A 67,538-nucleotide genomic window follows, 5' to 3' on the forward strand; every position below is an offset into this window, starting at 1 on the left:
GTTGTAAAGTTCGCTGTTGTGGTGTTTGTTGTTGAGATGTTCGTAGTTGTAGTGTTCGTTGTTGTAGTGTTCGTTGTTGAAGTGTTCGTTGTTCTGATTTTCGTTGTTGTAGTGTTCATTATTGTGGTGTTCGTTGTTGTGGTGTTCGTTGTTCTAGTGTTCGTTGTTGTAGTGTTCGATGTTGAGATGTTCGTTTTTGTGATGGTCGTTGTTGTGATGTTCGTTGTTGTAGTGTTCGTTGTTGTAGTGTTCGTTGTTCTGATTTTCGTTGTTGTAGTGTTCATTATTGTCTTGTTCGTTGTTGAGATGTTCGTTGTTGTGATGTTCGTTGTTGTAAAGTTCGTTGTTGTGGTGTTTGTTGTTGAGATGTTCGTAGTTGTAGTGTTCGTTGTTGTAGTGTTCGTTGTTGAAGTGTTCGTTGTTCTGATTTTCGTTGTTGTAGTGTTCATTATTGTGGTGTTCGTTGTTGTGGTGTTCGTTGTTCTAGTTTTCGTTGTTGTAGTGTTCGTTGTTGAGATGTTCGTTTTTGTGAAGGTCGTTGTTGTGATGTTCGTTGTTGTAGTGTTCGTTGTTGTAGTGTTCGTTGTTCTGATTTTCGTTGTTGTAGTGTTCATTATTGTCTTGTTCGTTGTTGAGATGTTCGTTGTTGTGATGTTCGTTGTTGTGATGTTCGTTGTTGTTATGTTCATTGTTTATAGTGTTCGTTGTTTATAGTGTTCGTTGTTGAGAGGTTCGTTGTTGACATGTTCGTTGTTGTAAAGTTCATTGTTGTGGTGTTTGTTGTTGAGAGGTTCGTAGTTGTAGAGTTCGTTATTGAGATGTTCGTTGTTGTGGTGTTCATTGTTGTGATGTTCGTTGTTGTGGTGTTCGTTGTTTATAGTGTTCGTTGTTGTGATGTTCGTTTTTGATATGTTCGTTGTTGTAAAGTTCGTTGTTGTGGTGTTTGTTGTTAAGATGTTCGTAGTTGTAGTGTTCGTTGTTGTAGTGTTCACTGTTGAAGTGTTCGTTGTTCTGATTTTCGTTGTTGTAGTGTTCATTATTGTGGTGTTCGTTGTTAAAGTGTTCGTTCTTCTAGTGTTCGTTGTTGTAGTGTTCATTATTGTGGTGTTCGTTGTTGTGGTGTTCGTTGTTCTAGTGTTCGTTGTTGTAGTGTTCGTTGTTGAGATGTTTGTTGTTGAGATGTTCGGTTTTGTGATGGTCGTTGTTGTGATGTTCGTTGTTGTATTGTTCGTTGTTGAGATGTTCGTTGTTGTGGTGTTCGTTGTGGTAGTGTTCGTTGTTGTAGTGTTCGTTGTTGTATTGTTCGTTGTTTTGGTGTTCGTTGTTGTAGTGTTCGTTGTTGTAGTGTTCGTTGTTTAGATATTCGTTGTTGAGATGTTCGTTGTTGTAGTGTTCGTTGTTGAGATGTTCGTTGTTGAGAGGTTCGTTGTTGAGATGTGCGTTGTTGTGGTGGTCGTTGTTGTAATGTTCGTTGTTGTGATTTTCGTTGTTGTAGTGTTCGTTGTTGAGATATTCGTTGTTGAGATGTTCGTTGTTGAGATGTTCGTTGTTGTTGTGTTCGTTGATGTTGTGTTCGTTGTTGTAGTGTTTGTTGTTGTAGTTTTCGTTGTTGTAATGTTAGTTGTTGTAGTGTTCGTTGTTGTGGTGTTCGTTGTTGTGGTGTTCGTTGTTGTAGTGTTCGTTGTTGTGGTGTTCGTTGTTGTGGTGTTCGTTGTTGTAGTGTTCGTTGTTGAAGTGTTCGTTGTTGTTTTGTTCGTTGTTGTAGTGTTCAATGTTGTATTGTTCGTTGTTGTAGTTTTAATTATTGTAGTGTTTGTTGTAGTGGTGTTCGTTGTTGTAATGGTCGTTTTTGTTATTTTCGTTGTTGTAATGTTCGTTGTTGAGGTGTTCGTTGTTGTAAAGTTCGTTGTTGTGGTGTTCGTTGTTGTGGTGTTCGTTGTTGAATTGTTCGTTGTTGTGGTGTTCGTTGTTGTGTTGTTTATTGTTAAGGTTTTCGTAGTTGTAGTGTTCGCTGTTGTAGTGTTCGTTGTTCTGATTTTCGTTGTTGTAGTGTTCATTATTGTGGTGTTCTTTGTTGAGATGTTCGTTTTTGTGATGGTCGTTGTTGTGATGTTCGTTGTTGTAGTGTTCGTTGTTCTGATTTTCGTTGTTGTAGTGTTCATTATTGTGGTGTTCGATGTTGAGATGTTCGTTGTTGTGATGTTCGTTGTTGTAAAGTTCGTTGTTGTGGTGTTTCTTGTTGAGATGTTCGTCGTTGTAGAGTTCATTGTTGAGATGTTCGTTGTTGTGGTGTTCGTTGTTGTGATGTTCGTTGTTGTGGTGTTCATTGTTTATAGTGTTCATTGTTTATAGTGTTCGTTGTTTATAGTGTTTGTTGTTAAGATGTTCGTAGTTGTAGTGTTCGTTATTGTAGTGTTCATTGTTGAAGTGTTCGTTGTTCTGATTTTCGTTGTTGTACTGTTCATTATTGTGGTGTTCGTTGTTGTGGTGTTCGTTGTTCTAGTGTTCGTTGTTGTAGTGTTCATTATTGTGGTGTTCGTTGTTGTGGTGTTCGTTGTTCTATTGTTCGTTGTTGTAGTGTTCGTTGTTAAGATGTTCGTTGTTGAGATGTTCGTTTTTGTGATGGTCGTTGTTGTGATGTTCGTTGTTGTAGTGTTCGTTGTTGAGATGTTCGTTGTTGAGATGTTCGTTGTTGAGATGTTCGTTTTTGTAATGGTCGTTGTTGTAATGTTCGTTGTTGTAGTGTTCGTTGTTGAGATGTTCGTTGTTGAGATGTTCGTTGTTGTAGTGTTCGTTGTTTTAGTGTTCGTTGTTGTTGTGTTCGTTGTTGTGGTGTTTGTTATGGTAGTGTTCGTTGTTGTAGTGTTCGTTGTTGTAGAGTTCGTTGTTTTGGTGTTCGTTGTTGTAGTGTTCGTTGTTGTAGTGTTCGTTGTTGTTGTGTTCGTTGTTGTAGTGTTCGTTGTTGAGATGTTCGTTGTTGAGATGTTCGTTGTTGAGATGTTCGTTGTTGTAGTGTTCGTTGCTGAGATGTTCGTTGTTCAGAGGTTCGTTGTTGAGATGTTCGTTGTTGTGGTGGTCGTTGTTGTAATGTTCGTTCTTGTGATGTTCGTTGTTGTAGTGTTCGTTGTTGAGATATTCGTTGTTGAGATGTTCGTTGTTGAGATGTTCGTTGTTGTGGTGTACGTTGATGTGGTGTTCGTTGTTGTAGTGTTCGTTGTTGTAGTGTTCGTTGTTGTAGTGTTCATTGTTGTAAAGTTCGTTGTTGTAGTGTTCGTTGTTGTAGTGTTCGTTGTTGTAGTGTTCGTTGTTGTAATGTTCGTTGTTGTGGTGTTCGTTGTTGTAATGTTCATTGTTGCAGTGTTCGTTCTTGTAGTGTTCATTGTTGTAATGTTCGTTGTTGTGGTGTTTGTTGTTGTAGTGTTCGTTGTTGTAGTGTATGTTGATGTAGTGTTCGTTGTTGTATTGTTCCTTGTTGTGGAGTTCGTTCTTATAACGTTCGTTGTTGTAGTGTTCGTTGTTGTAGTGTTCATTGTTGTAAAGTTCGTTGTTGTAGTGTTCGTTGTTGTAGTGTTCGTTGTTGTAGTGTTCGTTGTTGTAATGTTCGTTGTTGTGGTGTTCGTTGTTGTAATGTTCATTGTTGCAGTGTTCGTTCTTGTAGTGTTCATTGTTGTAATGTTCGTTGTTGTGGTGTTTGTTGTTGTAGTGTTCGTTGTTGTAGTGTATGTTGATGTAGTGTTCGTTGTTGTATTGTTCCTTGTTGTGGAGTTCGTTCTTATAACGTTCGTTGTTGTAGTGTTCGTTGTTCTAATGTTCGTTGTTGTGGTGTTCGTTGTTGTAGCGTTCGTTGTTGTAGTGTTTGTTGTTGTAGTGTTCGTTGTTGTAATGTTAGTTGTTGTAGTGTTCATTGTTGTAATTTGTGTTCATTGTTGTAATTTTCGTTGTTGTGGCGTTCGTTGTTGTAGTGTTTGTTGTTGTGGTGTTCGTTGTTGTGGTGTTCGTTGTTGTGGTGTTCGTTGTTGTGGTGTTCGTTGTTGTGGTGTTCATTGTTGTAGTGTTCGTTGTTGAAGTGTTCGTTGTTGTTTTGTTCGTTGTTGTAGTGGTCAATGTTGTATTGTTTGTTGTTGTAGTGTTAATTATTGTGGTATTCGTTGTTGTAATGGTCGTTTTTGTGATTTTCGTTTTTGTAATGTTCGTTGTTGAAGTGTTCGTTGTTGTTTTGATCGTTGTTGTAGTGTTCAATGTTGTATTGTTCGTTGTTGTAGTGTTAATTATTGTAGTGTTCGTTGTAGTGGTGTTCGTTGTTGTTATGGTCGTTTTTGTGATTTTCGTTGTTGTAATGTTCGTTGTTGAGGTGTTCGTTGTTGTAAAGTTCGTTGTTGTGGAGTTCGTTGTTGTGGTGTTCGTTGTTGTACTGTTCGTTGTTGTGGTGTTCGTTGTTGTGGTGTTTATTGTTAAGGTTTTCGTAGTTGTGGTGTTCGCTGTTGTAGTGTTCGTTGTTGTAGTGTTCGTTGTTCTGATTTTCGTTGTTTTAGTGTTCATTATTGTGGTGTTCTTTGTTGAGATGTTCGTTTTTGTGATGGTCGTTGTTGTGATGTTCGTTGTTGTAGTGTTCGTTGTTGTAGTGTTCGTTGTTCTGATTTTCGTTGTTGTAGTGTTCATTATTGTGGTGTTCGTTGTTGAGATGTTCGTTGTTGTGATGTTCGTTGTTGTAAAGTTCGTTGTTGTGGTGTTTGTTGTTGAGATGTTCGTAGTTGTAGAGTTCGTTGTTGTGATGTTCGTTGTTGTGGTGTTCGTTGTTGTGATGTTCGATGTTGTGGTGTTTATTGTTTATAGTGTTCATTGTTTATAGTGTTCGTTGTTTATAGTGTTCGTTGTTTAGAGGTTCTTTGTTGAGATGTTCGTTGTTGTAAAGTTTGTTGTTGTGGTGTTTGTTGTTAAGTTGTTCGTAGTTGTAGTGTTCGTTGTTGTAGTGTTCATTGTTGAAGTGTTCGTTGTTCTGATTTTCGTTGTTGTATTGTTCATTATTGTGGTGTTCGTTGTTGTGGTGTTCGTTGTTCTAGTGTTCGTTGTTGTAGTGTTCATTATTGTGGTGTTCGTTGTTGTGGTGTTCGTTGTTCTATTGTTCGTTGTTGTAGTGTTCGTTGTTGAGATGTTCGTTGTTGAGATGTTCGTTTTTGTGATGGTCGTTGTTGTGATGTTCGTTGTTGTAGTGTTCGTTGTTGAGATGTTCGTTGTTGAGAAGTTCGTTGTTGTAGTGTTCATTGTTTTAGTGTTCGTTGTTGTAGTGTTCGTTGTTTTGGTGTTCGTTGTTGTAGTGTTCATTGTTGTAGTGTTCGTTGTTGTAGTGTTCGTTGTTGTAGTGTTCGTTGTTGTAGTGTTCGTTGCTGAGATGTTCGTTGTTGAGATGTTCGTTGTTGTAGTGTTCGTTGCTGAGATGTTCGTTGTTCAGAGGTTTGTTGTTGAGATCTTCGTTGTTGTGGTGGTCGTTGTTGTAATGTTCGTTCTTGTGATGTTCGTTGTTGTAGTGTTCGTTGTTGAGATATTCGTTGTTGAGATGTTCGTTGTTGAGATGTTCGTTGTTGTGCTGTACGTTGATGTGGTGTTCGTTGTTTTAGTCTTCGTTGTTGTAGTGTTCGTTGTTGTAGTGTTCGTTGTTGTAGTGTTCATTGTTGTAAAGTTCGTTGTTGTAGTGTTCGTTGTTGTTGTGTTCGTTGTTGTAGTGTTCGTTGTTGTAGTGTTCGTTGTTGTTGTGTTGGTTGTTGTAATGTTTGTTGTTGTGGTGTTCGTTGTTGTAATGTTCATTGTTGCAGTGTTCGTTGTTGTAGTGTTCATTGTTGTAATGTTCGTTGTTGTAGTGTTTTTTGTTGTAGTGTTCGTTGTTGTAGTGTATGTTGTTGTAGTGTTTGTTGTTGTAGTGTTCCTTGTTGTGGAGTTCGTTCTTATAACGTTCGTTGTTGTAGTGTTCGTTGTTTAATGTTCGTTGTTGTGGTGTTCGTTGTTGTAGCGTTCGTTGTTGTAGTGTTCGTTGTTGTATTGTTCGTTGTTGTGGTGTTAGTTGTTGTAAAGTTCGTTGTTGTATTGTTCGTTGTTGTGGTGTTAGTTGTTGTAAAGTTCGTTGTTGTGGTGTTTGTTGCTAAGGTTTTCGTAGTTGTAGTGTTCGTTGTTCTGATTTTCGTTGTTGTAGTGTTCATTTTTGTGGTGTTCGTTGTTGAGATGTTCGTTGTTGTGATGTTCGTTGTTGTGATGTTCGTTCTTGTGGTGTTCGTTGTTGTAGTGTTCGTTGTTGAGATGTTCGTTGTTGTGGTGTTCGTTGGGGTTAGTGTTCGTTGTTGAGATGTTCGTTGTTGTAGTGTACGTTGTTGTAGTGTTCGTTGTTGTAGTGTTCATTGTTGTAGTGTTCGTTTTTGAGATGTTCGTTGTTGAGATGTTCGTTGTTGTAGTGTTCGTTGTTGAGATGTTCGTTGTTGAGATGTTCGTTGTTGTGGTGTTCGTTGATATGGTGTTCGTTGTTGTAGTGTTCGTTGTTGTAGTGTTTGTTGTTGTAGTGTTCGTTGTTGTAGAGTTCATTGTTGTAAAGTTCGTTGTTGAAGTGTTCGTTGTTGTAGTGTTCGTTGTTGTAGTGTTCGTTGTTGTAATGTTCGTTGTTGTGGTGTTCGTTGTTGTACTGTTCGTTGTTGTAGTGTTCGTTCTTGTAGTGTTCATTGTTGTAATGTTCGTTGTTGTAGTGTTCATTATTGTGGTGTTCGTTGTTGTGGTGTTTGTTGTTCTAGTGTTCGTTGTTGTAGTGTTCGTTGTTGAGATGTTCGTTGTTGAGATGTTCGTTTTTGTGATGGTCGTTGTTGTGATGTTCATTGTTGTAGTGTTCGTTGTTGTAGTGTTAGTTTTTCTGATTTTCGTTGTTGTAGTGTTCATTATTGTCTTGTTCGTTGTTGAGATGTTCGTTGTTGTGATGTTCGTTGTTGTAAAGTTCGTTGTTGTGGTGTTTGTTGTTGAGATGTTCGTAGTTGTAGAGTTCGTTGTTGAGATGTTCGTTGTTGTGATGTTCGTTGTTGTGATGTTCGTTGTTGTGGTGTTCATTGGTTATAGTGTTCGTTGTTTATAGTGTTCGTTGTTGAGAGGTTCGTTGTTGAGATGTTCGTTGTTGTGGTGTTCATTGTTGTGGGACATTTGGGGCTCGACTCTATTTATTTGAATATTAATATAATGAAAATCAATTACGAAGGACCACCCGCTTTTATAGGAAAAAGGGAAACTAAGAAAATATGATCATTAAAAAATTCCTAGATGAACCAGTAACTATGGATAAAATACTAGAGAATATGATCACTGAAATAATTAATGAGCTGTATAATGAAATGAATCAAAGCCTCAAACACCTACATTGGGGGGTTATTACTGGAACTCAATACGTCCAGGAACTAGTGTGGTTCGTTCACCAGTCCAATGTATAATAATCTAATCCTATGAACATTTATAGAGTCATTATCTTTATCATCAATGAGAACATAGATTACGAACATGAAAAATAATAATCATAATAAACACATGTTAATCCAATGAACAGAGTTCTGCATGTAAAAGAATACAGATAATAGAAATCAAGGAATACGGAAAGAATCTTAGCTTAAAGACGATTTCCAAGAAGTTAGTTACGACTCATCCTCTGATTCTCCTGGACTCGTCATGGAACACTGGGAGTTGATTAACATGGGAAATGACAGCTCGGAGAATTCCTCACACACGCTGTAAATCAAATTGTTTTTCAGTAGCAACAGATTAAGCTACTGGATATCTATGTTCAAGAAATTGAGATTAATAATAAGAGGAAATAATGACCTGTAGTTTTTTATTGTCGCACGGCGTCACGACAAGCTACCCAGCTATAAACCCACCCCCTATATGATGCATCAAATAAGGATAAAGGTACTTAGCTAATATGGGCACTGTGTAAGTTAAGGCTTGCCGAAGTTCGCGTCCTAGGTTCCGGTCCAGCCTATCCTAGATACTGACGCGCTTCACTGGCCGGTCACGTGGTATTACATAGAACCAAATTTAACAGGTTCTGGCCGAATGTCAAATTAATCTCTTGACCATTCGACTTGTTATGTAAATGACACTGACACCAGTGAAGTTAAGGTCTGCAAAGGTTCTTCACACCTCACAGTAGGGACTTTCTTCTTGAGATCTTGATGGTGTCTACCCTGGTGGCTGGGGTAATGGCGTCTCGTCGTGAGCGCGTTGCCTCGTGTACTGGCGTCTCCTCCACCCTGCTCCGCGTCCCGCATTTGTTACTCAAATTATTTATTGTGGATATTATCATTCCTCGCAGTTGTGATTGAAATGCTCCGATAAGGACAGGTTTATTATTTAGAGGAGTTAAATATTATTATTTGCCCGTTTTATGATAGTAAACGAACAATGGAGATGAATTAAAGTCTCTCCAGGGCATTCACGCGTGACGTTAAATTTATTACTAGATAACAGTTATAACTATAAACGCTCTATTTGGCTTTAGTTGGGGATCAGTTTATCTGTAATTAATTATCACACAGAACACCGTTGTTTATAGAGAATCAAATTCAATTCTCAGACACACTGGATATAAATGTGTTTATTACAATGGAATCTGACGCAATACTGGCGTCGGGTGACGTAAGAATTCTAGCCTTATTGTACAGATGTAATCATTAGTACATGTGAACTCTACGTTGGGTTAATTTTAATCACTACAATGATTAGTAGAATTAGTAATAATTAATGAGAATACAACAGTGTTGTATTTAGTGTTGGAAATTTCCAACATAACTCCAGGGGGAGGATTCTAGGGTCGTAGTGTAATGTGAAGTACTGACACCTATCCTGAAGTTGAGATTAATATTAGTATGTTAGTACACACATAACGAATGTCCCGTATTTGTCAAGGACATACAAGAAACTTTAGTCTTACTGATTTTCATATTAAAAGGAACATGTTATTATGAATTACCTAAGGCTAATAATTAAGAAAGCCTACAATAACTCTGAGATTGGTGTCGCTATGACATGTAATGTGTATGTTACAAATCTATAAGTCTGCAAACTCTCAAGTACTCTAGATAAATAATGTTTTTTATAGCCTACACAATAATTAAAGATTTAAATCACACAATTTAAACAACAGAATCTACTGTGATGGGAATGTCCTGGGTCATAGTGACTTGTAATGGTTTGTTACTCGACATCACACCGCAGTATCATCATAGTTATCTAAATTGGATGTGAAAGGAATTATTCTTGGTCAGAGTTGTAATAGGCTTGCAGTTTCCGCCTACATTGTTGAGCAGAAGCTCTAGTGGGGCGGTTGCTCGGAGGATCAGAATTACTGTCCTCGGAAACTAATGGGGAAACTGGATCCGGCTGATATTCTCGTTCAGCCAATTCAAGAGGAACCAGCTTCTTTAAAGTTTTTAGAGTGGTGTTGCCTCGGCATAAAACTTTCACTACTCTCAGGACACCTTGATGATCTGGATGAATGGCAACAATTTTGCCTATGGACCACTCTGACCTTGGTCCATCACTGTCGACTAGTACTAGGTCCCCTGGTTTTAATTGCACTTTATTGTAAGGACTCGAAGCTCCGTAGTGGTACTCTCGTAGAGCTGTGAGGTACTCTCGAGTCCACACCTCATTCCACCTGTTAATAACTCTTGAGAGATGCTGGTAGCTTTCCACCAAGTCACCTCTGGTCACATGTGACGGGTCTACGGGGTCCTCTTCGGCTAAAGGGATGAGAGGGCTCAGTAGACCTCCATGGATCAAGTGTGAGGGGCTCAGAGGTTCTCTCTGGGCGAAATTATCAGACAGGTAGGTTAATGGGCGGTTATTGACTCGCGCCTCGATTTCCACAACAATAGTTTGGAGTTCGGAGTAACTGACCTTTTGTCTGTGTAAAGTTTTCCTTAGACACTTCTTGACTGTGCCTACCATTCGCTTATAGAACCCACCTTGCCAAGGGGCTCTCGGTGCTATGAATTTCCAGTGACATTGTCGTCTCTGTAGGACCGACTGTACTTCTGGGTGGTTCCAGACTTCTCGCAAACAAGCTTCTCCTGCCACAAAATTGTAACCATTGTCCGATATCATTAATTTGGGACAAGATCTGCGAGCAGCAAATCTGCGGAAGGCCTGAATGAAGGCTTCAGCACTCATGTCTGAAGTGACTTCTAAATGTACGCCTCTGGTTGTAGCACACGTAAAGAGACAAATGTATGCTTTCACTGGTATCTTATCTGGGTTGCCAGTGAGAAGTAAGGCTCCTGTGTAATCGACACCAGTGGTTTCAAAAGGACGAAGATGAACCACTCTTTCTTCAGGGAGTGGTGGAGGTCCTGGGTAAGGACATACTCTAGCATCGTATCTTTTACAGATTACACAAGATTTAATAATTGACTTAACTGTCTGACGACCTTGAGGAAGCTAGGACTTTTGTCTAAGGTCGGTGAGAGTATCTAACACTCCACCATGTAAAGTACCATATTGATGGTTATGTAAAACAAGAAGTTTAGTGATGATGTGGTGACGAGGTAGAAGAATTGGATTCTTTGTGTCCAAATCAATTTTTGCATGAAGCAAACGTCCTCCACATCTTAGTATATTATGAGTGTTGGCATCATACCAGATACCTAGAGACTTAGTTAATTTATCTGGAAGATTTTCATATTCGCTTCCATATGTCTCTTGTTGTGCACGTTTGATGCAGTAGAGGATAGGATTGGGAAACTTATGTCGAATTCCTATCTTAGCAAGAAAATCAAACACATGTGCAGTCACTCTTAATAACTTGCTTAAGTTAGAATAATTGTGAGGATCAATGGCTAAGATTCGTTGAGGTTCTGGTTCTTTCATGGGAGTGGTGATATTGGTCACTATGACTTGTGGCTTTTGTTTGGGCCACTGACCACCAACAAGCCATGAAGGTCCATTGAACCACAGTGAAGAATTGATAAGTTGTTTTAGTGTTAACCCTCGAGATAAATAATCTGCAGGATTGTCCTTAGTAGGAACATGTCTGAATTTATATCCAGCAGATAACTCATGAATTTCCCTAACACGATTACTGACGTAGGGAGTCTTGTTGTTGTTGTTTCCTACCCAATGTTAGACTGCCTCGTTGTCTGACCACACGACAATCTCACCAAAGTGGATATTATTGAGTGTCTTTGTCAGGCAATGAGCCAATCTTACTCCCACCAGCAATGCAGTCAACTCCATTTGAGGTAAAGATCTTTTCTTAATGGGAGCAACTCTTGCTTTAGATGTGAGCAAAATTGATTGTGCACTATTAACTAAGTAGGCTACTGCGCCGTATGCTTTGCCAGAGGCATCGCAGAAAACGTGCAAATTGGTGGGTAAGTTTGGTCCTGAAGCATTACGAGGAAATTTCAAAACGCCTAACTGATTTAAATCCGTTGAGAGTATCTGCCATTTAGCTTGTAACTCACTTGGTAACGGATCATCCCATCCCATATGTTTCTGCCAGCACTCCTGCATTAGGAGTTTGCCCCTTATTAATATAGGACTAAGTAGGCCTAAAGGGTCAAATGGTTGACTGACAAACGAGAGCAGTGTTCTCATGGTAATGGTTGAGTTATCAGTTTGTACTGACTTGACATTCATCTCGTCAGTACTGGTGTTCCATTCCACGCCTAGCCTTTAATTGATTGGGTACCTGATAACCTGGAAATTCTTTCTCGATTACCTGGTTGAGTAACTCATTATTTGAGGCCCATGACTGTAGTGGCATATTGGCTCCTAATAGTTCACGGTTAGCCTCATGGTAGATTTCTACCAGATCAGTTTGATCATTAGTTGTTCCCTGGAAATTGTCGACATACAAGTTGTCGCTAATGTCTGCCTTATAGGGGCTGTTTGATTTCCTCAAATGTGTGTCTAATGTTGCTTGCAAAAGAAACGGTGAGGACGTAGCTCCAAATAATACTGAGGCAAAACGATATGTGATGACTTCACTGTTAGGATCCAGTGGATCCTTAATCCAGAGGAATTTTGTGTAGTTACGATCTTCCTCCTGCAAACCTACTCGGAGGAAAGCCTTGCTGATATCAGCAGTATAGGCGAAAATACCAGTGCGAAATCGTAACAGCACATCATGTAGCCTTTGGGTTAGGCTAGGTCCCGTTTGGAGACATTCATTTAAAGACACACTGCTTGGCTTTACTTTAGCACTACAGTTAAAGACAATACGATTAGGTTTTGTCAATGAGTCTTTCACCACAGCGTGATGAGGTAAATAATGACCTATTTTTCGGTCATCGTTATCAACAACCTCAATAAATTTACTGTTAAGTTGTTGTTGGATGAGTTGATGATACATGTTCAGTTTGTCTGGCTGCTTCTGTAGTCGTGTTAATTGAGACTGCAATTGTGAGGCTGCCATAAAATAATTAACTGGAAGTTGTGGATGATCCAACTTCCATGGGAGTCTTACCCAGTATTGTTTATTTTCATAGACAACTGTATCCAGGTATTGCTGGTAAGTCCACGTATCATCAGGACTTGGTTGTTCAGGGATAATACCTAAAGTGTCTAAATCCCACAAACGATGTACCGGTGGGTCAGACTCAATATCCTCAGATATTTCTCTGAAACGTAGGGGTGACTGTTCCAAGCCTAGTCACGCCACTATTATGTTATTAGATTGTTGGTTTGTGGACGCTGGATTTTGTCTGAAAAGCACCGGTCCCGTAAGCAATTTGCCTCCTGCAGACGACAACAAATTCATTCCGTGTTGTCTAGTGCATCCAGTTATAAATTTGTAATAATGATCCGCGCCTATAAGTATTCCAATATCAGTGAGGCAGTCAGAATTTATTTTATAATCTGCTAGCCTCATGCGGTTTCGTCTAAGATGTCTCGCAGTGCGAGCTAACCCTGTGACCTGCAGGTCTGTAGGAAGTTTATCTACTACTACCGCTTGTATTTGACTAGTGGAAGATCCGAGTTTCACTAATACCTTAACTACTTGGTAGTCACGAGGTCCACTATTTGACAAGAAACCAGAAATATTTAACCTCACACTTTTGGCAGGTTTTAAATTTAACTCATCTACCAACTGTTGTGTAATGAAGGTTTTCTGTGAACCTTGATCAAAAAGACCTCTAGTGTTAACTCTAGATCTTCGGTTTATCAGTCTAAGTTGAGCTGTAGGCAGAGTGGTATTATTGCCTGACTCAGTAGCAAGTACATTTACTTCTTGATGCACTTTGCAATATTGCACTGCGGTAGAATTCGTGGAATTCTCCCCAGTGGTCATGGTTGGTGTAGAAGATTTTCTACATAAGGCGTAGAGATGTACACCTTGGTTGCATCTGTTGCAGGAACGTAGCTGCACTACACATTTTTTGGGATCATGAGAGCCCATGCACTTGTGTATTTCTTGCAACCTTTTAACCCTAACATTATAAGTAGGATAAACAGAGCATTGGTAGGTGGCATGTCCTTGATTGTAGAACAGACACCTTCTCTGGTTAATAGACTTGATCTCTTTAGTAGACAAGTCATTGGTTATCTCAGAAGGAGACACCGAATAAGTACCTACATTTCCACTTCTTTTCCCAGTGGATGGAGTAGTCTTGGATTTATATTTATTAGACTTATTCAAAGTCTGTTTAGGTTTGACTGAAGTGTCAGTATTAGTTGGTTTAGACTCAGGTTTAATTTTATCATGAGTCTTCAACCTGTTAACCGTTATTCTCAATCCCTCGAACATTTGGTCAAGAGTGAGAAACTCGGTATTATAATGTGAGCAGAGCTCTGTTAAGACATTTCGAGGTAATTTCCTCTGCAATAGTAACTTGATAGACCATTCTGAAGCAGGTATATTAACTTTAGTACCTAAGGCCTTTACTAGAGACTCTACTTCTAGTCTGAAGCTTTGAAGTGACTCTGGTCTACTATTTGGTGCATTCAGATCTAGTAATTGGTAATAGAGGGTAGCTATACTTAACTCTTTGTTGCAATAGTTCAACTTCAAGAGTTTTATAGCTTCCTCATAATTACTCTCATTAAGAGTGAGGTTATGTATGACCTTTTTAGCCTCTCCTTTGAGAAGACTAAGTAGGTGTGAGAATTTAGAAACCTTGTCCAGAGACGGTTTTTTATGGATGTGAACTTCAAATGAAGTCCAAAAATTGTCCCAATTTTCTGTATCTAATCCTGAAAATGTAGGTAAGTCTAAAGTAGGTAAACGAACCTCTGGTCTGTATTTAGCAGCTCTCTGGTAGTATTCCGGGGTTACTCCCCAACGATTATCTTGACTTGGTTGGCGAGGTTCCACTAATGTGAATACTACCGAATTACTGATGAGCTTGAAAGAAGAAATTATGGCTTTAAGGTGTTTGATCACCTCGGCTGGATGACGAGTAGGATGGATGTCATTACCACCTAAGTATATAATGGTTAGATGGTGAGGCCACGCAAACGCAGGTGTTAGTGTGGAATTGTTATAAAAGTTATGAGCTGTTGCTCCTGGTGACCTAAAGATTCTTACTTCTGTATGAGGTATAGGTCTAAGTGTTGTGGGTAATTGACTGTGTCCCACTAAAGCTACCTTATACATGAGGTGAAAGTAGCAATATGTTGGTGTGACTTAGACTAACTTATGTGTTACACTGTTGGTTGACACAATTAATTAAATAGTTAGTCTTGATTACATTACACAAGGATTAGTTATTAATAATTAGTGTTTATAATTATAAATTTATGCCTATCCGGTTCGAAGAGGACCATAATGTGGGACATTTGGGGCTTGACTCTATTTATTTAAATATTAATATAATGAAAATCAATTACGAAGGACCACCCGCTTTTATAGGAAAGAGGGAAACTAAGAAAATATGATCATTAAAAAATTCCTAGATGAACCAGTAACTATGGATAAAATACTAGAGAATATGATCACTGAAATAATTAATGACCTGTTTAATTAAATGAATCAAAGCCTCAAACACCTACATTGGGGGGTTATTACTGGAACTCAATACGTCCAGGAACTAGTGTGGTTCGTTCACCAGTCCAATGTATAATAATCTAATCCTATGAACATTTATAGAGTCATTATCTTTATCATCAATGAGAACATAGATTACGAACATGAAAAATAATAATCATAATAACACATGTTAATCCAATGAACAGAGTTCTGCATGTAAAAGAATACAGATAATAGAAATCAAGGAATACGGAAAGAATCTTAGCTTAAAGACGATTTCCAAGAAGTTAGTTACGACTCATCCTCTGATTCTCCTGGACTCGTCATGGAACACTGGGAGTTGATGAACATGGGAAATGACAGCTCGGAGAATTCCTTACACACGCTGTAAATCAAATTGTTTTCAGTAGCAACAGATTAAGCTACTGGATATCTATGTTCAAGAAATTGAGATTAATAATAAGAGGAAATAATGACCTGTAGTTTTTTATTGTCGCACGGCGTCACGACAAGCTACCCAGCTATAAACCCACCTCCTATATGATGCATCAAATAAGGATAGAGGTACTTAGCTAATATGGGCACTGTGTAAGTTAAGGCTTGCCGAAGTTCGCGTCCTAGGTTCCGGTCCAGCCTATCCGAGATACTGACGCGCTTCACTGGCCGGTCACGTGGTATTACATAGAACCAAATTTAACAGGTTCTGGCCGAATGTCAAATTAATCTCTTGACCATTCGACTTGTTATGTAAATGACACTGACACCAGTGAAGTTAAGGTCTGCAAAGGTTCTTCACACCTCACAGTGGCGACTTTCTTCTAGAGATCTTGATGGCGTCTACCCTGGTGGCTGGGGTAATGGCGTCTCGTCGTGAGCGCGTTGCCTCGTGTACTGGCGTCTCCTCCACCCCGCTCCGCGTCCCGCATTTGTTACTCAAATTATTTATTGCGGATATTATCATTCCTCGCAGTTGTGATTGAAATGCTCGGATAAGGACGGGTTTATTATTTAGAGGAGTTAAATATTATTATTTGCCCGTTTTATGATAGTAAACGAACAATGGAGATGAATTAAAGTCTCTCCAGGGCATTCACGCGTGACGTTAAATTTATTAATAGATAACAGTTATAACTATAAACGCTCTATTTGGCTTTAGTTGGGGATCAGTTTATCTGTAATTAATTATCACACAGAACACCGTTGTTTATAGAGAATCAAATTCAATTCTCAGACACACTGGATATAAATGTGTTTATTACAATGGAATCTGACGCAATACTGGCGTCGGGTGACGTAAGAATTCTAGCCTTATTTTACAGATGTAATCATTAGTACATGTGAACTCTACGTTGGGTTAATTTTAATCACTACAATGATTAGTAGAATTAGTAATAATTAATGAGAATACAACAGTGTTGTATTTAGTGTTGGAAATTTCCAACAGTTGTTGAGATGTTCGTTGTTGTAAAGTTCGTTGTTGTGGTGTTTGTTGTTAAGATGTTCGTAGTTGTAGTGTTCATTGTTGAAGTGTTCGTTGTTCTGATTTTCGTTGTTGTGTTCATTATTATGGTGTTCGTTGTTGTGGTGTTCGTTGTTCTAGAGTTCGTTGTTGAAGTGTTCATTATTGTGGTGTTTGTTGTTGTGTTGTTCGTTGTTCTATTGTTCGTTGTTGTAGTGTTCGTTGTTGAGATGTTCGTTGTGGAGATGATCGTTTTTTTGATGGTCGTTGTTGTGATGTTCGTTGTCGTAGTGTTCGTTGTTGAGATGTTCGTTGTTGAGATGTTCGTTGTTGTAGTGTTCGTTGTTTTAGTGATCGTTGTTGTAGTGTTCATTGTTATGGTGTTCGTTATGGTAGTGTTCGTTGTTGTAGTGTTCGTTGTTGTAGTGTTCGTTGTTTTGGTGTTCGTTGTTGTAGTGTTCGTTGTTGTAGTGTTCGTTGTTGTAGTGTTCGTTGTTATAGTGTTCGTTGATGAGATGTTCGTTGTTGAGATGTTCGTTGTTGTAGTGTTCGTTGCTGAGATGTTCGGTGTTCAGAGGTTCGTTGTTGAGATGTTCGTTGTTGTGGTGGTCGTTGTTGTAATGTTCGTTCTTGTGATGTTCGTTGTTGTAGTGTTCGTTGTTGAGATATTCGTTGTTGAGATGTTCGTTGTTGAGATGTTCGTTGTTGAGATGTTCGTTGTTGTTGTGTACGTTGATGTGGTGTTCGTTGTTGTAGTGTTCGTTGTTGTAGTGTTCGTTGTTGTAGTGTTCGTTGTTGTAGTGTTCATTGTTGTAATGTTCGTTGTTGTGGTGTTCGTTGTTGTAATGTTCATTGTTGCAGTGTTCGTTCTTGTAGTGTTCATTGTTGCAATGTTCGTTGTTGTAGTGTTTGTTGTTGTAGTGTTCGTTGTTGTAGTGTATGTTGTTGTAGTGTTCGTTGTTGTAGAGTTCCTTGTTGTGGAGTTCGTTCTTATAACGTTCGTTGTTGTAGTGTTCGTTGTTCTAATGTTCGTTGTTGTGGTGTTCGTTGTTGTAGCGTTCGTTGTTGTAGTGTTTGTTGTTGTAGAGTTCGTTGTTGTAATGTTAGTTGTTGTAGTGTTCATTGTTGTAATTTTCGTTGTTGTGGCGTTTGTTGTTGTAGTGTTTGTTGTTGTGGTATTCGTTGTTGTGGTGTTCGTTGTTGTAGTGTTCGTTGTTGTGGTGTTCGTTGTTGTGGTGTTCGTTGTTGTAGTGTTGAATGTTGTATTGTTCGTTGTTGTAGTGTTAATTATTGTAGTGTTCGTTGTTGTAATGGTCGTTTTTGTGATTTTCGTTTTTGTAATGTTCGTTGTTGAGGTGTTCGTTGTTGTAAAGTTCGTTGTTGTGTTGTTCGGTGTTGTGGTGTTCGTTGTTGTATTGTTCGTTGTTGTGGTGTTCGTTGTTGTAAAGTTCGTTGTTGTGGTGTTTGTTGGTAAGGTTTTCGTAGTTGTAGTGTTCGTTGTTCTGATTTTCGTTGTTGTAGTGTTCATTATTGTGGTGTTCGTTGTTGAGATGTTCGTTGTTGTGATGTTCGTTGTTGTGATGTTCGTTCTTGTGGTGTTCGTTGTTGTAGTGTTCGTTGTTGAGACGTTCGTTGTTGTAGTGTTCGTTGTTGTAGTGTTCGTTGTTGTAGTGTTCATTGCTGTAGTGTTCGTTTTTGAGATGTTCGTTGTTGAGATGTTCGTTGTTGTAGTGTTCGTTGTTGAGATATTCGTTGTTGAGATGTTCGTTGTTGAGATGTTCGTTGTTGTGGTGTTCGTTGATGTGGTGTTCGTTGTTGTAGTGTTCGTTGTTGTAGTGTTCGTTCTTGTAGTGTTCGTTGTTGTAGTGTTCATTGTTGTAAAGTTCGTTGTTGAAGTGTTCGTTGTTGTAGTGTTCAATGTTGTAGTGTTCGTTGTTGTAATGTTCGTTGTTGTGGTGTTCGTTGTTGTACTGTTCGTTGTTGTAGTGTTCGTTCTTGTAGTGTTCATTGTTGTAATGTTCGTTGTTGTAGTGTTTGTTGTTGTAGTGTTCGTTGTTGTAGTGTATGTTGTTGTAGTGTTCGTTGTTGTAGTGTTCATTGTTGTGGAGTTCGTTCTTATAACGTTCGTTGTTGTAGTGTTCGTTGTTCTAATGTTCGTTGTTGTGGTGTTCGTTGTTGTAGCGTTCGTTGTTGCAGTGTTTGTTGTTATAGTGTTCGTTGTTGTAATGTTAGTTGTTGTAGTGTTCATTGTTCTAATTTTCGTTGTTGTGGTGTTCGTTGTGGTAGTGTTCGTTGTTATGGTGTTCGTTGTTGTGGAGTTCGTTGTTGTAGTGTTCGTTGTTGTGGTGTTCGTTGTTGTGGTGTTCGTTGTTGTAGTGTTCGTTGTTGAAGTGTTCGTTGATGTTTTGTTCGTTGTTGTAGTGTTCAATGTTGTATTGTTCGTTGTTGTAGTGTTAATTATTGTAGTGTTCGTTGTTGTAATGGTCGTTTTTGTGATTTTCGTTGTTGTAACGTTCGTTGTTGAGGTGTTCGTTGTTGTAAAGTTCGTTGTTGTGGAGTTCGTTGTTGTGGTGTTCGTTGTTGTATTGTTCGTTGTTGTGGTGTTCGTTGTTGTAAAGTTCGTTGTTGTGGTGTTTGTTGTTAAGATTTTCGTAGTTGTAGTGTTCGTTGTTGTAGTGTTCGTTATTCTTATATTCGTTGTTGTAGTGTTCATTATTGTGGTGTTCGTTGTTGTGGTGTTCGTTGTTCTAGTGTTCGTTGTTATAGTGTTCATTATTGTGGTGTTCGTTGTTGTGGTGTTCGTTGTTCTAGTGTTCGTTGTTGTAGTGTTCGTTGTTGAGATGTTCGTTGTTGAGATGTTCGTTGTTGAGATGTTCGTTGTTATAGTGTTCGTTATTTTATTGTTCATTGTTGTATTGTTCGTTGTTGTGGTGTTCCTTGTTGTAAAGTTCGTTGTTGTGGTGTTTGTTGTTAAGGTTTTCGTAGTTGTAGTGTTCGTTGTTGTAGTGTTCGTTGTTCTTATTTTCGTTGTTGTAGTGTTCATTATTGTGGTGTTCGTTGTTGTGGTGTTCGTTGTTCAAGTGTTCGTTGTTTTAGTGTTCATTGTTGAGATGTTCGTTGTTGAGATGTTCGTTTTTGTGATGGTCGTTGTTGTGATGTTCGTTGTTGTAGTGTTCGTTGTTGAGATGTTCGTTTTTGTGGTGTTCGTTGTAGTAGTGTTCGTTGTTGAGATGTTCGTTGTTGAGATGTTCGTTGTTGTAGTGTTCGTTGTTTTAGTGTTCGTTGTTGTAGTGTTCGTTGTTGTGGTGTTCGTTGTGGTAGTGTTCATTGTTGTAGTGTTCGTTGTAGTAGTGTTCGTTGTTTTGGAATTCGTTGTTGTAGTGTTCGTTGTTGTAGTGTTCATTATTGCAGTGTTCGTTGTTGTAGTGTTCGTGGTTGATATGTTCGTTGTTGAGATGTTCGTTGTTGTAGTGTTCGTTGTTGTGGTGTTCGTTTTTGAGAGGTTCGTTGTTGAGATGTTCGTTGTTGTGGTGGTCGTTGTTGTAATGTTTGTTGTTGTGATGTTCGTTGTTGTAGTGTTCGTTGTTGAGATGTTCGTTGTGGTAGTGTTCATTGTTGTAGTGTTCGTTGTAGTAGTGTTCGTTGTTTTGGAATTCGTTGTTGTAGTGTTCGTTGTTGTAGTGTTCATTATTGCAGTGTTCGTTGTTGTAGTGTTCGTTCTTGTAGTGTTTATTGTTGTAATGTTCGTTGTTGTAGTGTTTGGTGTTGTAGTGTTCGTTGTTGTAGTGTATGTTGTTGTAGTGTTCGTTGTTGTAGTGTTTGTTGTTGTAGTGTTCGTTGTTGTAGTGTATGTTGCTGTAGTGTTCGTTGTTGTAGTGTTCCTTGTTGTGGAGTTCGTTCTTATAACGTTCGTTGTTGTAGTGTTCGTTGTTGTGGTGTTCATTGTTGTGGTGTTCGTTGTTATAGTGTTCGTTGTTGTAATGTTAGTTGTTGTAGTGTTCATTGTTGTAATTTTCGTTGTTGTGGTGTTCGTTGTGGTAGTGTTCGTTGTTGTGGTGTTCGTTGTTGTGGTGTTCATTGTTGTAGTGTTCGTTGTTGTGGTGTTCGTTGTTGTGGTGTTCGTTGTTGTAGTGTTCGTTGTTGAAGTGTTCGTTGTTGTTTTGTTCGTTGTTGTAGTGTTCAATGTTGTATTGTTCGTTGTTGTAGTGTTAATTATTGTAGTGTTCGTTGTAGTGGTGTTCGTTGTTGTAATGGTCGTTTTTGTGATTTTCGTTGTTGTAACGTTCGTTGTTGAGGTGTTCGTTGTTGTAAAGTTCGTTGTTGTGGAGTTCGTTGTTGTGGTGTTCGTTGTTGTGGTGTTCGTTGTTGTATTGTTCGTTGTTGTGGTGTTCGTTGTTGTAAAGTTCGTTGTTGTGGTGTTTGTTGTTAAGGTTTTCGTAGTTGTAGTGTTCGTTGTTGTAGTGTTCGTTGTTCTTATTTTCGTTGTTGTAGTGTTCATTATTGTGGTGTTCGTTGTTGTGGTGTTCGTTGTTCTAGTGTTCGTTGTTCTAGTGTTCATTATTGTGGTGTTCGTTGTTGTGGTGTTCGTTGTTCTAGTGTTCGTTGTTGTAGTGTTCGTTGTTGAGATGTTCGTTGTTGAGATGTTCGTTGTTGAGATGTTCGTTGTTGTAGTGTTCGTTGTTTTAGTGTTCGTTGTTGTATTGTTCGTTGTTGTGGTGTTCGTTGTTGTAAAGTTCGTTGTTGTGGTGTTTGTGTTATGGTTTTCGTAGTTGTAGTGTTCGTTGTTGTAGTGTTCGTTGTTCTTATTTTCGTTGTTGTAGTGTTCATTATTGTGGTGTTCGTTGTTGTGGTGTTCGTTATTCTAGTGTTCGTTGTTGTAGTGTTCATTATTGTGGTGTTCGTTGTTGTAGTGTTAATTATTGTAGTGTTCGTTGTTGAAGTGTTCGTTGTTGTTTTGTTCGTTGTTGTAGTGTTCAATGTTGTATTGTTCGTTGTTGTAGTGTTAATTATTGTAGTGTTCGTTGTAGTGGTGTTCGTTGTTGTAATGGTCGTTTTTGTGATTTTCGTTGTTGTAACGTTCGTTGTTGAGGTGTTCGTTGTTGTAAAGTTCGTTGTTGTGGAGTTCGTTGTTGTGGTGTTCGTTGTTGTATTGTTCGTTGTTGTGGTGTTCGTTGTTGTAAAGTTCGTTGTTGTGGTGTTTGTTGTTAAGGTTTTCGTAGTTGTAGTGTTCGTTGTTGTAGTGTTCGTTGTTCTTATTTTCGTTGTTGTAGTGTTCATTATTGTGGTGTTCGTTGTTGTGGTGTTCGTTGTTCTAGTGTTCGTTGTTCTAGTGTTCATTATTGTGGTGTTCGTTGTTGTGGTGTTCGTTGTTCTAGTGTTCGTTGTTGTAGTGTTCGTTGTTGAGATGTTCGTTGTTGAGATGTTCGTTGTTGAGATGTTCGTTGTTGTAGTGTTCGTTGTTTTAGTGTTCGTTGTTGTATTGTTCGTTGTTGTGGTGTTCGTTGTTGTAAAGTTCGTTGTTGTGGTGTTTGTGTTATGGTTTTCGTTGTTGTAGTGTTCATTATTGTGGTGTTCGTTGTTGTGGTGTTCGTTATTCTAGTGTTCGTTGTTGTAGTGTTCATTATTGTGGTGTTCGTTGTTGTAGTGTTAATTATTGTAGTGTTCGTTGTTGAAGTGTTCGTTGTTGTTTTGTTCGTTGTTGTAGTGTTCAATGTTGTATTGTTCGTTGTTGTAGTGTTAATTATTGTAGTGTTCGTTGTAGTGGTGTTCGTTGTTGTAATGGTCGTTTTTGTAATTTTCGTTGTTGTAATGGTCGTTTTTGTGATTTTCGTTGTTGTAATGTTCGTTGTTGAGGTGTTCGTGTTTGTAAAGTTCGTTGTTGTGGAGTCCGTTGTTGTGGTGTTCGTTGTTGTATTGTTTGTTGTTGTGGTGTTTGTTGTTATGGTTTTCGTAGTTGTAGTGTTCGTTGTTGTAGTGTTCGTTGTTCTGATTTTCGTTGTTGTAGTGTTCATTATTGTGGTGTTCGTTGTTGAGATGTTCGTTGTTGTGATGTTTGTTGTTGTGATGTTCGTTCTTTTGGTGTTCGTTGTTGTAGTGTTCGTTGTTGAGATGTTCGTTGTTGTGGTGTTCGTTGTTGTAGTGTTCGTTGTTGAGATGTTTGTTGTTTTAGTGTTCGTTGTTGTAGTGTTCGTTTTTGAGATGTTCGTTGTTGAGATGTTCGTTGTTGTAGTGTTCGTTGTTGAGATGTTTGTTGTTGAGAGGTTCGTTGTTGAGATGTTCGTTGTTGTGGTGGTTGTTGTTGTAATATTCGTTGTTGTGATGTTCGTTGTTGTAGTGTTCGTTGTTGAGATATTCGTTGTTGAGATGTTCGTTGTTGAGATGTTCGTTGTTGTGGTGTTCGTTGATGTGGTGTTCGTTGTTGTAGTGTTCGTTGTTGTAGTGTTCGTTGTTGTAGTGTTCATTGTTGTAAAGTTCGTTGTTGTAGTGTTCGTTGTTGTAGTGTTCGTTGTTGTAGTGTTCGTTGTTGTAATGTTCGTTGTTGTAGTGTTCGTTCTTGTAGTGTTCATTGTTGTAATGTTCGTTGTTGTAGTGTTTGTTGTTCTAGTGTTATTTGTTGTAGTGTATGTTATTGTAGTGTTCGTTGTTGTAGTGTTCATTGTTGTGGAGTTCGTTCTTATAACGTTCGTTGTTGTAGTGTTCGTTGTTGTGGGGTTTGTTGTTGTAGCGTTCGTTGTTGTAGTGTTTGTTGTTGTAGTGTTCGTTGTTTTAATGTTAGTTGTTGTAGTGTTCATTGTTGTAATTTTCGTTGTTGTGGTGTTCGTTGTTGTAGTGTTCGTTGTTGTGGTGTTCGTTGTTGTGGTGTTCGTTGTTGTAGTGTTCGTTGTTGTGGTGTTCGTTGTTGTGGTGTTCGTTGTTGCAGTGTTCGTTGTTGAAGTGTTCGTTGTTGTTTTGTTCGTTGTTGTAGTGTTCAATGTTGTATTGTTCGTTGTTGTAGTGTTAATTATTATAGTGTTCGTTGTAGTGGTGTTCGTTGTTGTAATGGTCGTTTTTGTGATTTTCGTTGTTGTAACGTTCGTTGTTGTAGTGTTTGTTGTTGTGGTGATAGTTGTTGTGGTGTTCGTTGTTGTAGTGTTCGTTGTTGTAAAGTTCGTTGTTGTGGTGTTTGTTGTTAAGGTTTTCGTAGTTGCAGTGTTCGTTGTTGTAGTGTTCGTTGTTGTAGTGTTCGTTGTTGTAGTGTTCATTATTGTGGTGTTCGTTGTTGTGGTGTTCGTTGTTCTAGTGTTCGTTGTTGTAGTGTTCATTATTGTGGTGTTCGTTGTTGTGGTGTTCGTTGTTCTAGTGTTCGTTGTTGTAGTGTTCATTGTTGAGATGTTCGTTGTTGAGATGTTCGTTTTTGTGATGGTCGTTGTTGTGATGTTCGTTGTTGTAGTGTTCGTTGTTGAGATGTTCGTTATTGTGGTGTTCGTTGTAGTAGTGTTCCTTGTTGAAATGTTCGTTGTTGAGATGTTCGTTGTTTTGGAATTCGTTGTTGTAGTGTTCGTTGTTGTAGTGGTCATTATTGCAGTGTTCGTTGTTGTAGTGTTCGTTGTTGTAGTGGTCATTATTGCAGTGTTCGTTGTTGTAGTGTTCGTTGTTGAGATGTTCGTTGTTGAGATGTTCGTTGTTGTAGTGTTCGTTGTTGAGGTGTTCGTTTTTGAGAGGTTCGTTGTTGAGATGTTCGTTGTTGTGGTGGTCGTTGTTGTAATGTTCGTTGTTGTGATGTTCGTTGTTGTAGTGTTCGTTGTTGAGATATTCGTTGTTGAGATGTTCGTTGTTGTGGTGTTCGTTGTTGTGGTGTTCGTTGTTGTAGTGTTCGTTGTTGTAGTGTTCGTTGTTGTAGTGTTCGTTGTTGTAGTGTTCATTGTTGTAAAGTTCGTTGTTGTAGTGTTCGTTGTTGTAGTGTTCGTTGTTGTAGTGTTCGTTGTTGTAATGTTCGTTGTTGTGGTGTTCGTTATTGTACTGTTCGTTGTTGTAGTGTTTGTTCTTGTAGTGTTCATTGATGTAATGTTCGTTGTTGTAGTGTTTGTTGTTGTAGTGTTCGTTGTTGTAGTGTATGTTGTTGTAGTGTTCGTTGTTGTAGTGTTTGTTGTTGTAGTGTTTGTTGTTGTAGTGTATGTTGCTGTAGTGTTCGTTGTTGTAGTGTTCCTTGTTGTGGAGTTCGTTCTTATAACGTTCGTTGTTGTAGTGTTCGTTGTTGAGATGTTCGTTGTTGTGGTGTTCGTTGTTGCAGTGTTCGTAGTTGAGATGTTCGTTGTTGTAGTGTTCGTTGTTGAGATGTTTGTTGTTGAGATGTTCGTTGTTGAGATGTTCGTTGTTGTGGTGTTCGGTGATGTGGTGTTCGTTGTTGTAGTGTTTGTTGTTGTAGTGTTCGTTATTGCAGTGTTCGTTGTTGTAGTGTTCGTTTTTGTAGTGTTCGTTGTTGTAGTGTTCGCTGTTGAAGTGTTCGTTGTTGAGATGTTCGTTGTTGTGGTGTTCGTTGTTGCAGTGTTCGTTGTTGAGATGTTCGTTGTTGTGGTGTTGTGGTGTTGAAGTGTTCGTTGTTTTGGTGTTTGTTGTTGTTTTGTTCGTTGTTGTAGTGTTCGTTGTTATGGTGTTCGTTGTTATAGTGTTCGTTGTTGTTGTTGTGTTCGTTGTTGTGGTGTTCATTGTTTTAATGTTCGTTGTTGTAGTGTTTGTTGTTGTAGTGTTCGTTGTTGTAGTGTATGTTGTTGTAGTGTTCGTTGTAGTAGTGTTCCTTGTTGTAATGTCCGTTGTTGTGAAGTTTATTCTTATAACCTTCGTTGTTGTAGTGTTCGTTGTTCTAATGTTCGTTGTTGTGGTGTTCGTTGTTGTAGCGTTCGTTGTTGTAGTGTTTGTTGTTGTAGTGATCGTTATTGTGGTGTTCGTTGTTGTAATGTTAGTTGTTGTAGTGTTCATTGTTGTAAATTTCGTTGTTGTGGTGTTCGTTGTTGTAGTGTTTGTTGTTGTGGTGTTCGTTGTTGTGGTGTTCGTTGTTGTAGTGTTCGTTGTTGAAGTGTTCGTTATTGTTTTCTTCGTTGTTGTAGTGTTCATTGTTGTAATGTTCGTTGTTGTAGTGTTAATTAGTGTAGTGTTCGTTGTTGTGGTGTTCGTTGTTGTAATGGTCATTTTTATGATGTTCGTTGTTGTAATGTTCGTTGTTGTGGTGTTCGTTGTTGTAGCGTTCGTTGTTGTGGTGCTCGTTGTTGTAGTGTTCATTGTTGTACTGTTCGTTGATGAGATGTTCGTTGTTGAGACATTCGTTGTTGTGGTGTTCGTTGTTGTGGTGTTCGTTGTTGTGGTGTTCGTTGTTCTAGTGTTCGTTGTTGTAGTGTTCATTGTTGAGATGTTCGTTGTTGAGATGTTCGTTTTTGTGATGGTCGTTGTTGTGATGTTCGTTGTTGTAGTGTTCGTTGTTGAGATGTTCGTTATTGTGGTGTTCGTTGTAGTAGTGTTCCTTGTTGAAATGTTCGTTGTTGAGATGTTCGTTGTTTTGGAATTCGTTGTTGTAGTGTTCGTTGTTGTAGTGGTCATTATTGCAGTGTTCGTTGTTGTAGTGTTCGTTGTTGTAGTGGTCATTATTGCATTGTTCGTTGTTGTAGTGTTCGTTGTTGAGATGTTCGTTGTTGAGATGTTCGTTGTTGTAGTGTTCGTTGTTGAGGTGTTCGTTTTTGAGAGGTTCGTTGTTGAGATGTTCGTTGTTGTGGTGGTCGTTGTTGTAATGTTCGTTGTTGTGATGTTCGTTGTTGTAGTGTTCGTTGTTGAGATATTCGTTGTTGAGATGTTCGTTGTTGTGGTGTTCGTTGATGTGGTGTTCGTTGTTGTAGTGTTCGTTGTTGTAGTGTTCGTTGTTGTAGTGTTCGTTGTTGTAGTGTTCATTGTTGTAAAGTTCGTTGTTGAAGTGTTCGTTGTTGTAGTGTTCGTTGTTGTAGTGTTCGTTGTTGTAATGTTCGTTGTTGTGGTGTTCGTTATTGTACTGTTCGTTGTTGTAGTGTTTGTTCTTGTAGTGTTCATTGATGTAATGTTCGTTGTTGTAGTGTTTGTTGTTGTAGTGTTCGTTGTTGTAGTGTATGTTGTTGTAGTGTTCGTTGTTGTAGTGTTTGTTGTTGTAGTGTTTGTTGTTGTAGTGTATGTTGCTGTAGTGTTCGTTGTTGTAGTGTTCCTTGTTGTGGAGTTCGTTCTTATAACGTTCGTTGTTGTAGTGTTCGTTGTTGAGATGTTCGTTGTTGTGGTGTTCGTTGTTGCAGTGTTCGTAGTTGAGATGTTCGTTGTTGTAGTGTTCGTTGTTGAGATGTTTGTTGTTGAGATGTTCGTTGTTGAGATGTTCGTTGTTGTGGTGTTCGGTGATGTGGTGTTCGTTGTTGTAGTGTTTGTTGTTGTAGTGTTCGTTATTGCAGTGTTCGTTGTTGTAGTGTTCGTTTTTGTAGTGTTCGTTGTTGTAGTGTTCGCTGTTGAAGTGTTCGTTGTTGAGATGTTCGTTGTTGTGGTGTTCGTTGTTGCAGTGTTCGTTGTTGAGATGTTCGTTGTTGTGGTGTTGTGGTGTTGAAGTGTTCGTTGTTTTGGTGTTTGTTGTTGTTTTGTTCGTTGTTGTAGTGTTCGTTGTTATGGTGTTCGTTGTTATAGTGTTCGTTGTTGTTGTTGTGTTCGTTGTTGTGGTGTTCATTGTTTTAATGTTCGTTGTTGTAGTGTTTGTTGTTGTAGTGTTCGTTGTTGTAGTGTATGTTGTTGTAGTGTTCGTTGTAGTAGTGTTCCTTGTTGTAATGTCCGTTGTTGTGAAGTTTATTCTTATAACCTTCGTTGTTGTACTGTTCGTTGTTCTAATGTTCGTTGTTGTGGTGTTCGTTGTTGTAGCGTTCGTTGTTGTAGTGTTTGTTGTTGTAGTGATCGTTATTGTGGTGTTCGTTGTTGTAATGTTAGTTGTTGTAGTGTTCATTGTTGTAAATTTCGTTGTTGTGGTGTTCGTTGTTGTAGTGTTTGTTGTTGTGGTGTTCGTTGTTGTGGTGTTCGTTGTTGTAGTGTTCGTTGTTGAAGTGTTCGTTATTGTTTTCTTCGTTGTTGTAGTGTTCATTGTTGTAATGTTCGTTGTTGTAGTGTTAATTAGTGTAGTGTTCGTTGTTGTGGTGTTCGTTGTTGTAATGGTCATTTTTATGATGTTCGTTGTTGTAATGTTCGTTGTTGTGGTGTTCGTTGTTGTAGCGTTCGTTGTTGTGGTGCTCGTTGTTGTAGTGTTCATTGTTGTACTGTTCGTTGATGAGATGTTCGTTGTTGAGACATTCGTTGTTGTGGTGTTCGTTGTTGTGGTGTTCGTTGTTGTAGTATTCGTTGTTGTAGTGTTCGTTGTTTTAGTGCTCATTTTTGTGGTGTTCGTTGTTGTGGTGTTCGTTATTGTAGTGTTCGTTGTTGTAGTGTTCGTTTTTGTAGTGTTCGTTGTTGTAGTGTTCGTTGTTGTAGTGTTCGTTGTTGAGATGTTCGTTGTTGTGGTGTTCGTTGTTGCAGTGTTCGTTGTTGAGATGTTCGTTGTTGTGATGTTCGTTGTTGTAGTGTTCGTTGTTGTAGTGTTCGTTGTTGTAGTGTTCGTTGTTTTAGTGCTCATTTTTATGGTGTTCGTTGTTGAAGTGTTCGTTGTTGTAGTGTTCGTTGTTGTAGTGTTCGTTTTTGAGATGTTCGTTGTTGAGATGTTCGTTGTTGTAGTGTTCGTTGTTGAGATGTTTGTTGTTGAGAGGTTCGTTGTTGAGATGTTCGTTGTTGTGGTGGTCGTTGTTGTAATATTCGTTGTTGTGATGTTCGTTGTTGTAGTGTTCGTTGTTGAGATATTCGTTGTTGAGATGTTCGTTGTTGAGATGTTCGTTGTTGTGGTGTTCGTTGATGTGGTGTTCGTTGTTGTAGTGTTCGTTGTTGTAGTGTTCATTGTTGTAGTGTTCGTTGTTGTAATGTTCGTTGTTGTAGTGTTCGTTCTTGTAGTGTTCATTGTTGTAATGTTCGTTGTTGTAGTGTTTGTTGTTCTAGTGTTATTTGTTGTAGTGTATGTTGTTGTAGTGTTCGTTGTTGTAGTGTTCATTGTTGTGGAGTTCGTTCTTATAACGTTCGTTGTTGTAGTGTTCGTTGTTGTGGGGTTTGTTGTTGTAGCGTTCGTTGTTGTAGTGTTTGTTGTTGTAGTGTTCGTTGTTTTAATGTTAGTTGTTGTAGTGTTCATTGTTGTAATTTTCGTTGTTGTGGTGTTCGTTGTTGTATTGTTCGTTGTTGTGGTGTTCGTTGTTGTGGTGTTCGTTGTTGTAGTGTTCGTTGTTGTGGAGTTCGTTGTTGTGGTGTTCGTTGTTGCAGTGTTCGTTGTTGAAGTGTTCGTTGTTGTTTTGTTCGTTGTTGTAGTGTTCAATGTTGTATTGTTCGTTGTTGTAGTGTTAATTATTGTAGTGTTCGTTGTAGTGGTGTTCGTTGTTGTAATGGTCGTTTTTGTGATTTTCGTTGTTGTAACGTTCGTTGTTGTAGTGTTTGTTGTTGTGGTGATAGTTGTTGTGGTGTTCGTTGTTGTAGTGTTCGTTGTTGTAAAGTTCGTTGTTGTGGTGTTTGTTGTTAAGGTTTTCGTAGTTGCAGTGTTCGTTGTTGTAGTGTTCGTTGTTGTAGTGTTCGTTGTTCTTATTTTCGTTGTTGTAGTGTTCATTATTGTGGTGTTCGTTGTTGTGGTGTTCGTTGTTCTAGTGTTCGTTGTTGTAGTGTTCATTATTGTGGTGTTCGTTGTTGTGGTGTTCGTTATTCTAGTGTTCGTTGTTGTAGTGTTCGTTGTTGAGATGTTCGTTGTTGAGATGTTCGTTGTTGAGATGTTCGTTGTTGTAGTGTTCGTTGTTTTAGTGTTCGTTGTTGTATTGTTCGTTGTTGTGGTGTTCGTTGTTGTAAAGTTCGTTGTTGTGGTGTTTGTGTTAAGGTTTTCGTAGTTGTAGTGTTCGTTTTTTTAGTGCTCATTTTTGTGGTGTTCGTTGTTGTAATGTTCGTTGTTGTAGTGTTCGTTCTTGTAGTGTTCGTTTTTGTAGTGTTCGTTGTTGTAGTGTTCGTTGTTGTAGTGTTCGTTGTTGAGATGTTCGTTGTTGTGGTGTTCGTTGTTGCAGTGTTCGATGTTGAGATGTTCGTTGTTGTGATGTTCGTTGTTGTAGTGTTCGTTGTTGTAGTGTTCGTTGTTGTAGTGTTCGTTGTTTTAGTGCTCATTTTTGTGGTGTTCGTTGTTGAAGTGTTCGTTGTTGTAGTGTTCGTTGTTGTAGTGTTCGTTTTTGAGATGTTCGTTGTTGAGATGTTCGTTGTTGTAGTGTTCGTTGTTGAGATGTTTGTTGTTGAGAGGTTCGTTGTTGAGATGTTCGTTGTTGTGGTGGTCGTTGTTGTAATATTCGTTGTTGTGATGTTCGTTGTTGTAGTGTTCGTTGTTGAGATATTCGTTGTTGAGATATTCGTTGTTGAGATGTTCGTTGTTGTGGTGTTCGTTGATGTGGTGTTCGTTGTTGTAGTGTTCGTTGTTGTAGTGTTCATTGTTGTAAAGTTCGTTGTTGTAGTGTTCGTTGTTGTAGTGTTCGTTGTTTTAGTGTTCGTTGTTGTAATGTTCGTTGTTGTAGTGTTCGTTCTTGTAGTGTTCATTGTTGTAATGTTCGTTGTTGTAGTGTTTGTTGTTCTAGTGTTATTTGTTGTAGTGTATGTTGTTGTAGTGTTCGTTGTTGTAGTGTTCATTGTTGTGGAGTTCGTTCTTATAACGTTCGTTGTTGTAGTGTTCGTTGTTGTGGGGTTTGTTGTTGTAGCGTTCGTTGTTGTAGTGTTTGTTGCTGTAGTGTTCGTTGTTTTAATGTTAGTTGTTGTAGTGTTCATTGTTGTAATTTTCGTTGTTGTGGTGTTCGTTGTTGTATTGTTCGTTGTTGTGGTGTTCGTTGTTGTGGTCTTCGTTGTTGTAGTGTTCGTTGTTGTGGTGTTCGTTGTTGTGGTGTTCGTTGTTGCAGTGTTCGTTGTTGAAGTGTTCGTTGTTGTTTTGTTCGTTGTTGTAGTGTTCAATGTTGTATTGTTCGTTGTTGTAGTGTTAATTATTGTAGTGTTCGTTGTAGTGGTGTTCGTTGTTGTAATGGTCGTTTTTGTGATTTTCGTTGTTGTAACGTTCGTTGTTGTAGTGTTTGTTGTTGTGGTGATAGTTGTTGTGGTGTTCGTTGTTGTAGTGTTCGTTGTTGTAAAGTTCGTTGTTGTGGTGTTTGTTGTTAAGGTTTTCGTAGTTGCAGTGTTCGTTGTTGTAGTGTTCGTTGTTGTAGTGTTCGTTGTTGTAGTGTTCATTATTGCAGTGTTCGTTGTTGTAGTGTTCGTTGTTGATATGTTCGTTGTTGAGATGTTCGTTGTTGTAGTGTTCGTTGTTGTGGTGTTCGTTTTTGAGAGGTTCGTTGTTGAGATGTTCGTTGTTGTGGTGGTCGTTGTTGTAATGTTTGTTGTTGTGATGTTCGTTGTTGTAGTGTTCGTTGTTGAGATGTTCGTTGTTGTGGTGTTCGTTGATGTGGTGTTCGTTGTTGGAGTGTTCGTTGTTGTAGTGTTCATTGTTGTAGTGTTCGTTGTTGTAGTGTTCGTTGTTGTAAAGTTCGTTGTTGTAGTGTTCGTTGTTGTATTGTTCGTTGTTGTAGTGTTCGTTGTTGTAATGTTCGTTGTTGTGGTGTTCGTATTGTACTGTTCGTTGTTGTAGTGTTCGTTCTTGTAGTGTTCATTGTTGTAATGTTCGTTGTTGTAGTGTTTGGTGTTGTAGTGTTCGTTGTTGTAGTGTATGTTGTTGTAGTGTTCGTTGTTGTAGTGTTTGTTGTTGTAGTGTTCGTTGTTGTAGTGTATGTTGCTGTAGTGTTCGTTGTTGTAGTGTTCCTTGTTGTGGAGTTCGTTCTTATAACGTTCGTTGTTGTAGTGTTCGTTGTTGTGGTGTTCATTGTTGTGGTGTTCGTTGTTGTAGCGTTCGATGTTGTAGTGTTTGTTGTTATAGTGTTCGTTGTTGTAATGTTAGTTGTTGTAGTGTTCATTGTTGTAATTTTCGTTGTTGTGGTGTTCGTTGTGGTAGTGTTCGTTGTTGTGGTGTTCGTTGTTGTGGTGTTCGTTGTTGTAGTGTTCGTTGTTGTGGTGTTCGTTGTTGTGGTGTTCGTTGTTGTAGTGTTCGTTGTTGAAGTGTTCGTTGTTGTTTTGTTCGTTGTTGTAGTGTTCAATGTTGTATTGTTCGTTGTTGTAGTGTTAATTAGTGTAGTGTTCGTTGTAGTGGTGTTCGTTGTTGTAATGGTCGTTTTTGTGATTTTCGTTGTTGTAACGTTCGTTGTTGAGGTGTTCGTTGTTGTAAAGTTCCTTGTTGTGGAGTTCGTTGTTGTGGTGTTCGTTGTTGTATTGTTCGTTGTTGTGGTGTTCGTTGTTGTAAAGTTCGTTGTTGTGGTGTTTGTTGTTAAGGTTTTCGTAGTTGTAGTGTTCGTTGTTGTAGTGTTCGTTGTTCTTATTTTCGTTTTTGTAGTGTTCATTATTGTGGTGTTCGTTGTTGTGGTGTTCGTTGTTCTAGTGTTCGTTGTTCTAGTGTTCATTATTGTGGTGTTCGTTGTTGTGGTGTTCGTTGTTCTAGTGTTCGTTGTTGTAGTGTTCGTTGTTGAGATGTTCGTTGTTGAGATGTTCGTTGTTGAGATGTTCGTTGTTGTAGTGTTCGTTGTTTTAGTGTTCGTTGTTGTATTGTTCGTTGTTGTGGTGTTCGTTGTTGTAAAGTTCGTTGTTGTGGTGTTTGTGTTAAGGTTTTCGTAGTTGTAGTGTTCGTTGTTGTAGTGTTCGTTGTTCTTATTTTCGTTGTTGTAGTGTTCATTATTGTGGTGTTCGTTGTTGTGGTGTTCGTTGTTCTAGTGTTCGTTGTTGTAGTGTTCATTATTGTGGTGTTCGTTGTTGTAGTGTTAATTATTGTAGTGTTCGTTGTTGAAGTGTTCGTTGTTGTTTTGTTCATTGTTGTAGTGTTCAATGTTGTATTGTTCGTTGTTGTAGTGTTAATTATTGTAGTGTTCGTTGTAGTGGTGTTCGTTGTTGTAATGGTCGTTTTTGTGATTTTCGTTGTTGTAATGGTCGTTTTTGTGATTTTCGTTGTTGTAATGTTCGTTGTTGAGGTGTTCGTGTTTGTAAAGTTCATTGTTGTGGAGTCCGTTGTTGTGGTGTTTGTTGTTGTATTGTTTGTTGTTGTAGTGTTCGTTGTTGTAGTGTTCGTTGTTGTAGTGTTCATTATTGTGGTGTTCGTTGTTGAGATGTTCGTTGTTGTGATGTTTGTTGTTGTGATGTTCGTTCTTGTGGTGTTCGTTGTTGTAGTGTTCGTTGTTGAGATGTTCGTTGTTGTGGTGTTCGTTGTTGTAGTGTTCGTTGTTGAGATGTTTGTTGTTGTAGTGTTCGTTGTTGTAGTGTTCGTTTTTGAGATGTTCGTTGTTGAGATGTTCGTTGTTTTAGTGTTCGTTGTTGAGATGTTTGTTGTTGAGAGGTTCGTTGTTGAGATGTTCGTTGTTGTGGTGGTCGTTGTTGTAATATTCGTTGTTGTGATGTTCGTTGTTGTAGTGTTCGTTGTTGAGATATTCGTTGTTGAGATGTTCGTTGTTGAGATGTTCGTTGTTGTGGTGTTCGTTGATGTGGTGTTCGTTGTTGTAGTGTTCGTTGTTGTAGTGTTCGTTGTTGTAGTGTTCATTGTTGTAAAGTTCGTTGTTGTAGTGTTCGTTGTTGTAGTGTTCGTTGTTGTAGTGTTCGTTGTTGTAATGTTCGTTGTTGTAGTGTTCGTTCTTGTAGTGTTCATTGTTGTAATGTTCGTTGTTGTAGTGTTTGTTGTTCTAGTGTTATTTGTTGTAGTGTATGTTATTGTAGTGTTCGTTGTTGTAGTGTTCATTGTTGTGGAGTTCGTTCTTATAACGTTCCTTGTTGTAGTGTTCGTTGTTGTGGGGTTTGTTGTTGTAGCGTTCGTTGTTGTAGTGTTCATTGTTGTAGTTTTCGTTGTTGTAGTGTTCGTTGTTGTAAAGTTCGTTGTTGTAGTGTTCGTTGTTGTATTGTTCGTTGTTGTAGTGTTCGTTGTTGTAATGTTCGTTGTTGTGGTGTTCGTATTGTACTGTTCGTTGTTGTAGTGTTCGTTCTTGTAGTGTTCATTGTTGTAATGTTCGTTGTTGTAGTGTTTGGTGTTGTAGTGTTCGTTGTTGTAGTGTATGTTGTTGTATTGTTCGTTGTTGTAGTGTTTGTTGTTGTAGTGTTCGTTGTTGTAGTGTATGTTGCTGTAGTGTTCGTTGTTGTAGTGTTCCTTGTTGTGGAGTTCGTTCTTATAACGTTCGTTGTTGTAGTGTTCGTTGTTGTGGTGTTCATTGTTGTGGTGTTCGTTGTTGTAGCGTTCGATGTTGTAGTGTTTGTTGTTATAGTGTTCGTTGTTGTAATGTTAGTTGTTGTAGTGTTCATTGTTGTAATTTTCGTTGTTGTGGTGTTCGTTGTGGTAGTGTTCGTTGTTGTGGTGTTCGTTGTTGTGGTGTTCGTTGTTGTAGTGTTCGTTGTTGTGGTGTTCGTTGTTGTGGTGTTCGTTGTTGTAGTGTTCGTTGTTGAAGTGTTCGTTGTTGTTTTGTTCGTTGTTGTAGTGTTCAATGTTGTATTGTTCGTTGTTGTAGTGTTAATTATTGTAGTGTTCGTTGTAGTGGTGTTCGTTGTTGTAATGGTCGTTTTTGTGATTTTCGTTGTTGTAACGTTCGTTGTTGAGGTGTTCGTTGTTGTAAAGTTCGTTGTTGTGGAGTTCGTTGTTGTGGTGTTCGTTGTTGTATTGTTCGTTTTTGTGGTGTTCGTTGTTGTAAAGTTCATTGTTGTGGTGTTTGTTGTTAAGGTTTTCGTAGTTGTAGTGTTCGTTGTTGTAGTGTTCGTTGTTCTTATTTTCGTTGTTGTAGTGTTCATTATTGTGGTGTTCGTTGTTGTGGTGTTCGTTGTTCTAGTGTTCGTTGTTCTAGTGTTCATTATTGTGGTGTTCGTTGTTGTGGTGTTCGTTGTTCTAGTGTTCGTTGTTGTAGTGTTCGTTGTTGAGATGTTCGTTGTTGAGATGTTCGTTGTTGAGATGTTCGTTGTTGTAGTGTTCGTTGTTTTAGTGTTCGTTGTTGTATTGTTCGTTGTTGTGGTGTTCGTTGTTGTAAAGTTCGTTGTTGTGGTGTTTGTGTTAAGGTTTTCGTAGTTGTAGTGTTCGTTGTTGTAGTGTTCGTTGTTCTTATTTTCGTTGTTGTAGTGTTCATTATTGTGGTGTTCGTTGTTGTGGTGTTCGTTGTTCTAGTGTTCGTTGTTGTAGTGTTCATTATTGTGGTGTTCGTTGTTGTAGTGTTAATTATTGTAGTGTTCGTTGTTGAAGTGTTCGTTGTTGTTTTGTTCGTTGTTGTAGTGTTCAATGTTGTATTGTTCGTTGTTGTAGTGTTAATTATTGTAGTGTTCGTTGTAGTGGTGTTCGTTGTTGTAATGGTCGTTTTTGTGATTTTCGTTGTTGTAATGGTCGTTTTTGTGATTTTCGTTGTTGTAATGTTCGTTGTTGAGGTGTTCGTGTTTGTAAAGTTCGTTGTTGTGGAGTCCGTTGTTGTGGTGTTTGTTGTTGTATTGTTTGTTGTTGTAGTGTTCGTTGTTGTAGTGTTCGTTGTTGTAGTGTTCATTATTGTGGTGTTCGTTGTTGAGATGTTCGTTGTTGTGATGTTTGTTGTTGTGATGTTCGTTCTTGTGGTGTTCGTTGTTGTAGTGTTCGTTGTTGAGTTATTCGTTGTTGTGGTGTTCGTTGTTGTAGTGTTCGTTGTTGAGATGTTTGTTGTTGTAGTGTTCGTTGTTGTAGTGTTCGTTTTTGAGATGTTCGTTGTTGAGATGTTCGTTGTTGTAGTGTTCGTTGTTGAGATGTTTGTTGTTGAGAGGTTCGTTGTTGAGATGTTCGTTGTTGTGGTGGTCGTTGTTGTAATATTCGTTGTTGTGATGTTCGTTGTTGTAGTGTTCGTTGTTGAGATATTCGTTGTTGAGATGTTCGTTGTTGAGATGTTCGTTGTTGTGGTGTTCGTTGATGTGGTGTTCGTTGTTGTAGTGTTCGTTGTTGTAGTGTTCGTTGTTGTAGTGTTCATTGTTGTAAAGTTCGTTGCTGTAGTGTTCGTTGTTGTAGTGTTCGTTGTTGTAGTGTTCGTTGTTGTAATGTTCGTTGTTGTAGTGTTCGTTCTTGTAGTGTTCATTGTTGTAATGTTCGTTGTTGTAGTGTTTGTTGTTCTAGTGTTATTTGTTGTAGTGTATGTTATTGTAGTGTTCGTTGTTGTAGTGTTCATTGTTGTGGAGTTCGTTCTTATAACGTTCCTTGTTGTAGTGTTCGTTGTTGTGGGGTTTGTTGTTGTAGCGTTCGTTGTTGTAGTGTTTGTTGTTGTAGTGTTCGTTGTTTTAATGTTAGTTGTTGTAGTGTTCATTGTTGTAATTTTCGTTGTTGTGTTGTTCGTTGTTGTAGTGTTCGTTGTTGTGGTGTTCGTTGTTGTGGTGTTCGTTGTTGTAGTGTTCGTTGTTGTGGTGTTCGTTGTTGTGGTGTTCGTTGTTGCAGTGTTTGTTGTTGAAGTGTTCGTTGTTGTTTTGTTCGTTGTTGTAGTGCTCAATGTTGTATTGTTCGTTGTTGTAGTGTTAATTATTGTAGTGTTCGTTGTAGTGGTGTTCGTTGTTGTAATGGTCGTTTTTGTGATTTTCGTTGTTGTAACGTTCGTTGTTGTAGTGTTTGTTGTTGTGGTGATAGTTGTTGTGGTGTTCGTTGTTGTAGTGTTCGTTGTTGTAAAGTTCGTTGTTGTGGTGTTTGTTGTTAAGGTTTTCGTAGTTGCAGTGTTCGTTGTTGTAGTGTTCGTTGTTGTAGTGTTCGTTGTTGTAGTGTTCATTATTGTGGTGTTCGTTGTTGTGGTGTTCGTTGTTCTAGTGTTCGTTGTTGTAGTGTTCATTATTGTGGTGTTCGTTGTTGTGGTGTTCGTTGTTCTAGTGTTCGTTGTTGTAGTGTTCATTGTTGAGATGTTCGTTGTTGAGATGTTCGTTTTTGTGATGGTCGTTGTTGTGATGTTCGTTGTTGTAGTGTTCGTTGTTGAGATGTTCGTTATTGTGGTGTTCGTTGTAGTAGTGTTCGTTGTTGAAGTGTTCGTTGTTGTTTTGTTCGTTGTTGTAGTGTTCAATGTTGTATTGTTCGTTGTTGTAGTGTTAATTAGTGTAGTGTTCGTTGTAGTGGTGTTCGTTGTTGTAATGGTCGTTTTTGTGATTTTCGTTGTTGTAACGTTCGTTGTTGAGGTGTTCGTTGTTGTAAAGTTCGTTGTTGTGGAGTTCGTTGTTGTGGTGTTCGTTGTTGTATTGTTCGTTGTTGTGGTGTTCGTTGTTGTAAAGTTCGTTGTTGTGGTGTTTGTTGTTAAGGTTTTCGTAGTTGTAGTGTTCGTTGTTGTAGTGTTCGTTGTTCTTATTTTCGTTTTTGTAGTGTTCATTATTGTGGTGTTCGTTGTTGTGGTGTTCGTTGTTCTAGTGTTCGTTGTTCTAGTGTTCATTATTGTGGTGTTCGTTGTTGTGGTGTTCGTTGTTGTATTGTTCGTTGTTGTAGTGTTCGTTGTTGTAATGTTCGTTGTTGTGGTGTTCGTATTGTACTGTTCGTTGTTGTAGTGTTCGTTCTTGTAGTGTTCATTGTTGTAATGTTCGTTGTTGTAGTGTTTGGTGTTGTAGTGTTCGTTGTTGTAGTGTATGTTGTTGTATTGTTCGTTGTTGTAGTGTTTGTTGTTGTAGTGTTCGTTGTTGTAGTGTATGTTGCTGTAGTGTTCGTTGTTGTAGTGTTCCTTGTTGTGGAGTTCGTTCTTATAACGTTCGTTGTTGTAGTGTTCGTTGTTGTGGTGTTCATTGTTGTGGTGTTCGTTGTTGTAGCGTTCGATGTTGTAGTGTTTGTTGTTATAGTGTTCGTTGTTGTAATGTTAGTTGTTGTAGTGTTCATTGTTGTAATTTTCGTTGTTGTGGTGTTCGTTGTGGTAGTGTTCGTTGTTGTGGTGTTCGTTGTTGTGGTGTTCGTTGTTGTAGTGTTCGTTGTTGTGGTGTTCGTTGTTGTGGTGTTCGTTGTTGTAGTGTTCGTTGTTGAAGTGTTCGTTGTTGTTTTGTTCGTTGTTGTAGTGTTCAATGTTGTATTGTTCGTTGTTGTAGTGTTAATTATTGTAGTGTTCGTTGTAGTGGTGTTCGTTGTTGTAATGGTCGTTTTTGTGATTTTCGTTGTTGTAACGTTCGTTGTTGAGGTGTTCGTTGTTGTAAAGTTCGTTGTTGTGGAGTTCGTTGTTGTGGTGTTCGTTGTTGTATTGTTCGTTTTTGTGGTGTTCGTTGTTGTAAAGTTCATTGTTGTGGTGTTTGTTGTTAAGGTTTTCGTAGTTGTAGTGTTCGTTGTTGTAGTGTTCGTTGTTCTTATTTTCGTTGTTGTAGTGTTCATTATTGTGGTGTTCGTTGTTGTGGTGTTCGTTGTTCTAGTGTTCGTTGTTCTAGTGTTCATTATTGTGGTGTTCGTTGTTGTGGTGTTCGTTGTTCTAGTGTTCGTTGTTGTAGTGTTCGTTGTTGAGATGTTCGTTGTTGAGATGTTCGTTGTTGAGATGTTCGTTGTTGTAGTGTTCGTTGTTTTAGTGTTCGTTGTTGTATTGTTCGTTGTTGTGGTGTTCGTTGTTGTAAAGTTCGTTGTTGTGGTGTTTGTGTTAAGGTTTTCGTAGTTGTAGTGTTCGTTGTTGTAGTGTTCGTTGTTCTTATTTTCGTTGTTGTAGTGTTCATTATTGTGGTGTTCGTTGTTGTGGTGTTCGTTGTTCTAGTGTTCGTTGTTGTAGTGTTCATTATTGTGGTGTTCGTTGTTGTAGTGTTAATTATTGTAGTGTTCGTTGTTGAAGTGTTCGTTGTTGTTTTGTTCGTTGTTGTAGTGTTCAATGTTGTATTGTTCGTTGTTGTAGTGTTAATTATTGTAGTGTTCGTTGTAGTGGTGTTCGTTGTTGTAATGGTCGTTTTTGTGATTTTCGTTGTTGTAATGGTCGTTTTTGTGATTTTCGTTGTTGTAATGTTCGTTGTTGAGGTGTTCGTGTTTGTAAAGTTCGTTGTTGTGGAGTCCGTTGTTGTGGTGTTTGTTGTTGTATTGTTTGTTGTTGTAGTGTTCGTTGTTGTAGTGTTCGTTGTTGTAGTGTTCATTATTGTGGTGTTCGTTGTTGAGATGTTCGTTGTTGTGATGTTTGTTGTTGTGATGTTCGTTCTTGTGGTGTTCGTTGTTGTAGTGTTCGTTGTTGAGTTATTCGTTGTTGTGGTGTTCGTTGTTGTAGTGTTCGTTGTTGAGATGTTTGTTGTTGTAGTGTTCGTTGTTGTAGTGTTCGTTTTTGAGATGTTCGTTGTTGAGATGTTCGTTGTTGTAGTGTTCGTTGTTGAGATGTTTGTTGTTGAGAGGTTCGTTGTTGAGATGTTCGTTGTTGTGGTGGTCGTTGTTGTAATATTCGTTGTTGTGATGTTCGTTGTTGTAGTGTTCGTTGTTGAGATATTCGTTGTTGAGATGTTCGTTGTTGAGATGTTCGTTGTTGTGGTGTTCGTTGATGTGGTGTTCGTTGTTGTAGTGTTCGTTGTTGTAGTGTTCGTTGTTGTAGTGTTCATTGTTGTAAAGTTCGTTGCTGTAGTGTTCGTTGTTGTAGTGTTCGTTGTTGTAGTGTTCGTTGTTGTAATGTTCGTTGTTGTAGTGTTCGTTCTTGTAGTGTTCATTGTTGTAATGTTCGTTGTTGTAGTGTTTGTTGTTCTAGTGTTATTTGTTGTAGTGTATGTTATTGTAGTGTTCGTTGTTGTAGTGTTCATTGTTGTGGAGTTCGTTCTTATAACGTTCCTTGTTGTAGTGTTCGTTGTTGTGGGGTTTGTTGTTGTAGCGTTCGTTGTTGTAGTGTTTGTTGTTGTAGTGTTCGTTGTTTTAATGTTAGTTGTTGTAGTGTTCATTGTTGTAATTTTCGTTGTTGTGTTGTTCGTTGTTGTAGTGTTCGTTGTTGTGGTGTTCGTTGTTGTGGTGTTCGTTGTTGTAGTGTTCGTTGTTGTGGTGTTCGTTGTTGTGGTGTTCGTTGTTGCAGTGTTTGTTGTTGAAGTGTTCGTTGTTGTTTTGTTCGTTGTTGTAGTGCTCAATGTTGTATTGTTCGTTGTTGTAGTGTTAATTATTGTAGTGTTCGTTGTAGTGGTGTTCGTTGTTGTAATGGTCGTTTTTGTGATTTTCGTTGTTGTAACGTTCGTTGTTGTAGTGTTTGTTGTTGTGGTGATAGTTGTTGTGGTGTTCGTTGTTGTAGTGTTCGTTGTTGTAAAGTTCGTTGTTGTGGTGTTTGTTGTTAAGGTTTTCGTAGTTGCAGTGTTCGTTGTTGTAGTGTTCGTTGTTGTAGTGTTCGTTGTTGTAGTGTTCATTATTGTGGTGTTCGTTGTTGTGGTGTTCGTTGTTCTAGTGTTCGTTGTTGTAGTGTTCATTATTGTGGTGTTCGTTGTTGTGGTGTTCGTTGTTCTAGTGTTCGTTGTTGTAGTGTTCATTGTTGAGATGTTCGTTGTTGAGATGTTCGTTTTTGTGATGGTCGTTGTTGTGATGTTCGTTGTTGTAGTGTTCGTTGTTGAGATGTTCGTTATTGTGGTGTTCGTTGTAGTAGTGTTCGTTGTTGAAGTGTTCGTTGTTGTTTTGTTCGTTGTTGTAGTGTTCAATGTTGTATTGTTCGTTGTTGTAGTGTTAATTAGTGTAGTGTTCGTTGTAGTGGTGTTCGTTGTTGTAATGGTCGTTTTTGTGATTTTCGTTGTTGTAACGTTCGTTGTTGAGGTGTTCGTTGTTGTAAAGTTCGTTGTTGTGGAGTTCGTTGTTGTGGTGTTCGTTGTTGTATTGTTCGTTGTTGTGGTGTTCGTTGTTGTAAAGTTCGTTGTTGTGGTGTTTGTTGTTAAGGTTTTCGTAGTTGTAGTGTTCGTTGTTGTAGTGTTCGTTGTTCTTATTTTCGTTTTTGTAGTGTTCATTATTGTGGTGTTCGTTGTTGTGGTGTTCGTTGTTCTAGTGTTCGTTGTTCTAGTGTTCATTATTGTGGTGTTCGTTGTTGTGGTGTTCGTTGTTCTAGTGTTCGTTGTTGTAGTGTTCGTTGTTGAGATGTTCGTTGTTGAGATGTTCGTTGTTGAGATGTTCGTTGTTGTAGTGTTCGTTGTTTTAGTGTTCGTTGTTGTATTGTTCGTTGTTGTGGTGTTCGTTGTTGTAAAGTTCGTTGTTGTGGTGTTGTGTTAAGGTTTTCGTAGTTGTAGTGTTCGTTGTTGTAGTGTTCGTTGTTCTTATTTTCGTTGTTGTAGTGTTCATTATTGTGGTGTTCGTTGTTGTGGTGTTCGTTGTTCTAGTGTTCGTTGTTGTAGTGTTCATTATTGTGGTGTTCGTTGTTGTAGTGTTAATTATTGTAGTGTTCGTTGTTGAAGTGTTCGTTGTTGTTTTGTTCATTGTTGTAGTGTTCAATGTTGTATTGTTCGTTGTTGTAGTGTTAATTATTGTAGTGTTCGTTGTAGTGGTGTTCGTTGTTGTAATGGTCGTTTTTGTGATTTTCGTTGTTGTAATGGTCGTTTTTGTGATTTTCGTTGTTGTAATGTTCGTTGTTGAGGTGTTCGTGTTTGTAAAGTTCATTGTTGTGGAGTCCGTTGTTGTGGTGTTTGTTGTTGTATTGTTTGTTGTTGTAGTGTTCGTTGTTGTAGTGTTCGTTGTTGTAGTGTTCATTATTGTGGTGTTCGTTGTTGAGATGTTCGTTGTTGTGATGTTTGTTGTTGTGATGTTCGTTCTTGTGGTGTTCGTTGTTGTAGTGTTCGTTGTTGAGATGTTCGTTGTTGTGGTGTTCGTTGTTGTAGTGTTCGTTGTTGAGATGTTTGTTGTTGTAGTGTTCGTTGTTGTAGTGTTCGTTTTTGAGATGTTCGTTGTTGAGATGTTCGTTGTTTTAGTGTTCGTTGTTGAGATGTTTGTTGTTGAGAGGTTCGTTGTTGAGATGTTCGTTGTTGTGGTGGTCGTTGTTGTAATATTCGTTGTTGTGATGTTCGTTGTTGTAGTGTTCGTTGTTGAGATATTCGTTGTTGAGATGTTCGTTGTTGAGATGTTCGTTGTTGTGGTGTTCGTTGATGTGGTGTTCGTTGTTGTAGTGTTCGTTGTTGTAGTGTTCGTTGTTGTAGTGTTCGTTGTTGTAATGTTCGTTGTTGTAGTGTTCGTTGTTGTAGTGTTCGTTGTTGTAGTGTTCGTTGTTGTAATGTTCGTTGTTGTAGTGTTTCGTTCTTGTAGTGTTCATTGTTGTAATGTTCGTTGTTGTAGTGTTTGTTGTTCTAGTGTTATTTGTTGTAGTGTATGTTATTGTAGTGTTCGTTGTTGTAGTGTTCATTGTTGTGGAGTTCGTTCTTATAACGTTCCTTGTTGTAGTGTTCGTTGTTGTGGGGTTTGTTGTTGTAGCGTTCGTTGTTGTAGTGTTCATTGTTGTAGTTTTCGTTGTTGTAGTGTTCGTTGTTGTAAAGTTCGTTGTTGTAGTGTTCGTTGTTGTATTGTTCGTTGTTGTAGTGTTCGTTGTTGTAATGTTCGTTGTTGTGGTGTTCGTATTGTACTGTTCGTTGTTGTAGTGTTCGTTCTTGTAGTGTTCATTGTTGTAATGTTCGTTGTTGTAGTGTTTGGTGTTGTAGTGTTCGTTGTTGTAGTGTATGTTGTTGTATTGTTCGTTGTTGTAGTGTTTGTTGTTGTAGTGTTCGTTGTTGTAGTGTATGTTGCTGTAGTGTTCGTTGTTGTAGTGTTCCTTGTTGTGGAGTTCGTTCTTATAACGTTCGTTGTTGTAGTGTTCGTTGTTGTGGTGTTCATTGTTGTGGTGTTCGTTGTTGTAGCGTTCGATGTTGTAGTGTTTGTTGTTATAGTGTTCGTTGTTGTAATGTTAGTTGTTGTAGTGTTCATTGTTGTAATTTTCGTTGTTGTGGTGTTCGTTGTGGTAGTGTTCGTTGTTGTGGTGTTCGTTGTTGTGGTGTTCGTTGTTGTAGTGTTCGTTGTTGTGGTGTTCGTTGTTGTGGTGTTCGTTGTTGTAGTGTTCGTTGTTGAAGTGTTCGTTGTTGTTTTGTTCGTTGTTGTAGTGTTCAATGTTGTATTGTTCGTTGTTGTAGTGTTAATTATTGTAGTGTTCGTTGTAGTGGTGTTCGTTGTTGTAATGGTCGTTTTTGTGATTTTCGTTGTTGTAACGTTCGTTGTTGAGGTGTTCGTTGTTGTAAAGTTCGTTGTTGTGGAGTTCGTTGTTGTGGTGTTCGTTGTTGTATTGTTCGTTTTTGTGGTGTTCGTTGTTGTAAAGTTCATTGTTGTGGTGTTTGTTGTTAAGGTTTTCGTAGTTGTAGTGTTCGTTGTTGTAGTGTTCGTTGTTCTTATTTTCGTTGTTGTAGTGTTCATTATTGTGGTGTTCGTTGTTGTGGTGTTCGTTGTTCTAGTGTTCGTTGTTCTAGTGTTCATTATTGTGGTGTTCGTTGTTGTGGTGTTCGTTGTTCTAGTGTTCGTTGTTGTAGTGTTCGTTGTTGAGATGTTCGTTGTTGAGATGTTCGTTGTTGAGATGTTCGTTGTTGTAGTGTTCGTTGTTTTAGTGTTCGTTGTTGTATTGTTCGTTGTTGTGGTGTTCGTTGTTGTAAAGTTCGTTGTTGTGGTGTTTGTGTTAAGGTTTTCGTAGTTGTAGTGTTCGTTGTTGTAGTGTTCGTTGTTCTTATTTTCGTTGTTGTAGTGTTCATTATTGTGGTGTTCGTTGTTGTGGTGTTCGTTGTTCTAGTGTTCGTTGTTGTAGTGTTCATTATTGTGGTGTTCGTTGTTGTAGTGTTAATTATTGTAGTGTTCGTTGTTGAAGTGTTCGTTGTTGTTTTGTTCGTTGTTGTAGTGTTCAATGTTGTATTGTTCGTTGTTGTAGTGTTAATTATTGTAGTGTTCGTTGTAGTGGTGTTCGTTGTTGTAATGGTCGTTTTTGTGATTTTCGTTGTTGTAATGGTCGTTTTTGTGATTTTCGTTGTTGTAATGTTCGTTGTTGAGGTGTTCGTGTTTGTAAAGTTCGTTGTTGTGGAGTCCGTTGTTGTGGTGTTTGTTGTTGTATTGTTTGTTGTTGTAGTGTTCGTTGTTGTAGTGTTCGTTGTTGTAGTGTTCATTATTGTGGTGTTCGTTGTTGAGATGTTCGTTGTTGTGATGTTTGTTGTTGTGATGTTCGTTCTTGTGGTGTTCGTTGTTGTAGTGTTCGTTGTTGAGTTATTCGTTGTTGTGGTGTTCGTTGTTGTAGTGTTCGTTGTTGAGATGTTTGTTGTTGTAGTGTTCGTTGTTGTAGTGTTCGTTTTTGAGATGTTCGTTGTTGAGATGTTCGTTGTTGTAGTGTTCGTTGTTGAGATGTTTGTTGTTGAGAGGTTCGTTGTTGAGATGTTCGTTGTTGTGGTGGTCGTTGTTGTAATATTCGTTGTTGTGATGTTCGTTGTTGTAGTGTTCGTTGTTGAGATATTCGTTGTTGAGATGTTCGTTGTTGAGATGTTCGTTGTTGTGGTGTTCGTTGATGTGGTGTTCGTTGTTGTAGTGTTCGTTGTTGTAGTGTTCGTTGTTGTAGTGTTCATTGTTGTAAAGTTCGTTGCTGTAGTGTTCGTTGTTGTAGTGTTCGTTGTTGTAGTGTTCGTTGTTGTAATGTTCGTTGTTGTAGTGTTCGTTCTTGTAGTGTTCATTGTTGTAATGTTCGTTGTTGTAGTGTTTGTTGTTCTAGTGTTATTTGTTGTAGTGTATGTTATTGTAGTGTTCGTTGTTGTAGTGTTCATTGTTGTGGAGTTCGTTCTTATAACGTTCCTTGTTGTAGTGTTCGTTGTTGTGGGGTTTGTTGTTGTAGCGTTCGTTGTTGTAGTGTTTGTTGTTGTAGTGTTCGTTGTTTTAATGTTAGTTGTTGTAGTGTTCATTGTTGTAATTTTCGTTGTTGTGTTGTTCGTTGTTGTAGTGTTCGTTGTTGTGGTGTTCGTTGTTGTGGTGTTCGTTGTTGTAGTGTTCGTTGTTGTGGTGTTCGTTGTTGTGGTGTTCGTTGTTGCAGTGTTTGTTGTTGAAGTGTTCGTTGTTGTTTTGTTCGTTGTTGTAGTGCTCAATGTTGTATTGTTCGTTGTTGTAGTGTTAATTATTGTAGTGTTCGTTGTAGTGGTGTTCGTTGTTGTAATGGTCGTTTTTGTGATTTTCGTTGTTGTAACGTTCGTTGTTGTAGTGTTTGTTGTTGTGGTGATAGTTGTTGTGGTGTTCGTTGTTGTAGTGTTCGTTGTTGTAAAGTTCGTTGTTGTGGTGTTTGTTGTTAAGGTTTTCGTAGTTGCAGTGTTCGTTGTTGTAGTGTTCGTTGTTGTAGTGTTCGTTGTTGTAGTGTTCATTATTGTGGTGTTCGTTGTTGTGGTGTTCGTTGTTCTAGTGTTCGTTGTTGTAGTGTTCATTATTGTGGTGTTCGTTGTTGTGGTGTTCGTTGTTCTAGTGTTCGTTGTTGTAGTGTTCATTGTTGAGATGTTCGTTGTTGAGATGTTCGTTTTTTGTGATGGTCGTTGTTGTGATGTTCGTTGTTTGTAGTGTTCGTTGTTGAGATGTTCGTTATTGTGGTGTTCGTTGTAGTAGTGTTCGTTGTTGAGATGTTCGTTGTTGAGATGTTCGTTGTTTTGGAATTCGTTGTTGTAGTGTTCGTTGTTGTAGTGGTCATTATTGCAGTGTTCGTTGTTGTAGTGTTCGTTGTTGAGATGTTTGTTGTTGAGAGGTTCGTTGTTGAGATGTTCGTTGTTGTGGTGGTCGTTGTTGTAATATTCGTTGTTGTGATGTTCGTTGTTGTAGTGTTCGTTGTTGAGATATTCGTTGTTGAGTTGTTCGTTGTTGAGATGTTCGTTGTTGTGGTGTTCGTTGATGTGGTGTTCGTTGTTGTAGTGTTCGTTGTTGTAGTGTTCATTGTTGTAAAGTTCGTTGTTGTAGTGTTCGTTGTTGTAGTGTTCGTTGTTGTAGTGTTCGTTGTTGTAATGTTCGTTGTTGTAGTGTTCGTTCTAGTAGTGTTCATTGTTGTAATGTTCGTTGTTGTAGTGTTTGTTGTTCTAGTGTTATTTGTTGTAGTGTATGTTGTTGTAGTGTTCGTTGTTGTAGTGTTCATTGTTGTGGAGTTCGTTCTTATAACGTTCGTTGTTGTAGTGTTCGTTGTTGTGGGGTTTGTTGTTGTAGCGTTCGTTGTTGTAGTGTTTGTTGTTGTAGTGTTCGTTGTTTTAATGTTAGTTGTTGTAGTGTTCATTGTTGTAATTTTCGTTGTTGTGGTGTTCGTTGTTGTAGTGTTCGTTGTTGTGGTGTTCGTTGTTGTGGTGTTCGTTGTTGTAGTGTTCGTTGTTGTGGTGTTCGTTGTTGTGGTGTTCGTTGTTGCAGTTTTCGTTGTTGAAGTGTTCGTTGTTGTTTTGTTCGTTGTTGTAGTGTTCAATGTTGTATTGTTCGTTGTTGTAGTGTTAATTATTGTAGTGTTCGTTTTTGAGAGGTTCGTTGTTGAGATGTTCGTTGTTGTGGTGGTCGTTGTTGTAATGTTCGTTGTTGTGATGTTCGTTGTTGTAGTGTTCGTTGTTGAGATATTCGTGGTTGAGATGTTCGTTGTTGTGAAGTTCGTTGATGTGGTGTTCGTTGTTGTAGTGTTCGTTGTTGTAGTGTTCGTTGTTGTAGTGTTCGTTGTTGTAGTGTTCATTGTTGTAAAGTTCGTTGTTGTAGTGTTCGTTGTTGTAGTGTTCGTTGTTGTAGTGTTCGTTGTTGTAATGTTCGTTGTTGTGGTGTTCATTGTTGTGGTGTTCGTTGTTGTAGCGTTCGATGTTGTAGTGTTTGTTGTTATAGTGTTCGTTGTTGTGGTGTTCGTTGTTGTAGTGTTCGTTGTTGTGGTGTTCGTTGTTGTGGTGTTCGTTGTTGCAGTTTCGTTGTTGAAGTGTTCGTTGTTGTTTTGTTCGTTGTTGTAGTGTTCAATGTTGTATTGTTCGTTGTTGTAGTGTTAATTATTGTAGTGTTCGTTTTTGAGAGGTTCGTTGTTGAGATGTTCGTTGTTGTGGTGGTCGTTGTTGTAATGTTCGTTGTTGTGATGTTCGTTGTTGTAGTGTTCGTTGTTGAGATATTCGTTGTTGAGATGTTCGTTGTTGTGGTGGTTCGTTGATGTGGTGTTCGTTGTTGTAGTGTTCGTTGTTGTAGTGTTCGTTGTTGTAGTGTTCGTTGTTGTAGTGTTCATTGTTGTAAAGTTCGTTGTTGTAGTGTTCGTTGTTGTAGTGTTCGTTGTTGTAGTGTTCGTTGTTGTAGTGTTCGTTGTTGTGGTGTTCATTGTTGTGGTGTTCGTTGTTGTAGCGTTCGATGTTGTAGTGTTTGTTGTTATAGTGTTCGTTGTTGTAATGTTAGTTGTTGTAGTGTTCATTGTTGTAATTTTCGTTGTTGTGGTGTTCGTTGTGGTAGTGTTCGTTGTTGTGGTGTTCGTTGTTGTGGTGTTCGTTGTTGTAGTGTTCGTTGTTGTGGTGTTCGTTGTTGTGGTGTTCGTTGTTGTAGTGTTCGTTGTTGAAGTGTTCGTTGTTTGTAGTGTTCAATGTTGTATTGTTCGTTGTTGTAGTGTTAATTATTGTAGTGTTCGTTGTAGTGGTGTTCGTTGTTGTAATGGTCGTTTTTGTGATTTTCGTTGTTGTAACGTTCGTTGTTGAGGTGTTCGTTGTTGTAAAGTTCGTTGTTGTGGAGTTCGTTGTTGTGGTGTTCGTTGTTGTATTGTTCGTTGTTGTGGTGTTCGTTGTTGTAAAGTTCGTTGTTGTGGTGTTTGTTGTTAAGGTTTTCGTAGTTGTAGTGTTCGTTGTTGTAGTGTTCGTTGTTCTTATTTTCGTTGTTGTAGTGTTCATTATTGTGGTGTTCGTTGTTGTGGTGTTCGTTGTTCTAGTGTTCGTTGTTCTAGTGTTCATTATTGTGGTGTTCGTTGTTGTGGTGTTCGTTGTTCTAGTGTTCATTGTTGTAGTGTTCGTTGTTGAGATGTTCGTTGTTGAGATGTTCGTTGTTGAGATGTTCGTTGTTGTAGTGTTCGTTGTTTTAGTGTTCGTTGTTGTATTGTTCGTTGTTGTGGTGTTCGTTGTTGTAAAGTTCGTTGTTGTGGTGTTTGTGTTAAGGTTTTCGTAGTTGTAGTGTTCGTTGTTGTAGGGTTCGTTGTTCTTATTTTCGTTGTTGTAGTGTTCATAATTGTGGTGTTCGTTGTTGTGGTGTTCGTTGTTCTAGTGTTCGTTGTTGTAGTGTTCATTATTGTGGTGTTCGTTGTTGTAGTGTTAATTATTGTAGTGTTCGTTGTTGAAGTGTTCGTTGTTGTTTTGTTCGTTGTTGTAGTGTTCAATGTTGTATTGTTCGTTGTTGTAGTGTTAATTATTGTAGTGTTCGTTGTAGTGGTGTTCGTTGTTGTAATGGTCGTTTTTGTGATTTTCGTTGTTGTAATGGTCGTTTTTGTGATTTTCGTTGTTGCAATGTTCGTTGTTGAGGTGTTCGTGTTTGTAAAGTTCATTGTTGTGGAGTCCGTTGTTGTGGTGTTTGTTGTTGTATTGTTTGTTGTTGTAGTGTTCGTTGTTGTAGTGTTCCTTGTTGTAGTGTTCATTATTGTGGTGTTCGTTGTTGAGATGTTCGTTGTTGTGATGTTTGTTGTTGTGATGTTCGTTCTTGTGGTGTTCGTTGTTGTAGTGTTCGTTGTTGAGATGTTCGTTGTTGTGGTGTTCGTTGTTGTAGTGTTCGTTGTTGAGATGTTTGTTGTTGTAGTGTTCGTTGTTGTAGTGTTCGTTTTTGAGATGTTCGTTGTTGAGATGTTCGTTGTTTTAGTGTTCGTTGTTGAGATGTTTGTTGTTGAGAGGTTCGTTGTTGAGATGTTCGTTGTTGTGGTGGTCGTTGTTGTAATATTCGTTGTTGTGATGTTGGTTGTTGTAGTGTTCGTTGTTGAGATATTCGTTGTTGAGATGTTCGTTGTTGAGATGTTCGTTGTTGTGGTGTTCGTTGATGTGGTGTTCGTTGTTGTAGTGTTCGTTGTTGTAGTGTTCGTTGTTGTAGTGTTCATTGTTGTAAAGTTCGTTGTTGTAGTGTTCGTTGTTGTAGTGTTCGTTGTTGTAGTGTTCGTTGTTGTAATGTTCGTTGTTGTAGTGTTCGTTCTTGTAGTGTTCATTGTTGTAATGTTCGTTGTTGTAGTGTTTGTTGTTCTAGTGTTATTTGTTGTAGTGTATGTTATTGTAGTGTTCGTTGTTGTAGTGTTCATTGTTGTGGAGTTCGTTCTTATAACGTTCCTTGTTGTAGTGTTCGTTGTTGTGGGGTTTGTTGTTGTAGCGTTCGTTGTTGTAGTGTTCATTGTTGTAGTTTTCGTTGTTGTAGTGTTCGTTGTTGTAAAGTTCGTTGTTGTAGTGTTCGTTGTTGTATTGTTCGTTGTTGTAGTGTTCGTTGTTGTAATGTTCGTTGTTGTGGTGTTCGTATTGTACTGTTCGTTGTTGTAGTGTTCGTTCTTGCAGTGTTCATTGTTGTAATGTTCGTTGTTGTAGTGTTTGGTGTTGTAGTGTTCGTTGTTGTAGTGTATGTTGTTGTAGTGTTCGTTGTTGTAGTGTTTGTTGTTGTAGTGTTCGTTGTTGTAGTGTATGTTGCTGTAGTGTTCGTTGTTGTAGTGTTCCTTGTTGTGGAGTTCGTTCTTATAACGTTCGTTGTTGTAGTGTTCGTTGTTGTGGTGTTCATTGTTGTGGTGTTCGTTGTTGTAGCGTTCGATGTTGTAGTGTTTGTTGTTATAGTGTTCGTTGTTGTAATGTTAGTTGTTGTAGTGTTCATTGTTGTAATTTTCGTTGTTGTGGTGTTCGTTGTGGTAGTGTTCGTTGTTGTGGTGTTCGTTGTTGTGGTGTTCGTTGTTGTAGTGTTCGTTGTTGTGGTGTTCGTTGTTGTAGTGTTCGTTGTTGTAGTGTTCGTTGTTGAAGTGTTCGTTGTTGTTTTGTTCGTTGTTGTAGTGTTCAATGTTGTATTGTTCGTTGTTGTAGTGTTAATTATTGTAGTGTTCGTTGTAGTGGTGTTCGTTGTTGTAATGGTCGTTTTTGTGATTTTCGTTGTTGTAACGTTCGTTGTTGAGGTGTTCGTTGTTGTAAAGTTCGTTGTTGTGGAGTTCGTTGTTGTGGTGTTCGTTGTTGTATTGTTCGTTGTTGTGGTGTTCGTTGTTGTAAACTTCGTTGTTGTGGTGTTTGTTGTTAAGGTTTTCGTAGTTGTAGTGTTCGTTGTTGTAGTGTTCGTTGTTCTTATTTTCGTTGTTGTAGTGTTCATTATTGTGGTGTTCGTTGTTGTGGTGTTCGTTGTTCTAGTGTTCGTTGTTCTAGTGTTCATTATTGTGGTGTTCGTTGTTGTGGTGTTCGTTGTTCTAGTGTTCGTTGTTGTAGTGTTCGTTGTTGAGATGTTCGTTGTTGAGATGTTCGTTGTTGAGATGTTCGTTGTTGTAGTGTTCGTTGTTTTAGTGTTCGTTGTTGTATTGTTCGTTGTTGTGGTGTTCGTTGTTGTAAAGTTCGTTGTTGTGGTGTTTGTGTTAAGGTTTTCGTAGTTGTAGTGTTCGTTGTTGTAGTGTTCGTTGTTCTTATTTTCGTTGTTGTAGTGTTCATTATTGTGGTGTTCGTTGTTGTGGTGTTCGTTGTTCTAGTGTTCGTTGTTGTAGTGTTCATTATTGTGGTGTTCGTTGTTGTAGTGTTAATTATTGTAGTGTTCGTTGTTGAAGTGTTCGTTGTTGTTTTGTTCGTTGTTGTAGTGTTCAATGTTGTATTGTTCGTTGTTGTAGTGTTAATTATTGTAGTGTTCGTTGTAGTGGTGTTCGTTGTTGTAATGGTCGTTTTTGTGATTTTCGTTGTTGTAATGGTCGTTTTTGTGATTTTCGTTGTTGTAATGTTCGTTGTTGAGGTGTTCGTGTTTGTAAAGTTCGTTGTTGTGGAGTCCGTTGTTGTGGTGTTTGTTGTTGTATTGTTTGTTGTTGTAGTGTTCGTTGTTGTAGTGTTCGTTGTTGTAGTGTTCATTATTGTGGTGTTCGTTGTTGAGATGTTCGTTCTTGTGATGTTTGTTGTTGTGATGTTCGTTCTTGTGGTGTTCGTTGTTGTAGTGTTCGTTGTTGAGATGTTCGTTGTTGTGGTGTTCGTTGTTGTAGTGTTCGTTGTTGAGGTGTTTGTTGTTGTAGTGTTCGTTGTTGTAGTGTTCGTTTTTGAGATGTTCGTTGTTGAGATGTTCGTTGTTGTAGCGTTCGTTGTTGAGATGTTTGTTGTTGAGAGGTTCGTTGTTGAGATGTTCGTTGTTGTGGTGGTCGTTGTTGTAATATTCGTTGTTGTGATGTTCGTTGTTGTAGTGTTCGTTGTTGAGATATTCGTTGTTGAGATGTTCGTTGTTGAGATGTTCGTTGTTGTGGTGTTCGTTGATGTGGTGTTCGTTGTTGTAGTGTTCGTTGTTGTAGTGTTCGTTGTTGTAGTGTTCATTGTTGTAAAGTTCGTTGTTGTAGTGTTCGTTGTTGTAGTGTTCGTTGTTGTAGTGTTCGTTGTTGTAATGTTCGTTGTTGTAGTGTTCGTTCTTGTAGTGTTCATTGTTGTAATGTTCGTTGTTGTAGTGTTTGTTGTTCTAGTGTTATTTGTTGTAGTGTATGTTATTGTAGTGTTCGTTGTTGTAGTGTTCATTGTTGTGGAGTTCGTTCTTATAACGTTCCTTGTTGTAGTGTTCGTTGTTGTGGGGTTTGTTGTTGTAGCGTTCGTTGTTGTAGTGTTTGTTGTTGTAGTGTTCGTTGTTTTAATGTTAGTTGTTGTAGTGTTCATTGTTGAAATTTTCGTTGTTGTGGTGTTCGTTGTTGTAGTGTTCGTTGTTGTGGTGTTCGTTGTTGTGGTGTTCGTTGTTGCAGTGTTTGTTGTTGAAGTGTTCGTTGTTGTTTTGTTCGTTGTTGTAGTGCTCAATGTTGTATTGTTCGTTGTTGTAGTGTTAATTATTGTAGTGTTCGTTGTAGTGGTGTTCGTTGTTGTAATGGTCGTTTTTGTGATTTTCGTTGTTGTAACGTTCGTTGTTGTAGTGTTTGTTGTTGTGGTGATAGTTGTTGTGGTGTTCGTTGTTGTAGTGTTCGTTGTTGTAAAGTTCGTTGTTGTGGTGTTTGTTGTTGTAAAGTTCGTTGTTGTGGTGTTTGTGTTAAGGTTTTCGTAGTTGTAGTGTTCGTTGTTGTAGTGTTCGTTGTTCTTATTTTCGTTGTTGTAGTGTTCATTATTGTGGTGTTTGTTGTTGTGGTGTTCGTTGTTCTAGTGTTCGTTGTTGTAGTGTTCATTATTGTGGTGTTCGTTGTTGTAGTGTTAATTATTGTAGTGTTCGTTGTTGAAGTGTTCGTTGTTGTTTTGTTCGTTGTTGTAGTGTTCAATGTTGTATTGTTCGTTGTTGTAGTGTTAATTATTGTAGTGTTCGTTGTAGTGGTGTTCGTTGTTGTAATGGTCGTTTTTGTGATTTTCGTTGTTGTAATGGTCGTTTTTGTGATTTTCGTTGTTGTAATGTTCGTTGTTGAGGTGTTCGTGTTTGTAAAGTTCGTTGTTGTGGAGTCCGTTGTTGTGGTGTTTGTTGTTGTATTGTTTGTTGTTGTAGTGTTCGTTGTTGTAGTGTTCGTTGTTGTAGTGTTCATTATTGTGGTGTTCGTTGTTGAGATGTTCGTTGTTGTGATGTTTGTTGTTGTGATGTTCGTTCTTGTGGTGTTCGTTGTTGTAGTGTTCGTTGTTGAGATGTTCGTTGTTGTGGTGTTCGTTGTTGTAGTGTTCGTTGTTGAGATGTTTGTTGTTGTAGTGTTCGTTGTTGTAGTGTTCGTTTTTGAGATGTTCGTTGTTGAGATGTTCGTTGTTGTAGTGTTCGTTGTTGAGATGTTTGTTGTTGAGAGGTTCGTTGTTGAGATGTTCGTTGTTGTGGTGGTCGTTGTTGTAATATTCGTTGTTGTGATGTTCGTTGTTGTAGTGTTCGTTGTTGAGATATTTCGTTGTTGAGATGTTCGTTGTTGAGATGTTCGTTGTTGTGGTGTTCGTTGATGTGGTGTTCGTTGTTGTAGTGTTCGTTGTTGTAGTGTTCGTTGTTGTAGTGTTCATTGTTGTAAAGTTCGTTGTTGTAGTGTTCGTTGTTGTAGTGTTCGTTGTTGTAGTGTTCGTTGTTGTAATGTTCGTTGTTGTAGTGTTCGTTCTTGTAGTGTTCATTGTTGTAATGTTCGTTGTTGTAGTGTTTGTTGTTCTAGTGTTATTTGTTGTAGTGTATGTTATTGTAGTGTTCGTTGTTGTAGTGTTCATTGTTGTGGAGTTCGTTCTTATAACGTTCCTTGTTGTAGTGTTCGTTGTTGTGGGGTTTGTTGTTGTAGCGTTCGTTGTTGTAGTGTTTGTTGTTGTAGTGTTCGTTGTTTTAATGTTAGTTGTTGTAGTGTTCATTGTTGTAATTTTCGTTGTTGTGGTGTTCGTTGTTGTAGTGTTCGTTGTTGTGGTGTTCGTTGTTGTGGTGTTCGTTGTTGTAGTGTTCGTTGTTGTGGTGTTCGTTGTTGTGGTGTTCGTTGTTGCAGTGTTTGTTGTTGAAGTGTTCGTTGTTGTTTTGTTCGTTGTTGTAGTGCTCAATGTTGTATTGTTCGTTGTTGTAGTGTTAATTATTGTAGTGTTCGTTGTAGTGGTGTTCGTTGTTGTAATGGTCGTTTTTGTGATTTTCGTTGTTGTAACGTTCGTTGTTGTAGTGTTTGTTGTTGTGGTGATAGTTGTTGTGGTGTTCGTTGTTGTAGTGTTTGTTGTTGTAAAGTTCGTTGTTGTGGTGTTTGTTGTTAAGGTTTTCGTAGTTGCAGTGTTCGTTGTTGTAGTGTTCGTTGTTGTAATGTTCGTTGTTGTGGTGTTCGTATTGTACTGTTCGTTGTTGTAGTGTTCGTTCTTGCAGTGTTCATTGTTGTAATGTTCGTTGTTGTAGTGTTTGGTGTTGTAGTGTTCGTTGTTGTAGTGTATGTTGTTGTAGTGTATGTTGTTGTAGTGTTCGTTGTTGTAGTGTTTGTTGTTGTAGTGTTCGTTGTTGTAGTGTATGTTGCTGTAGTGTTCGTTGTTGTAGTGTTCCTTGTTGTGGAGTTCGTTCTTATAACGTTCGTTGTTGTAGTGTTCGTTGTTGTGGTGTTCATTGTTGTGGTGTTCGTTGTTGTAGCGTTCGATGTTGTAGTGTTTGTTGTTATAGTGTTCGTTGTTGTAATGTTAGTTGTTGTAGTGTTCATTGTTGTAATTTTCGTTGTTGTGGTGTTCGTTGTGGTAGTGTTCGTTGTTGTGGTGTTCGTTGTTGTGGTGTTCGTTGTTGTAGTGTTCGTTGTTGTGGTGTTCGTTGTTGTAGTGTTCGTTGTTGTAGTGTTCGTTGTTGAAGTGTTCGTTGTTGTTTTGTTCGTTGTTGTAGTGTTCAATGTTGTATTGTTCGTTGTTGTAGTGTTAATTATTGTAGTGTTCGTTGTAGTGGTGTTCGTTGTTGTAATGGTCGTTTTTGTGATTTTCGTTGTTGTAACGTTCGTTGTTGAGGTGTTCGTTGTTGTAAAGTTCGTTGTTGTGGAGTTCGTTGTTGTGGTGTTCGTTGTTGTATTGTTCGTTGTTGTGGTGTTCGTTGTTGTAAACTTCGTTGTTGTGGTGTTTGTTGTTAAGGTTTTCGTAGTTGTAGTGTTCGTTGTTGTAGTGTTCGTTGTTCTTATTTTCGTTGTTGTAGTGTTCATTATTGTGGTGTTCGTTGTTGTGGTGTTCGTTGTTCTAGTGTTCGTTGTTCTAGTGTTCATTATTGTGGTGTTCGTTGTTGTGGTGTTCGTTGTTCTAGTGTTCGTTGTTGTAGTGTTCGTTGTTGAGATGTTCGTTGTTGAGATGTTCGTTGTTGAGATGTTCGTTGTTGTAGTGTTCGTTGTTTTAGTGTTCGTTGTTGTATTGTTCGTTGTTGTGGTGTTCGTTGTTGTAAAGTTCGTTGTTGTGGTGTTTGTGTTAAGGTTTTCGTAGTTGTAGTGTTCGTTGTTGTAGTGTTCGTTGTTCTTATTTTCGTTGTTGTAGTGTTCATTATTGTGGTGTTCGTTGTTGTGGTGTTCGTTGTTCTAGTGTTCGTTGTTGTAGTGTTCATTATTGTGGTGTTCGTTGTTGTAGTGTTAATTATTGTAGTGTTCGTTGTTGAAGTGTTCGTTGTTGTTTTGTTCGTTGTTGTAGTGTTCAATGTTGTATTGTTCGTTGTTGTAGTGTTAATTATTGTAGTGTTCGTTGTAGTGGTGTTCGTTGTTGTAATGGTCGTTTTTGTGATTTTCGTTGTTGTAATGGTCGTTTTTGTGATTTTCGTTGTTGTAATGTTCGTTGTTGAGGTGTTCGTGTTTGTAAAGTTCGTTGTTGTGGAGTCCGTTGTTGTGGTGTTTGTTGTTGTATTGTTTGTTGTTGTAGTGTTCGTTGTTGTAGTGTTCGTTGTTGTAGTGTTCATTATTGTGGTGTTCGTTGTTGAGATGTTCGTTGTTGAGATGTTCGTTGTTGTAGTGTTCGTTGTTGAGGTGTTCGTTTTTGAGAGGTTCGTTGTTGAGATGTTCGTTGTTGTGGTGGTCGTTGTTGTAATGTTCGTTGTTGTGATGTTCGTTGTTGTAGTGTTCGTTGTTGAAATATTCGTTGTTGAGATGTTCGTTGTTGTGGTGTTCGTTGATGTGGTGTTCGTTGTTGTAGTGTTCGTTGTTGTAGTGTTCGTTGTTGTAGTGTTCGTTGTTGTAGTGTTCGTTGTTGTAATGTTCGTTGTTGTAGTGTTCGTTGTTGTAGTGTTCGTTGTTGTAGTGTTCGTTGTTGTAATGTTCGTTGTTGTGGTGTTCGTTATTGTACTGTTCGTTGTTGTAGTGTTTGTTCTTGTAGTGTTCATTGATGTAATGTTCGTTGTTGTAGTGTTTGTTGTTGTAGTGTTCGTTGTTGTAGTGTATGTTGTTGTAGTGTTCGTTGTTGTAGTGTTTGTTGTTGTAGTGTTCGTTGTTGTAGTGTATGTTGCTGTAGTGTTCGTTGTTGTAGTGTTTCTTGTTGTGGAGTTCGTTCTTATGACGTTCGTTGTTGTAGTGTTATTTGTTGTAGTGTTCGTTGTTGAGATGTTCGTTGTTGTGGTGTTCGTTGTTGCAGTGTTCGTAGTTGAGATGTTCGTTGTTGTAGTGTTCGTTGTTGAGATGTTCGTTGTTGAGATGTTCGTTGTTGAGATGTTCATTGTTGTGGTGTTCGGTGATGTGGTGTTCGTTGTTGTAGTGTTTGTTGTTGTAGTGTTCGTTATTGCAGTGTTCATTGTTGTAATGTTCGTTGTTGTAGTGTTTGTTGTTCTAGTGTTATTTGTTGTAGTGTATGTTATTGTAGTGTTCGTTGTTGTAGTGTTCATTGTTGTGGAGTTCGTTCTTATAACGTTCCTTGTTGTAGTGTTCGTTGTTGTGGGGTTTGTTGTTGTAGCGTTCGTTGTTGTAGTGTTTGTTGTTGTAGTGTTCGTTGTTTTAATGTTAGTTGTTGTAGTGTTCATTGTTGTAATTTTCGTTGTTGTGGTGTTCGTTGTTGTAGTGTTCGTTGTTGTGGTGTTCGTTGTTGTGGTGTTCGTTGTTGTAGTGTTCGTTGTTGTGGTGTTCGTTGTTGTGGTGTTCGTTGTTGCAGTGTTTGTTGTTGAAGTGTTCGTTGTTGTTTTGTTCGTTGTTGTAGTGCTCAATGTTGTATTGTTCGTTGTTGTAGTGTTAATTATTGTAGTGTTCGTTGTAGTGGTGTTCGTTGTTGTAATGGTCGTTTTTGTGATTTTCGTTGTTGTAACGTTCGTTGTTGTAGTGTTTGTTGTTGTGGTGATAGTTGTTGTGGTGTTCGTTGTTGTAGTGTTCGTTGTTGTAAAGTTCGTTGTTGTGGTGTTTGTTGTTAAGGTTTTCGTAGTTGCAGTGTTCGTTGTTGTAGTGTTCGTTGTTGTAGTGTTCGTTGTTGTAGTGTTCATTATTGTGGTGTTCGTTGTTGTGGTGTTCGTTGTTCTAGTGTTCGTTGTTGTAGTGTTCATTATTGTGGTGTTCGTTGTTGTGGTGTTCGTTGTTCTAGTGTTCGTTGTTGTAGTGTTCATTGTTGAGATGTTCGTTGTTGAGATGTTCGTTTTTGTGATGGTCGTTGTTGTGATGTTCGTTGTTGTAGTGTTCGTTGTTGAGATGTTCGTTATTGTGGTGTTCGTTGTAGTAGTGTTCGTTGTTGAGATGTTCGTTGTTGAGATGTTCGTTGTTTTGGAATTCGTTGTTGTAGTGTTCGTTGTTGTAGTGGTCATTATTGCAGTGTTCGTTGTTGTAGTGTTCGTTGTTGAGATGTTTGTTGTTGAGAGGTTCGTTGTTGAGATGTTCGTTGTTGTGGTGGTCGTTGTTGTAATATTCGTTGTTGTGATGTTCGTTGTTGTAGTGTTCGTTGTTGAGATATTCGTTGTTGAGTTGTTCGTTGTTGAGATGTTCGTTGTTGTGGTGTTCGTTGATGTGGTGTTCGTTGTTGTAGTGTTCGTTGTTGTAGTGTTCATTGTTGTAAAGTTCGTTGTTGTAGTGTTCGTTGTTGTAGTGTTCGTTGTTGTAGTGTTCGTTGTTGTAATGTTCGTTGTTGTAGTGTTCGTTCTAGTAGTGTTCATTGTTGTAATGTTCGTTGTTGTAGTGTTTGTTGTTCTAGTGTTATTTGTTGTAGTGTATGTTGTTGTAGTGTTCGTTGTTGTAGTGTTCATTGTTGTGGAGTTCGTTCTTATAACGTTCGTTGTTGTAGTGTTCGTTGTTGTGGGGTTTGTTGTTGTAGCGTTCGTTGTTGTAGTGTTTGTTGTTGTAGTGTTCGTTGTTTTAATGTTAGTTGTTGTAGTGTTCATTGTTGTAATTTTCGTTGTTGTGGTGTTCGTTGTTGTAGTGTTCGTTGTTGTGGTGTTCGTTGTTGTGGTGTTCGTTGTTGTAGTGTTCGTTGTTGTGGTGTTCGTTGTTGTGGTGTTCGTTGTTGCAGTGTTTGTTGTTGAAGTGTTCGTTGTTGTTTTGTTCGTTGTTGTAGTGCTCAATGTTGTATTGTTCGTTGTTGTAGTGTTAATTATTGTAGTGTTCGTTGTAGTGGTGTTCGTTGTTGTAATGGTCGTTTTTGTGATTTTCGTTGTTGTAACGTTCGTTGTTGTAGTGTTTGTTGTTGTGGTGATAGTTGTTGTGGTGTTCGTTGTTGTAGTGTTTGTTGTTGTAAAGTTCGTTGTTGTGGTGTTTGTTGTTAAGGTTTTCGTAGTTGCAGTGTTCGTTGTTGTAGTGTTCGTTGTTGTAATGTTCGTTGTTGTGGTGTTCGTATTGTACTGTTCGTTGTTGTAGTGTTCGTTCTTGCAGTGTTCATTGTTGTAATGTTCGTTGTTGTAGTGTTTGGTGTTGTAGTGTTCGTTGTTGTAGTGTATGTTGTTGTAGTGTATGTTGTTGTAGTGTTCGTTGTTGTAGTGTTTGTTGTTGTAGTGTTCGTTGTTGTAGTGTATGTTGCTGTAGTGTTCGTTGTTGTAGTGTTCCTTGTTGTGGAGTTCGTTCTTATAACGTTCGTTGTTGTAGTGTTCGTTGTTGTGGTGTTCATTGTTGTGGTGTTCGTTGTTGTAGCGTTCGATGTTGTAGTGTTTGTTGTTATAGTGTTCGTTGTTGTAATGTTAGTTGTTGTAGTGTTCATTGTTGTAATTTTCGTTGTTGTGGTGTTCGTTGTGGTAGTGTTCGTTGTTGTGGTGTTCGTTGTTGTGGTGTTCGTTGTTGTAGTGTTCGTTGTTGTGGTGTTCGTTGTTGTAGTGTTCGTTGTTGTAGTGTTCGTTGTTGAAGTGTTCGTTGTTGTTTTGTTCGTTGTTGTAGTGTTCAATGTTGTATTGTTCGTTGTTGTAGTGTTAATTATTGTAGTGTTCGTTGTAGTGGTGTTCGTTGTTGTAATGGTCGTTTTTGTGATTTTCGTTGTTGTAACGTTCGTTGTTGAGGTGTTCGTTGTTGTAAAGTTCGTTGTTGTGGAGTTCGTTGTTGTGGTGTTCGTTGTTGTATTGTTCGTTGTTGTGGTGTTCGTTGTTGTAAACTTCGTTGTTGTGGTGTTTGTTGTTAAGGTTTTCGTAGTTGTAGTGTTCGTTGTTGTAGTGTTCGTTGTTCTTATTTTCGTTGTTGTAGTGTTCATTATTGTGGTGTTCGTTGTTGTGGTGTTCGTTGTTCTAGTGTTCGTTGTTCTAGTGTTCATTATTGTGGTGTTCGTTGTTGTGGTGTTCGTTGTTCTAGTGTTCGTTGTTGTAGTGTTCGTTGTTGAGATGTTCGTTGTTGAGATGTTCGTTGTTGAGATGTTCGTTGTTGTAGTGTTCGTTGTTTTAGTGTTCGTTGTTGTATTGTTCGTTGTTGTGGTGTTCGTTGTTGTAAAGTTCGTTGTTGTGGTGTTTGTGTTAAGGTTTTCGTAGTTGTAGTGTTCGTTGTTGTAGTGTTCGTTGTTCTTATTTTCGTTGTTGTAGTGTTCATTATTGTGGTGTTCGTTGTTGTGGTGTTCGTTGTTCTAGTGTTCGTTGTTGTAGTGTTCATTATTGTGGTGTTCGTTGTTGTAGTGTTAATTATTGTAGTGTTCGTTGTTGAAGTGTTCGTTGTTGTTTTGTTCGTTGTTGTAGTGTTCAATGTTGTATTGTTCGTTGTTGTAGTGTTAATTATTGTAGTGTTCGTTGTAGTGGTGTTCGTTGTTGTAATGGTCGTTTTTGTGATTTTCGTTGTTGTAATGGTCGTTTTTGTGATTTTCGTTGTTGTAATGTTCGTTGTTGAGGTGTTCGTGTTTGTAAAGTTCGTTGTTGTGGAGTCCGTTGTTGTGGTGTTTGTTGTTGTATTGTTTGTTGTTGTAGTGTTCGTTGTTGTAGTGTTCGTTGTTGTAGTGTTCATTATTGTGGTGTTCGTTGTTGAGATGTTCGTTCTTGTGATGTTTGTTGTTGTGATGTTCGTTCTTGTGGTGTTCGTTGTTGTAGTGTTCGTTGTTGAGATGTTCGTTGTTGTGGTGTTCGTTGTTGTAGTGTTCGTTGTTGAGATGTTTGTTGTTGTAGTGTTCGTTGTTGTAGTGTTCGTTTTTGAGATGTTCGTTGTTGAGATGTTCGTTGTTGTAGCGTTCGTTGTTGAGATGTTTGTTGTTGAGAGGTTCGTTGTTGAGATGTTCGTTGTTGTGGTGGTCGTTGTTGTAATATTCGTTGTTGTGATGTTCGTTGTTGTAGTGTTCGTTGTTGAGATATTCGTTGTTGAGATGTTCGTTGTTGAGATGTTCGTTGTTGTGGTGTTCGTTGATGTGGTGTTCGTTGTTGTAGTGTTCGTTGTTGTAGTGTTCGTTGTTGTAGTGTTCATTGTTGTAAAGTTCGTTGTTGTAGTGTTCGTTGTTGTAGTGTTCGTTGTTGTAGTGTTCGTTGTTGTAATGTTCGTTGTTGTAGTGTTCGTTCTTGTAGTGTTCATTGTTGTAATGTTCGTTGTTGTAGTGTTTGTTGTTCTAGTGTTATTTGTTGTAGTGTATGTTATTGTAGTGTTCGTTGTTGTAGTGTTCATTGTTGTGGAGTTCGTTCTTATAACGTTCCTTGTTGTAGTGTTCGTTGTTGTGGGGTTTGTTGTTGTAGCGTTCGTTGTTGTAGTGTTTGTTGTTGTAGTGTTCGTTGTTTTAATGTTAGTTGTTGTAGTGTTCATTGTTGTAATTTTCGTTGTTGTGGTGTTCGTTGTTGTAGTGTTCGTTGTTGTGGTGTTCGTTGTTGTGGTGTTCGTTGTTGCAGTGTTTGTTGTTGAAGTGTTCGTTGTTGTTTTGTTCGTTGTTGTAGTGCTCAATGTTGTATTGTTCGTTGTTGTAGTGTTAATTATTGTAGTGTTCGTTGTAGTGGTGTTCGTTGTTGTAATGGTCGTTTTTGTGATTTTCGTTGTTGTAACGTTCGTTGTTGTAGTGTTTGTTGTTGTGGTGATAGTTGTTGTGGTGTTCGTTGTTGTAGTGTTCGTTGTTGTAAAGTTCGTTGTTGTGGTGTTTGTTGTTGTAAAGTTCGTTGTTGTGGTGTTTGTGTTAAGGTTTTCGTAGTTGTAGTGTTCGTTGTTGTAGTGTTCGTTGTTCTTATTTTCGTTGTTGTAGTGTTCATTATTGTGGTGTTTGTTGTTGTGGTGTTCGTTGTTCTAGTGTTCGTTGTTGTAGTGTTCATTATTGTGGTGTTCGTTGTTGTAGTGTTAATTATTGTAGTGTTCGTTGTTGAAGTGTTCGTTGTTGTTTTGTTCGTTGTTGTAGTGTTCAATGTTGTATTGTTCGTTGTTGTAGTGTTAATTATTGTAGTGTTCGTTGTAGTGGTGTTCGTTGTTGTAATGGTCGTTTTTGTGATTTTCGTTGTTGTAATGGTCGTTTTTGTGATTTTCGTTGTTGTAATGTTCGTTGTTGAGGTGTTCGTGTTTGTAAAGTTCGTTGTTGTGGAGTCCGTTGTTGTGGTGTTTGTTGTTGTATTGTTTGTTGTTGTAGTGTTCGTTGTTGTAGTGTTCGTTGTTGTAGTGTTCATTATTGTGGTGTTCGTTGTTGAGATGTTCGTTGTTGCGATGTTTGTTGTTGTGATGTTCGTTCTTGTGGTGTTCGTTGTTGTAGTGTTCGTTGTTGAGATGTTCGTTGTTGTGGTGTTCGTTGTTGTAGTGTTCGTTGTTGAGATGTTTGTTGTTGTAGTGTTCGTTGTTGTAGTGTTCGTTTTTGAGATGTTCGTTGTTGAGATGTTCGTTGTTGTAGTGTTCGTTGTTGAGATGTTTGTTGTTGAGAGGTTCGTTGTTGAGATGTTCGTTGTTGTGGTGGTCGTTGTTGTAATATTCGTTGTTGTGATGTTCGTTGTTGTAGTGTTCGTTGTTGAGATATTCGTTGTTGAGATGTTCGTTGTTGAGATGTTCGTTGTTGTGGTGTTCGTTGATGTGGTGTTCGTTGTTGTAGTGTTCGTTGTTGTAGTGTTCGTTGTTGTAGTGTTCATTGTTGTAAAGTTCGTTGTTGTAGTGTTCGTTGTTGTAGTGTTCGTTGTTGTAGTGTTCGTTGTTGTAATGTTCGTTGTTGTAGTGTTCGTTCTTGTAGTGTTCATTGTTGTAATGTTCGTTGTTGTAGTGTTTGTTGTTCTAGTGTTATTTGTTGTAGTGTATGTTATTGTAGTGTTCGTTGTTGTAGTGTTCATTGTTGTGGAGTTCGTTCTTATAACGTTCCTTGTTGTAGTGTTCGTTGTTGTGGGGTTTGTTGTTGTAGCGTTCGTTGTTGTAGTGTTTGTTGTTGTAGTGTTCGTTGTTTTAATGTTAGTTGTTGTAGTGTTCATTGTTGTAATTTTCGTTGTTGTGGTGTTCGTTGTTGTAGTGTTCGTTGTTGTGGTGTTCGTTGTTGTGGTGTTCGTTGTTGTAGTGTTCGTTGTTGTGGTGTTCGTTGTTGTGGTGTTCGTTGTTGCAGTGTTTGTTGTTGAAGTGTTCGTTGTTGTTTTGTTCGTTGTTGTAGTGCTCAATGTTGTATTGTTCGTTGTTGTAGTGTTAATTATTGTAGTGTTCGTTGTAGTGGTGTTCGTTGTTGTAATGGTCGTTTTTGTGATTTTCGTTGTTGTAACGTTCGTTGTTGTAGTGTTTGTTGTTGTGGTGATAGTTGTTGTGGTGTTCGTTGTTGTAGTGTTCGTTGTTGTAAAGTTCGTTGTTGTGGTGTTTGTTGTTAAGGTTTTCGTAGTTGCAGTGTTCGTTGTTGTAGTGTTCGTTGTTGTAGTGTTCGTTGTTGTAGTGTTCATTATTGTGGTGTTCGTTGTTGTGGTGTTCGTTGTTCTAGTGTTCGTTGTTGTAGTGTTCATTATTGTGGTGTTCGTTGTTGTGGTGTTCGTTGTTCTAGTGTTCGTTGTTGTAGTGTTCATTGTTGAGATGTTCGTTGTTGAGATGTTCGTTTTTGTGATGGTCGTTGTTGTGATGTTCGTTGTTGTAGTGTTCGTTGTTGAGATGTTCGTTATTGTGGTGTTCGTTGTAGTAGTGTTCGTTGTTGAGATGTTCGTTGTTGAGATGTTCGTTGTTTTGGAATTCGTTGTTGTAGTGTTCGTTGTTGTAGTGGTCATTATTGCAGTGTTCGTTGTTGTAGTGTTCGTTGTTGAGATGTTTGTTGTTGAGAGGTTCGTTGTTGAGATGTTCGTTGTTGTGGTGGTCGTTGTTGTAATATTCGTTGTTGTGATGTTCGTTGTTGTAGTGTTCGTTGTTGAGATATTCGTTGTTGAGTTGTTCGTTGTTGAGATGTTCGTTGTTGTGGTGTTCGTTGATGTGGTGTTCGTTGTTGTAGTGTTCGTTGTTGTAGTGTTCATTGTTGTAAAGTTCGTTGTTGTAGTGTTCGTTGTTGTAGTGTTCGTTGTTGTAGTGTTCGTTGTTGTAATGTTCGTTGTTGTAGTGTTCGTTCTAGTAGTGTTCATTGTTGTAATGTTCGTTGTTGTAGTGTTTGTTGTTCTAGTGTTATTTGTTGTAGTGTATGTTGTTGTAGTGTTCGTTGTTGTAGTGTTCATTGTTGTGGAGTTCGTTCTTATAACGTTCGTTGTTGTAGTGTTCGTTGTTGTGGGGTTTGTTGTTGTAGCGTTCGTTGTTGTAGTGTTTGTTGTTGTAGTGTTCGTTGTTTTAATGTTAGTTGTTGTAGTGTTCATTGTTGTAATTTTCGTTGTTGTGGTGTTCGTTGTTGTAGTGTTCGTTGTTGTAGTGTTCGTTGTTGTGGTGTTCGTTGTTGTAGTGTTCGTTGTTGTGGTGTTCGTTGTTGTGGTGTTCGTTGTTGCAGTTTTCGTTGTTGAAGTGTTCGTTGTTGTTTTGTTCGTTGTTGTAGTGTTCAATGTTGTATTGTTCGTTGTAGTAGTGTTAATTATTGTAGTGTTCGTTTTTGAGAGGTTCGTTGTTGTGATGTTCGTTATTGTGGTGGTCGTTGTTGTAATGTTCGTTGTTGTGATGTTCGTTGTTGTAGTGTTCGTTGTTGAGATATTCGTTGTTGAGATGTTCGTTGTTGTGGTGTTCGTTGATGTGGTGTTCGTTGTTGTAGTGTTCGTTGTTGTAGTGTTCGTTGTTGTAGTGTTCGTTGTTGTAGTGTTCATTGTTGTAAAGTTCGTTGTTGTAGTGTTCGTTGTTGTAGTGTTCGTTGTTGTAGTGTTCGTTGTTGTAATGTTCGTTGTTGTGGTGTTCGTTATTGTACTGTTCGTTGTTGTAGTGTTTGTTCTTGTAGTGTTCATTGATGTAATGTTCGTTGTTGTAGTGTTTGTTGTTGTAGTGTTCGTTGTTGTAGTGTATGTTGTTGTAGTGTTCGTTGTTGTAGTGTTTGTTGTTGTAGTGTTCGTTGTTGTAGTGTATGTTGCTGTAGTGTTCGTTGTTGTAGTGTTCCTTGTTGTGGAGTTCGTTCTTATAACGTTCGTTGTTGTAGTGTTCGTTGTTGAGATGTTCGTTGTTGTGGTGTTCGTTGTTGCAGTGTTCGTAGTTGAGATGTTCGTTGTTGTAGTGTTCGTTGTTGAGATGTTTGTTGTTGAGATGTTCGTTGTTGAGATGTTCGTTGTTGTGGTGTTCGGTGATGTGGTGTTCGTTGTTGTAGTGTTTGTTGTTGTAGTGTTCGTTATTGCAGTGTTCGTTGTTGTAGTGTTCGTTTTTGTAGTGTTCGTTGTTGTAGTGTTCGCTGTTGAAGTGTTCGTTGTTGAGATGTTCGTTGTTGTGGTGTTCGTTGTTGCAGTGTTCGTTGTTGAGATGTGCGTTGTTGTGGTGTTGTGGTGTTGAAGTGTTCGTTGTTTTGGTGTTTGTTGTTGTTTTGTTCGTTGTTGTAGTGTTCGTTGTTATGGTGTTCGTTGTTATAGTGTTCGTTGTTGTTGTTGTGTTCGTTGTTGTGGTGTTCATTGTTTTAATGTTCGTTGTTGTAGTGTTTGTTGTTGTAGTGTTCGTTGTTGTAGTGTATGTTGTTGTAGTGTTCGTTGTTGTAGTGTTCCTTGTTGTAATGTCCGTTGTTGTGGAGTTTATTCTTATAACCTTCGTTGTTGTAGTGTTCGTTGTTCTAATGTTCGTTGTTGTGGTGTTCGTTGTTGTAGCGTTCGTTGTTGTAGTGTTTGTTGTTGTAGTGATCGTTATTGTGGTGTTCGTTGTTGTAATGTTAGTTGTTGTAGTGTTCATTGTTGTAAATTTCGTTGTTGTGGTGTTCGTTGTTGTAGTGTTTGTTGTTGTGGTGTTCGTTGTTGTGGTGTTCGTTGTTGTAGTGTTCGTTGTTGAAGTGTTCGTTGTTGTTTTCTTCGTTGTTGTAGTGTTCATTGTTGTAATGTTCGTTGTTGTAGTGTTAATTAGTGTAGTGTTCGTTGTTGTGGTTTTCGATGTTGTAATGGTCGTTTTTATGATGTTCGTTGCTGTAATGTTCGTTGTTGTGGTGTTCGTTGTTGTAGCGTTCGTTGTTGTGGTGCTCGTTGTTGTAGTGTTCATTGTTGTACTGTTCGTTGATGAGATGTTCGTTGTTGAGACATTCGTTGTTGTGGTGTTCGTTGTTGTGGTGTTCGTTGTTGTAGTGTTCGTTGTTGTAGTGTTCGTTGTTTTAGTGCTCATTTTTGTGGGGTTCGTTGTTGTGGTGTTCGTTATTGTAGTGTTCGTTGTTGTAGTGTTCGTTTTTGTAGTGTTCGTTGTTGTAGTGTTCGTTGTTGTAGTGTTCGTTGTTGAGATGTTCGTTGTTGTGGTGTTCGTTGTTGCAGTGTTCGTTGTTGAGATGTTCGTTGTTGTGGTGTTCGTTGTTGTAGTGTTCGTTGTTGTAGTGTTCGTTGTTGTAGTGTTCGTTGTTTTAGTGCTCATTTTTGTGGTGTTCGTTGTTGAAGTGTTCGTTGTTGTAGTGTTCGTTTTTGTAGTGTTCGTTTTTGAGATGTTCGTTGTTGAGATGTTCGTTGTTGTAGTGTTCGTTGTTGAGATGTTTGTTGTTGAGAGGTTCGTTGTTGAGATGTTCGTTGTTGTGGTGGTCGTTGTTGTAATATTCGTTGTTGTGATGTTCGTTGTTGTAGTGTTCGTTGTTGAGATATTCGTTGTTGAGTTGTTCGTTGTTGAGGTTTTCGTTGTTGTGGTGTTCGTTGATGTGGTGTTCGTTGTTGTAGTGTTCGTTGTTGTAGTGTTCATTGTTGTAAAGTTCGTTGTTGTAGTGTTCGTTGTTGTAGTGTTCGTTGTTGTAGTGTTCGTTGTTGTAATGTTCGTTGTTGTAGTGTTCGTTCTAGTAGAGTTCATTGTTGTAATGTTCGTTGTTGTAGTGTTTGTTGTTCTAGTGTTATTTGTTGTAGTGTATGTTGTTGTAGTGTTCGTTGTTGTAGTGTTCATTGTTGTGGAGTGCGTTCTTATAACGTTCGTTGTTGTAGTGTTCGTTGTTGTGGGGTTTGTTGTTGTAGCGTTCGTTGTTGTAGTGTTTGTTGTTGTAGTGTTCGTTGTTTTAATGTTAGTTGTTGTAGTGTTCATTGTTGTAATTTTCGTTGTTGTGGTGTTCGTTGTTGTAGTGTTCGTTGTTGTGGTGTTCGTTGTTGTGGTGTTCGTTGTTGTAGTGTTCGTTGTTGTGGTGTTCGTTGTTGTGGTGTTCGTTGTTGCAGTGTTCGTTGTTGAAGTGTTCGTTGTTGTTTTGTTCGTTGTTGTAGTGTTCAATGTTGTATTGTTCGTTGTTGTAGTGTTAATTATTGTAGTGTTCGTTGTAGTGGTGTTCGTTGTTGTAATGGTCGTTTTTGTGATTTTCGTTGTTGTAACGTTCGTTGTTGTAGTGTTTGTTGTTGTGGTGAAAGTTGTTGTGGTGTTCGTTGTTGTAGTGCTCGTTGTTGTAAAGTTCGTTGTTGTGGTGTTTGTTGTTAAGGTTTTCGTAGTTGCAGTGTTCGTTGTTGTAGTGTTCGTTGTTGTAGTGTTCGTTGTTGTAGTGATCATTATTGTGGTGTTCGTTGTTGTGGTGTTCGTTGTTCTAGTGTTCGTTGTTGTAGTGTTCATTATTGTGGTGTTCGTTGTTGTGGTGTTCGTTGTTCTAGTGTTCGTTGTTGTAGTGTTCATTGTTGAGATGTTCGTTGTTGAGATGTTCGTTTTTGTGATGGTCGTTGTTGTGATGTTCGTTGTTGTAGTGTTCGTTGTTGAGATGCTCGTTATTGTGGTGTTCGTTGTAGTAGTGTTCGTTGTTGAGATGTTCGTTGTTGAGATGTTCGTTGTTTTGGAATTCGTTGTTGTAGTGTTCGTTGTTGTAGTGGTCATTATTGCAGTGTTCGTTGTAGTAGTGTTCGTTGTTGAGATGTTCGTTGTTGAGATGTTCGTTGTTTTGGAATTCGTTGTTGTAGTGTTCGTTGTTGTAGTGGTCATTATTGCAGTGTTCGTTGTTGTAGTGTTCGTTGTTGAGATGTTCGTTGTTGAGATGTTCGTTGTTGTAGTGTTCGTTGTTGAGGTGTTCGTTTTTGAGAGGTTCGTTGTTGAGATGTTCGTTGTTGTGGTGGTCGTTGTTGTAATGTTCGTTGTTGTGATGTTCGTTGTTGTAGTGTTCGTTGTTGAAATATTCGTTGTTGAGATGTTCGTTGTTGTGGTGTTCGTTGATGTGGTGTTCGTTGTTGTAGTGTTCGTTGTTGTAGTGTTCGTTGTTGTAGTGTTCGTTGTTGTAGTGTTCATTGTTGTAAAGTTCGTTGTTGTAGTGTTCGTTGTTGTAGTGTTCGTTGTTGTAGTGTTCGTTGTTGTAATGTTCGTTGTTGTGGTGTTCGTTATTGTACTGTTCGTTGTTGTAGTGTTTGTTCTTGTAGTGTTCATTGATGTAATGTTCGTTGTTGTAGTGTTTGTTGTTGTAGTGTTCGTTGTTGTAGTGTATGTTGTTGTAGTGTTCGTTGTTGTAGTGTTTGTTGTTGTAGTGTTCGTTGTTGTAGTGTATGTTGCTGTAGTGTTCGTTGTTGTAGTGTTTCTTGTTGTGGAGTTCGTTCTTATGACGTTCGTTGTTGTAGTGTTATTTGTTGTAGTGTTCGTTGTTGAGATGTTCGTTGTTGTGGTGTTCGTTGTTGCAGTGTTCGTAGTTGAGATGTTCGTTGTTGTAGTGTTCGTTGTTGAGATGTTCGTTGTTGAGATGTTCGTTGTTGAGATGTTCATTGTTGTGGTGTTCGGTGATGTGGTGTTCGTTGTTGTAGTGTTTGTTGTTGTAGTGTTCGTTATTGCAGTG

The sequence above is a fragment of the Procambarus clarkii genome, chromosome 33 (assembly GCF_040958095.1).
Source record: "Procambarus clarkii isolate CNS0578487 chromosome 33, FALCON_Pclarkii_2.0, whole genome shotgun sequence".
NCBI classification, from domain to species: domain Eukaryota; kingdom Metazoa; phylum Arthropoda; class Malacostraca; order Decapoda; family Cambaridae; genus Procambarus; species Procambarus clarkii.